Source organism: Helianthus annuus, chromosome 15 (genome assembly GCF_002127325.2).
Source record: "Helianthus annuus cultivar XRQ/B chromosome 15, HanXRQr2.0-SUNRISE, whole genome shotgun sequence".
Classification (NCBI taxonomy): Eukaryota; Viridiplantae; Streptophyta; class Magnoliopsida; order Asterales; family Asteraceae; genus Helianthus; species Helianthus annuus.
The window spans coordinates 46513097-46585185 of record NC_035447.2 but is presented as its reverse complement, the minus strand read 5'-3'; the positions used below and the strand labels follow the sequence as shown (position 1 = coordinate 46585185).

The following is a 72089-nucleotide window of genomic DNA, read 5'->3' as shown; positions in this document are numbered from 1 at the left end:
GACAATTTTTCCTTTAAGTTTTTCAGAGACTCCCTGTTTTGTCTTAGTATCTTGAGAACAGTTCCATGCAATGTGACCAACTTCATTGCACTTGTAACAGGTTCTAGTCTCTTTCCGATGAAAAACTCCAGTTCCTTTCCTTTCAGCAAGAAACTCCTGGTTTGACTGTCTCCAGAAAGGTTTCTTCTGTTCTTCCTCAGCACTTCCTCCTGAAACAAATTTTGTGTTTGTTTTAGAAATTTTGTCATTTTTATAATTTTCAGGTGGAACGAAACCTAAACCTTTCTTTTTGAAATTACCGTTATGGTTTGGTTTCTTTTGAAAACCAGAACTAGAACTGTAACCTTTTTTCTTGTTTAATCTCTGTTGAACTCTTGAAGTGTATTTTTTAGATTTTTCAAGATCTTTCAAAATTTATAATTCAGGAATATTAATTTCTATTAGTTTGAAAACCTTGTTAATCATTTCTGTTTTGACACTTCTTATTGGAAACTCTTTGTCAGAATATAATTTGTCAGAATCATTCAAAGTATATGCTACTTCGAATGTTTCATCATTCAAATTTGATTTTGATAACAAAAACTCTTTACTGTAAGCCCGTTTAACCGACGGTTTTGGACTGTTGACTGACGAACTTGAACCTCCAGACTCAGACTTTGACTCAGACTCCTCATCTGTATCCAGCACCTGATCAACCACCTTTCTTATTAACTCAGACTCATGATCAGTGTCAGACGATGTGAAAGTGAGGTCAATGTTTTCTGGTAATTCATCAGTTATATTAGACTTCTGTTTTATATTGACTGCCTTTTGGACTTGCTCGTCATTTGGTTTTCTGGGAGAATAACCTTCCTAGATTGGAGGCGGACACTTGTTATAGCTAACACTCGGTTTCTTACCAGTATCCTTCTTCTTTGGCTTCTCATCCTGAAATGCTTCGAAACCTGCAACAGTTGGATAAATTCGATCAATAAGATAATCAGAACTGGAATAACTCAGTAATAAGCGTCTAATTCCCTCATTCTCAATTTTCTCAGTCTCAAACGCTTGTTTCAGTTTGGCACATTCTTCAATGTAATGATTTATGGCTTTTTGTTTCGTCATCATCGTTGCATTCATCATTGTCAAAGTGTCTTCTCTCTCAGAATTTGTCTTTTGAAGACCAGTTACTATTCTATTCAATACATCATAAGATTCCTTCATGTAATTGGGATTGAACAGTAAATGTTCCTTCATCTTCTCAAGCTCAGCCAACTTCTCGTCTTTTGCTGAACATTCTTTGCAAGATTCTAGACACTTTGAACAAGGCTTGATGACTTCCACAATTTTTTCTACTTCAATAATCTTTTCAGATTTAATAACTTTTTCAGCTTCAGTCACCTTCTCTGTTTCAACAATCTCCTCAGCAACACTTTTAACTTCTTCATTTTGAACAGTCTCATCTTCTTGAACAACATTTTCATACTTCATTTTCTTTTGTTCTTTAGCTGCTCGTCTCTCCTTCAGTTTCTCCAAGCGATCTGCAAAATAGAATTGAAAACTTTCCGGAGATAGATGAGTTTTTGCAACATTAATGTGTCTTTCTTCTTCATCATCACCACTGTCATCAGTTGGTGATTGATCAAACTCTATTGACTTGTCAGAACTATCATCTGAAAAACTAGAATCAGATGGTGTTTGATCAAAAACAGTTTCTCTTTCTGAACTTTCATCTGAACTTAGTGAGCTTTCATCTGATGAAACAGACTTTTCTTCTTCATTCTTCACACTAACACCAATAACTTCCATCCACTTAGTAAACATATCTGGTTCATTCACAATTTTAGCAATGAAAGCTTTAAACTCTCCTTTTTCATCAACAAACATATCCCAGCTAAAACCTTCTGGTAACCTTTCATCATCCTGATTGATTAGGCATGTTTTACTGTCGGATGGAATGTATTTATCCCAGCTGAAATTTTCTTGATTCACTAAACATGCTCTCTTTGAAGAATCCTCTATCACTTTTCTACCATGAGCCACTTGTGGTTCTTGTTGTTGTTGTTGACCAACTTGTTGATATATGGCTTTCCGGTAGTAGTCATCTTTTCCAAACGGATTCTTTGCTTCACTTGCTTCTCTATTCTTGCATTCCCTCTTGAAATGACCTTTCTCCCTGCATCGAAAACAATTAACTTCAGATTTATCAAAACCTAAAGTAGAAACATGTGCATCAAGAAAATCATTTCTTCCAGTAATCATTTTGAACTTTTCTACTCTCCTCAAGACACTAGCTAGACACCATTTGATGTCCATGAGTTCCAATTCTTCAGCGTCTATCTGATCGTAATCCTCTTTAGTAAGCATAGGATTCCCGATCCTCCCTGCAACTAAACCTTCATAGGATTGTAGCACAGTTGCAAGTAAACACATGTGATCTTTTGCAATTTCTTCAGAAAAGCTTTGACCTTCTGGAAGATTCAATGCAATGTTGCACTGTATCACACAACCATTTCCACTTTTTGAACTTTGAGTATGGAAACTTGATGATGAACTCTTTGGATTGACACTTGGGTATGAAGAGAAGCCACTGCTGCTGTTAGAATTTTGATCAGCATTTTCAGATGAGTTTCCAGCACTAGACGCAGTTTGAATCTTCGGACTTCTTTCAACCTCTTGAACACTGCCTTTGTAGTACATTTTCACATCTTGTTGACCACTCGGATTATTCATTCTCGCAATCTTTTGTTGTTCAAGATCTTGACCCTCAATCTTCTCGATGAACTGAGAAATCGTCAGACCATCATATTCTCCGGTGTTCTTAAGGATCATCAAAAATGTACCCCACTCTTTCTGAGGTAAAGCATCAGCTAATTTGTCAACCCATTCCTCTTGTTCTTTGGTTATGCTTAACATCGACATAGAACGCACTAAGTGGCAATATCTTTCAATCAATTTCTTTGTATCTTCACCTGGTAGACATGAGAAAAGATCAAATTCTTTCTTAAGTAGTGCCTTTTTACTCTTAATCATCTTCTCACTACCCTCAAATTTGGTTTTAAGAGCATTGACGTGATGTCGCGGTCACAATCAAATTTAATCCCAAAAACAACTAATAGTTAGCGGTAAGTGGGTATCGAACTCAGGGAGTATGTGGAAAGTATGTCGATTGTATAGCTTTGCACTTAAATTAGAATTAGACTAAAATGCAGAAATTAAAACTCAGTGATTTAGATTGTTGTTTTGGAAAACTAAATTAATAACTAAGAGCAAATTGAAGTTGGTTGTTTAACAGATTAGGAAAACAATGACCATCTTAGGATTCAGTTTCTTTAAACAATTGTGTGTAATTCCAACTAGAAAGAGTTACATAGACATAACTCGTGTATAGATAATTGTTGTGATAAAAGAGAACAAAGTACTCGGATTAGATAACGCGAGGTTGTTTCCCGATGACCAATTAATCAATAACCAACCCTAACCCTTCCCATGATATCTCGATTGCCAACGGCACCAAGAACGTACGATTGAGACTAGAAATCGCAATATCGATTAACAAATTACAAGCAATTAAACATACACCATGATATTCAAGCAACGCAAGTTATCATTCTAGAAATTCAGAAATGAACACACAAAAGTTTAATCGAAACATTCACCTAAGATGATCACCGAAGAGTTTAGCCGGACATGGCTTGGTGAATCATCATATTAGCAAATCCAATGTTCATGCGAATCGAAATTACAAACCGGATGATAACAATTGTTCAAAACCAAGCAAGACAGCCAAAATTCGCCCCCAAGATGTTCCAAAACCGTCCAATGATGAGGAATCATGAAAAGACCCCATCAAAACTAATAAAAGTGGCAGTTACACTTTTCCCGTCAGGCTCCACCGTAAATTACGGTATCACCGTAATTTACGGTGAACATAAAAGTTTTACGGTGTTTTGAAACTGATTTACGGTGAGCTCCAGATGAAATCCGGGTCCACCGTAAATTACGGTAGGACCGTAATTTACGGTGAGCTGATATGTCTTCTTTGTTTCGTCTCTTGTTCCACGCTCGACCCATTCATCTCCAAACTCTCCAAAGCTGCATTTAATCCATCTTTTAACTCCCGAACCGCACCTGAAACATAAGCAACAGTAGTTATCTAATTCAAGATAATTACACGATTAAGTGAAGGATTATTTCGTCCTTTAACATGATTAAGGGTTGTCCAACGGACCACCCGTCACATCCCCACACTTAACCGTTGCTTGTCCCAAGCAACTCATCAAATCAATTTCAAAACAAGTGATCAAATTAAACCAAGCAAAACATGCAATCTTTTTACTAACCCCTTTTTAACACCCAACCAATGCACCCCTCTCTAAATCTCTCCTCTCGGCTACAATTGAATACTAGCAACGATAAGCTAGACACACAATAGGCAAACGGGTGGTTGCACAATCATAGGCTTGTACCTGAATCAATCCTTCTCCTATAAGTGCCAAACATGAATGCAAATCAAAGGGACTTCAAGGTTGTAACGTGGCTAGGTGTATAGGTAGGAAATGGGATATATATGAAGTAGCGAAAATTCGACCCGGTCTTTTTATTACAAAAATAAATAAACAAACAACAAACTTAACTACTATCTACAAGATAACTAACATCACTTTTTTTCTATTTTTCATTGCTTTTTTTTTTTTTTTTTTTTTTTTTTTTTTTTTTTTTGCAAACAACAATACAATAACGCATTAACCATATCTACTTCAAACTAGCAAAACTACTAATACTATCACTAACACTATAAGACCGAGTCAAATTTGGGTAAATTTTTAAGTAAGTAGCTAGGGGTAACAAATGATAAGCTTTTAAGGCACAAAATGAGCAACTAAATGTCCAAACCCCCGCCCCTCTCACTACCATGCTCATATATATACTTATGAGGTCCAACCCCCCAAATCCCACACTCGCTCACACCAACGACGAGGCTACCTAAATGCCCTTATCCTTTCTACATTCATGTCTAACTAAGGACTCAAATCGCATTCAAGCACAAGTTCTAATGCACCCCCACCCGTAGCCACTCTCATCAAAGATAAGCATTATTTATATACAAGTGTGGCTACAATTCTCACCAAGAATGAAAAAGGTATCAAGGGTTGCCGGTGCACCAACTTGGGGTTAATCTAGGGTGTTCAAATTCTCACATAGTTTCGCTTGGCTCAAAATTTTTCAAAAATTTCAAAAATTCCCCCCATCCCCACACTTGGGATACATTGACCCCAATGTATGGCTTTGGGAGGCTTTGATCACTAAACTCAATCAGCATCAACATTAGCTCAAACACTCAAACCCCAAATTTCTTTTTGTATTTTTTCATTTTATATTTTTTTTTACTTTTTTTTTCTTTTTAAACACACATGACACCACCAACTAGCACCATCCCAAACTCAACAAAACAATCATACACCACCCAACCGCCCAACCATAATCAAAATAAAACTACAAATATGCACAAATTATATAAAAGAGAGAACACCACCTGACTAATAGTAGCGCGGTCCTGGAGGTCCAAAAATGGATGACATCATGTCATTCCATTCTCCGAATCCAAACGCGCCGCTGCTACTCCCTCCTTGTTGTTGGGCTCCCTCTTGCTGCCTCGGGTCAAGCCATTGAGAATGGTGAAGTGGTGGAGTCGGATATGAGACACTACCGTCATAAGGCGGTAACGAGGCATAATCCACATGTTGTGGATCCTCAACAACCGGCCTTCCGGCATGCCAATCTGCATGCATCCTCCTCGCTTGATCGTCAAAGTACCTATTATTCGTATCCACCTCTCGGGAATACGCCAATGTGCGGTTCCATGCCTCAGTACGATCAAGATTATGTTTTAATGACCGCTCTATACTTGCACTATTCCTCGTGTTTTGATCATACAACGTCCTCTCCGACCCCGACCATGTATCAAAAATAGATGCGCATAGTCGTAAAACATACCACCGTGACCTCCACCAAAACCCCCTTGACCCACATTCAAGTTCACCCCACCTTGCGGTTGCTCCTCATAATCTTCATCCCTGCTTGGGATCTCTGCTTCACTCTCGGGTTCATCCTCTTCACCCGGTAACAAATCTCTCGCATTTGCCTTAAGAGCTCTCCACCTTTGGCCTTCCGACTTTAACTTGTGATAACGCTCCGTCTGAGTATACGTCCAAACACTCCCCAACTTATCCAACGTAAAAGGCTGGTGCCTTTTTGTTACTCCCCGATCTTCAGATGTTATCGCCTTCTGTTGTTTCATCAATCCCGTAATTATTCGACAATACAGGACGATGTCTCTCCCATACTTATTCCGGCAGATCCATAAGTGGTTCATGATAAGATAACGTATCGGAAAACGTGGAGCCCCATGCATCAACGAATAAAGAACGGGTACCTCCGGAAACCTCACCTGTTCTTTGTCTCCCCTTCGTGGAAGGACATTGAGAAGACAGATTGTATGCAACAATTTAGCTTCTATCTTCAAATTCTTCCGGTATAGAATACCACTGTATTTACCGGGTAAAAATATTGCTGCCAACATATCATTCCATCTAACATGTGTCTCCGGTTTGAGCAAGAGGTCATCGAGAGTGGGAACCATGTACTCGCGAGCCGGGAGACTATCATACTTCCCGAGCTTCTTCAAAGTGTCAAATGACATCTCCACCAGTACTCCGTGCACCTCACCAATCAACTTCATCTATGACGGCTTGTTAAAATTGTGACATTTCAAAGTCGCCATCCATTCTTGTATCTCGGTCATAAACAAATTGCTTTTGTCTTTGTCGAAACATTTGAGCGCTGATTCCCATCCTAACGCCCGAAACTTATCAAACACCCCAAATTGTTGGAACTCCACTTCCCGAACCTCTCGTTCACAAATGAAGGCCGCCGCCTTGTTCTTCAACTTATTCATGCAGTCATGGTAAAGTGTCGGTTACCACTCCTCTGCTTGATCATCTAATGGACCTGAATTCCACACCGGCTTTTCACTCGGATCCAACTCCATCTCTTCTTCACTCCCACTCTCGCTTTCACTTATACGACCCATATATTGCCTTTTTCGCGGTGGTTGTTCTTTTTGTTTGCCTTTCCCTTTTGATGATGATGAACTCGATCCCGCTTGTTCTTGCGTCTTAGCCATTTCCTACACACATTAGACAATCAACAAAAGCAAACACAAAATTAGACTCCTTCCTCCTAAACATCCCCACACTTGCTTGTTACTATGGTTGTAGATGTTAGTGAACTACAATGTATAAGTTTTTCAAAAATTTGGGCATGGTATCCCTACAATGTAGAAATCCCCAAAAGTTCACTACTTTAACCACAACTCCTACATCTACAACCATATCCATGTTCAAATAACCCATTTCATAATCATATCTAAGAACAAGCAAGTGGGCATGGGCAAATAACCTAAATAACCTTACTTTTCACAATGTAGCATCAAAATACAACAAATAAGCTTTCATACCTTTGCTTGAAGATGCTAAAGTGCTTGTGAAACAAAAGCTCCAAAAACCCCCAAATTTTTCGAACTAGGGTTTGGGATTCGGACCCAAAAACAGTGTTTTCTCCTAAATCTCTTGTCAAAATCAGAGACTACGTGAAAAATTAGTCAAGATAGACTCCGATTTCACTTAGTTTGGACAAGAATTGAAGGAGCTATGGAGGATTGAAGGGTTGGGGAAGAAGAAGAAATTCTTGTGGTGGGTCTTGAAAGATGATAGTGATAGATGAAGAATAGATTGTGTGACCAGGGTATACTCACGTGATTTTGTGTTTTTGTGTTTTTTTTTTATATACAAGCCGAACCCCAAACGACGGAAACAAAATTTCTCCGCGCCGTAAATTACGGTCTCACCGTAATTTACGGTGAGACCTGAACATGAATTCTCCGCCGTAAATCAGTACTGAATTACCGTAAAGCTCCAAATCTTCCCATTCCCACCGTAAATTACGGCAATACCGTAAATTACGGTGGAAACTGGGCAAATCTGCCTTCGCCAAAAATTGAGTTTTTAAGTGAAATTTTTAGATTTTTTTTTAATTTTTTCGATTTTTTATGTTTTTTTTTCTCAAAAACTTGTAAAAATTACCCTACCCCCTCAAAAATCCCGTGTTGTCCTCAACACAATGTTAGAGTAATTCGTGACCCGAACATCCCCACACTTGTTTCAAACACGGATTTCGAAGAAATACGGCAATTGTGCAAATTATACAAAACAAACAAAACAAAATACTACTATGTACACTACCAAACCTGGGCCTCTCATGGTTGTTCCTCATCGACCGGGCGCAAGATGTAGCCCGCTTTGTCCAGCTCCAAGTTGTTGATGTCGTTCCCCTCCAAGTACGGCTTCAATCGGTGACCGTTCACCGTTTGTTGTTTCAATGTTTGCTCGTCTTGGATGTCTACATCACCAAATCTCCCAACTCTCCGAATGACATACGGACCCATCCATTTGCTTTTGAGCTTGCCCGCAAACATCTTCAATCTTGAGTTTACAACCAAACTTTTTGCCCCACTTCGAATGTTTTCTTTCTCAATTTCGCATCATGCACTTTCTTGAGTTTATCTTTATAGGCCGATGCACATTCGTACGCCTCATCCCGAATCTCTTCTATCTCGCTCAATTGCAACTTTCTCAACTTACCCGCCTCATCATAATCCGCGTGCTCTATGTGCCAACTCCATTGGCAAGTGACAACCCTTACCATACACCATCCGGTAAGGTGTTGTGCCAATAGGAGTCTTGTAGGCCGTTCGGTATGCCCACAATGCATCGTCTAACTTGCTCGACCAATCCTTTCTATCCGTTCTTACCGTCTTCATGAGAATCTCTTTGATTTGACGGTTGGACACTTCGACTTGTCCACTTGTTTGCGGATGGTAAGGTGTGGCAACTCGGTGATTCACGCTATACCTTTTCAATAATTTCCCGAAATTGAAGTTCTTGAAATGCGAACCACCATCACTTATAATAACCCGCGGGATTCCAAAGCGAGAAAAGATGTTGGATTGAACAAATTTACAAACAACCGAATGGTCGTTCGTTCGTGTTGCAATAGCCTCAATCCACTTCGAGACATAATCCACCGCTACCAAAATGTATAAGAAGCCATTCGAATTCGGGAAGGGACCCATAAAATCTATCCCCCATACATCAAATATCTCAACAACCAAGATCGGTTGTAACGGCATCTCATCCCTCTTCGATATACTACCCATTTTTTGGCAATTTATACAATTTCTGGCAAATTCAATTGCATCCTTGAAAATGGTGGGCCAATAAAACCCACAGGAAAGAACCCGATAGCCTGTTTTATGCCCACTAAAGTGACCCCCACATGCGGACGAATGGGCATGGGTCAAAATTTCCAACACTTCTGTTTCGGGCACACACCTTCGTATAACTTGATCCGGTCCGATCTTGAAAAGATCCGGTTCATCCCAAATGTATTGCTTTACTTGGACCATGAATTGTTGTCGACGCTTTTTGGTCCAATGAATTGGGATGGCACCCGTGGCTAAATAGTTGACATAATGAGCATACCACGGTGCAACGAAAGTGGAAACGGCTAAAAGTTGCTCATCGGGGAAACTTTCATTAATTTCACTCACGTCATCGGTCCCTTCCACCGGAATCCGGGACAAGTGATCCGCTACTACATTCTCACTTCCCTTTTTATCTCGGATTTCTAGATTGAATTCTTGTAACAATAATACCCACCGAATTAATCGAGGCTTCGCGTCCTTTTTCTCCATCAAGTACCGGACCGCACTATGATCCGAATAAACCACCACTTTGCTTCCCCAAATATACGAGCGAAACTTATCCAAAGCATACACCACCGCTAGTAATTCCTTCTCGGTTGTGGTGTAGTTAAGTTGCGCTTCGGATAAAGTTTTGCTTGCATAGTAAATCACCACCGGCTTTCTATCAACCCGTTGACCCAAAACTGCACCAATAGTGGTGTCGCTTGCATCACACATTATCTCGAACGGCTTTGACCAATCCGGTGGTTGCAAAATAGGAGCTTTGACCAAATGTTCCTTCAAAACAGTGAAAGCTTGCATACACTCGTTAGTAAAATCAAATGGGACATCTTTTAATAACAAGTTGCATAAGGGTTTGGTGATAACACTAAAACCCTTAATGAAACGTCTATAAAAACCCACGTGTCCCAAGAATGACCTTACACCCTTAACATTTTTCGGAGGTGGCAAAGATGATATTACCCGTATTTTTGCCTTATCCACCTCCATCCCTCTTTCAGAAATCACATGACCTAACACAATGCCCTCTTGCACCATGAAATGACTTTTCTCCCAACTTAGCACTAGATTTTTCTCAACGCACCTTTTTAAAACCTTTTGTAATTCGTTGAGACAAGCATCAAAAGTAGTGCCAAAAATGGAGAAGTCATCCATAAATACTTCAAGCGACTCTCCAACCATGTCCGAGAAAATACTCATCATACATCGTTGGAAGGTTGCCGGAGCATTGCACAAGCCAAATGGCATTCGCCTAAAGGCAAAGGTGCCATATGGACAAGTGAAGGTGGTCTTGTGTTGGTCATCCGGGTGTATGGCGATTTGGTTGTAACCCGAATACCCGTCTAAAAAACAGTAATATTTTTGACCCGACAATTTTTCAATAATTTGGTTAATGAAAGGTAGCGGGAAATGGTCCTTAGAAGTGGCGGCATTCAATTTTCGGTAGTCAATACACACACGCCACCCGGTAACCGGTCGGGTGGCAATTTGTTCACCACTTTCATCTTTGACTACTTGAATGCCGGCCTTCTTAGGCACAACTTGGGTGGGACTCATCCAAGCACTATCCGAAATTGGATAAATAATTCCCGCATCCAACCATTTAATTACCTCTTTTTTAACTACCTCCCGTAAGTTCGGATTCAATCGCCTTTGAGCCTCTCGTGTCGGCTTCGCATCTTCAGTGGTAATGATTTTATGCATGACAATGGATGGACTAATTCCTTTGAGGTCGACAATCGTCCATCCAATAGCTCCCTTGTTCTCTTTTAAAACCTCCATCAACGCTTGCTCTTGTACCAACTCCAAATTAGAGGCAATAATGACCGGTAAAGTGTCATTATCCCCTAAACACACATACTTCAAGTGGCTAGGCAAGTCTTTGAGCTCCAACTTTGGTGGTTCCTCTAATGATGGTTTCGTACCCGAATCAATCTCCACTGGTAGACCCTTGAACTGGTGGGTCCATGGCGGTCTACCTTCTTTCAACGCCATCGCATCTTGCTTTTCCTCTTCAACCCGGAGTGCATAAGCATGTACCTGTTCAGAAAAATCACACAGGCAAATATCCAAACCATCCTCCTCATACTCATGCGGGTTGCATCCATCAACTATATCTGCCATGAAACACTCATCAACACCGTTAGCATTAGAATTGTTAGTAAAAACATTCAAACGCATTTTTCTATTTCCAAAAGCCATATCAACTGTACCAAATCTACAACAATAATAGCATGTGCGGTGCTTAAAAACGGCCGACCCAAAATTATATTTTGTTGTTGCTTAGGCTCCGCCGATGAGTAATCCAAGACTAAAAAGTCAACCGGGTAATAAAAATCATCAATTTTCACAATTACATTTTGAACCATACCCCGAGGTAACTTATGAGACAAATCGGCTAAAACAACCGTTGTCTCCACCCTTGCTAACGGACCAAAGTCATATTGGTCGTATAAGCCCCCCGGTAAAATACTAACTCCGGCTCCAAGATCTAGCAACGCCTTAGCCATTTGAAAATTTCCAACTTGTATATTAATCAATGGTGTGCCCGGATCTTGGAGCTTAGGAGGAAGCTCCCCATTTAAAACCGCACTCACTTGCCCGGTTAAATCCACCCGCTTAGGCACTTTCTTTTTGTTTTGCCTTTTTTGTGTACATAATTCTTTTAAGAATTTTGCATAAGCGGGGACTTGTTTTATTGCATCGAGAAGTGGGAGATTTATTTTCACTTGTTTAAACATGTCCCACATCTCCTCTTTTTGAGGACCTCTCGACACAATAAAATTTTTCTTTCCCGGGTCAAGTAAGGCCGATGGAAACGGGACTTGACTCGGTTCACCCTCAAATTTTTCATTCTTTTCATTTTCACCCAAACCCGGTTTTTTAACAATTGTTTCTTTTGGTTTAACCGGTGAAACTTCATCATCACTTTCATTACCCGTGACATCCTCAACTACCCCCTCAACCAATTCGGGTGACAAATTGGCTTTGAACTCTTTTCCACTTCTCAAAACACTAACATGATTAATATTAACATTACCTCGTGACGAACCATGTGAAGGGTTTACCTTAGTGTCGCTTGGAAGTTGACCCTTACCCTTCTTCAATTCTGCCACATCGGTTGCTAATTGACCCATTTGGGTTGTTAGTGATTGCATGCTTTTATCACGAACCTCGTCCTTTTGCATTCGAACTTCATCAAGTTGGTTCCGTTTTTGCATCTCCATTTGCATACTCTTTAGCATCTCCATCATCTCGTTTCCACCCGAAGACCCCCCTTGTTCTTGACCCGTTTGGTATTGTTTTTGATAACCTTGGTTATTTCCGCCTCGATATCCACCTTGGTTATTGTAAGATTGGCGTGAACCAAAGTTACCTTGGCTACCTTGAAAATTCGGGTTTGCTTGATTTGAAGGATTCCCGTACCGAAAATTCGGGTGGTTCCTCAACCCGGGGTGGTAGGTATTAGAGTTCATGTTGTTGTAACTCCTACCACCTCCTCCTTGACCTTGACCTTGACCTTGAACCGCATGGACCTCCTCGTATTGCCCTTCCAACATCCCTTGGCAATTTTCAGCCGCATGACCTATTTCATTACACAAAGCACAAACATCATAAATTTGGTTAGTGGTTTGAACATTACCATCATCTATGGCGTGCACTTGAGGTCGGGTAGTGGTCGGTCGGGCTCTTCTTGAAGCTTGAGCTTTCCTCTTTGATGTAGTTGCCATGCTTTCCAAGAACTCCCAATCATCGTTCTCATAATTTGTTCCAAAAGTCCCACCGGTAATAGACATCAAATCACGTGCATCTTCGGCACTCAACCCCTCGTGAAAGGCATTCATCAACTCCCACAATTCAATTCCATGGTGAGGGCAATTTTTAATCATCATATTGAAACGCTCGAATGCCTCATGAAACATCTCACCATGTTGTTGTTGGAAGCTTCTCAACCCCTTTCTTGCATCGTTGGTCTTTTGGGCGGTGTAAAACTCATCCAAGAAAGTTTATTGCATCTCCCCCCACGTATATATGGATGCCGAAGGTAACGTGTAGAACCATTTCTTCGCCTTCTCTTCCAAGGAAAATTGAAACAAAACCAATTTAATATCGTCGGCCGAAAACCCTTGACTCCCAAGAGTGTTGCAGATCGAGTCATAAGCCTCTAAATGAAAGTAAGGCTCCTCCGTTGCCAACCCCTTGTACTTTGGTAAACTTTGCAAAGAGTTGGTCCTTACTTCAAATGTTCGCCCTTGATCATTATGAGGAATGACTGCCGGTGAAGGGTTTTGAGTGATTACCGGCCGAAAATGTACTTCGATGCCCCTCACATTTTCTCTAAGGTGTCTCCTTGGTACACCATACCTACCTCGTGGAATAATAGGACCATTTGGCCTTGGTACTTGCCCTTGTGGTGTGATTGGTTGTTGAAACTGTTGTTGTCGCATCAGTGGGCGTTGAGGTGGCCTTTGGAATTGTTGTTGTACATGTTGTGGCCGAACTTGTTGTAATGGAATAGGTTGTTGCATTGGTGGCCCTTGTGGTCTCGGCCGAATGTGTTGTGGTATAAGTTGTTGTTGTGGCATTCCACCAACACTTGTCATCCCTTGAGATTGACTTTGCACATACCCAAACTCCCCTTGATCACCATAACCTCCATAAGCGTAACCATCATCATCATACCCCTCAAAATCTTCAAACCCCTCATCATAACCATCTCCTTGAATTCCCGAAGTTTGCCCAAATGGGATGGTCGAATACTGAAAACCCGATTGTTGTGGTCTAAAGGATGAAGTAGTATGCACAATAGTTGAATTTGGTGCAATTGTGAAGGTGGATGATGATTGACCCGTAGTTGGGGGAAAGAAGTGGGATAATGGTGGGATTGTGGTGGATGGGTTGTAGGTGATGGCGGGTTCAGCTTGAGTGGTGATTGGTTGGGTGACATTGGATGGTGTGAATTCGGCGGTGGTATTAGGTAATGTGGTGTTTGGTGATGGTTGGGTGGAAGTAGGTATAAAGGATGAGGTCGGTGTGATGGGTGAAGTGGGTGAACCAATGATCTTGTTTTCTCGTACTAAAACTCTATTTTGTCTTAGCGTTCTTTCAATTTCCGGATCAAACGATAGCGGTGATGACCTGTGAGAGCCTCTAGTATGCATACACCTGAAGTACCTGCACACTAAAACACAACCAGCGTAAACCCGAAAATAACAAAACAAAACTAATAAACTGACACACGTTGCGCACTACTCCCCGGCAACAGCGCCAAAATTTGACGTGATGTCGCGGTCACAATCAAATTTAATCCCAAAAACAACTAATAGTTAGCGGTAAGTGGGTATCGAACTCAGGGAGTATGTGGAAAGTATGTCGATTGTATAGCTTTGCACTTAAACTAGAATTAGACTAAAATGCAGAAATTAAAACTCAGTGATTTAGATTGTTGTTTTGGAAAACTAAATTAATAACTAAGAGCAAATTGAAGTTGGTTGTTTAACAGATTAGGAAAACAATGACCATCTTAGGATTCAGTTTCTTTAAACAATTGTGTGTAATTCCAACTAGAAAGAGTTACATAGACATAACTCGTGTATAGATAATTGTTGTGATAAAAGAGAACAAAGTACTCGGATTAGATAACGCGAGGTTGTTTCCCGATGACCAATTAATCAATAACCAACCCTAACCCTTCCTGTGATATCTCGATTGCCAACGGCACCAAGAACGTACGATTGAGACTAGAAATTGCAATATCGATTAACAAATTACAAGCAATTAAACGTACACCATGATATTCAAGCAACGCAAGTTATCATTCTAGAAATTCAGAAATAAACACACAAAAGTTTAATCGAAACATTCACCTAAGATGATCACCGAAGAGTTTAGCCGGACATGGCTTGGTGAATCATCATATTAGCAAATCCAATGTTCATGCGAATCGAAATTACAAACCGGATGATAACAATTGTTCAAAACCAAGCAAGACAGCCAAAATTCGCCCCCAAGATGTTCCAAAACCGTCCAATGATGAGGAATCATGAAAAGACCCCATCAAAACTAATAAAAGTGGCAGTTACACTTTTCCCGTCAGGCTCCACCGTAAATTACGGTATCACCGTAATTTACGGTGAACATAAAAGTTTTACGGTGTTTTGAAACTGATTTACGGTGAGCTCCAGATGAAATCCAGGTCCACCGTAAATTACGGTAGGACCGTAATTTACGGTGGTGAGCTGATATGTCTTCTTTGTTTCGTCTCTTGTTCCACGCTCGACCCGTTCATCTCCAAACTCTCCAAAGCTGCATTTAATCCATCTTTTAACTCCCGAACCGCACCTGAAACATAAGCAACAGTAGTTATCTAATTCAAGATAATTACACGATTAAGTGAAGGATTATTTCGTCCTTTAACATGATTAAGGGTTGTCCAACGGACCACCCGTCAAGCATCCCAAATTGATTTTGAAGTTTTGTCATGTTGTAGCAATACAAAAATGTCTTCTTTAACAGCTTGCTGAAGTAAACTTATCATCATCTTTTCAGCTTTGTATATGTCACGTTCTTTATCATTGAATTCAGAGATTGCTTTTTCAGTTCGTAGTTCAGTACGTGGTAGAACATACTTCTTCAAAATACACTCCCAAGATCTAAGATGATTAGCTTGAACCCAGTTTTCAAACCTATATTTCCATCCGTAATACTCTTCAATGCTCATTAGTTTCGGGGGTTTTTGCATTGTTCCAGTTTCGTTTTCCAAATTCATATTTTGAGCAATGGCAGCCGGAGTAGTCGGAGTAGCAAATGCGTTGTAAAACTCTTCACTCATGATGAAAACAAGTTCAAGCGAAATAAGCCAATTCAAGCGAAATACCCTCTCAAGCGAAATCAAACTTTCAAACACAAACCCTGTTCAAGCGGAATAACCTCTTCAAGCGGAAACACCAACTAACAATTTCAAGCGAAATAACCAGTTTGGAGCGGAATCACTGATTTCGCTTGAAGTTTCAAGTGGAATAGCCCATTTGAAGCGAAATAAGACAATGTCAAGCGGAATCAGTCAACTTTGGAGTGGAATAACAGATTTTGCTTGAAATTTCAAGCGGAATATCAACTTTGAAGCGGAATCAGAATGTGTTCGTTCAAGCGGAATTACCTTTTTAGTCCATTTATACCACTTTTAATCCGAATTTTGCACTGAAACTCTCAAGGTTTTGTTAAAATGCAGTTTTACACAATATTCGAGAAAATGATCTGATTTTAACCGTGAAAAGTTGTTAATTTTGAAAAGAATGTGTAGAAAACAGAAATCTTGAGCTGAATCGGAAAGAACTCCTCCTCCTGAGCTCTGATACCACTTGTAGGATCGTGTTGCGACCCGAACGAGTCGTTCAGAGGAGTTTTAATCTATTTCAAAGGCGGAAACAGAGAAATAGACTTCGAAACAGCTTGCAAATCACTTTAAACTACTTTCTGATTGATATAACAACAAGTACAATCACAGGATAAACCGGCAGCACCTCGGTATCCAAATCATCAACTGTTACATGATTTCGCTTGAAACTACCTATATATAGACTTGAGATTCCGCTTGAAAGTGTCACATGCCATTTCAAGCGGAATTAAACACATATGATTTCGCTTGAAACTACACATGACATATTCAAGCGGAATCAGCTCATTCAAGCGGAATCAGCTCATATTACACCTAAATCTTCTATTTTCTCGAACAACATGCCCTGATCTAATCAATCTAGTACAAGACTCGATACAAGACGAAGTCGACAGATGTATGCACCAACAAATTCCTTTATGTTTTAGGTTTCCATTGTGACCATATAATGTTGTAGTATAACTCTCTGAGGTTACATTACATGGTTATTTAGAAATTCTGAATTATATGTATGTTTCACTTATTATGCTCATTGTTGACTAAAATGCCCTTATGATCTAAAAATGAGATTTTTGAATAAAAGAACATACAAATGGATTAGGTACTGCTTAGTAAACATATTTAAAATGTTTTGACACTTACATTCTGGTCATAAACTGAAATTATGCTAAAGATCGTAAATTAAGCTTTTATAAAGATTAAAATACCCTTTTGTATATAAATCAAGCTTTACACCATAATTTGACTCAAAACACTTTACCTACTGTTGAGATATTATTTTTTAGGAATTTTTGGAATATTGACGATAATGCCCTTTTTGTAAATAAAATGAGTTTTACATACAATTAACATGAAAAACTTTTTGCTACATATCTAATATGAAAAATAATATATTTTGACCATTCAAGGTTGGTCAAAGTCTCAGAATCACATAAACTTTGCAAATATCGTCAATTATCGATTTTTACGCTAAAAAGGTGCATAGTATGGTTTAAAACCATATTTAGCACCCAAGACTTGTGATCTACTGACTTTATAAAAGATTTTAAATGTTTTCACAGTAAGTATAAGTAATGAACTCATAATTCCAATTATGTCCTTAAAAGCATATGTGAAATGACCAAAATGCCCTTTTAAGGCATAGTTTGGCCATAAATGGTAAACTACACATATGTATGATATCTTACTGTTATAACATCATAAAATAAATATTTTTACAGAATTTTTTTTACTAGAACATCCGTTTACCTATAAACCCCTTTTGTAAATCCTAAAATGACCAAAACGCCCTTATGAGGCTTAATTCGGTTTTAAATTCTTTTTGGGCATATATGTTGAAATCCTACTGATTTCTTAACATATTTTAAGCATAATAACATATGGGACTTGTATATGGTTCATTCGGTTACCCGTTATGCTTATACGCATTCGGTGCGGTTTATGTAACTAGTTTGCATGAATTAACCGAAGCGGGTTTAACTTTATCATCTAAACTTCAAAATCCAGAATGTATTTAGTTTACCCATATTATACAAGTATTCATACTTGTAGGGTCTAAATCACATTCCATTTCGGTCACCGCTTAATCTAGCGTTTCGATCCGTAAAACATCTTTATAACTAACCGGTCTAAGTCTTTGACTTAAATAAGACCCGTTAGTATCCTAATAGGTTAATAAAACCTTTCTTACAGATTAAGTAACTTCAGTAGAAGATATTTGCACAAAGTTTTAGAAAATATACGGCTGAGTAGCATCCTTTGCATAATTAACTCAGGTAAATACTTTTAACTTATTTTCCCTTATACGGGCTTGGGATATGGTAAATTATTACCACTTGGTCGGGTATGAGATCATTTAATCGGATTATGATTTAATAAATCTGCATAACCTGTTTTAATTTGTATTGTTTGATAACATAAACTTTGGGGTTAACGACCGTGTCCTGGATATCCTCGGCTCATTTAAGTTATTAATGGCCACGACCTATGGACGGGGTGTAGGCATACACCCGATAGATGCAAATGCTAAATAATAAATTACCCACAAGTTGGGGATAACTCCTTTGTGGGTTTTATAAGTGGTGAGTCGGTTAATCATGACCAGCTTCCAAACCGGCCCCAAATGTATGACAAACTTATAAATCTGTATACAAGATTTTAAATAAAATTGTCCCAAGTTATAGAAGATTTTTTGCCTTGTGCGCCAAAACCAATTTTCATAAATATTTTCAAATGAGTCAGTTAATTGTATCTACTAGTGAAAACTGACGTATTTTCTAAAGACTAAGTGACAGGTACCTCTCGTAACTAGGCTGGAGCTACTTAGCATAAAATAAGAGGATCTTGCAAATCCCTAGATGCCTGAAGTCTGTTAAACTCAGTTTTATGTATTTGTTTTTAGAGTAAATTACTTTTTGAGTCCTTGTATTTTAGTGGTTTTAACCATTTGAGTCCAAAATCAAAATGTTTAATGCCCTGAATCCCTAGACGTTTTTTATAACCATTTGAGTCTTTTTTAGTCCAATTTTTTAAACAAAGTTGGATCGACCATTATAAAATGAACAAAATTGGACTCAAAATGTTATAAAATAAATGGCTAGGGATTCATGGCGTTAAACTTTTTGATTTTGGACTCAAATGGTTAAAACCACTAAAACACAGGGACTCAAAAAGTAATTTACTCTTGTTTTTATGGTCAGCCTGTGGATCTCTATTACAATCTGTCTGTATATTCTTTCTTTTGAACTTTGAGCACTATGGGTTGTAATAGTATTTAAATTCCAAGCCTTCCGTTGTGCTATACTTGTGTTTAATTGTCTATGATGATATCGACTACGTCACGATACTCCCCACCGGAAATATGTGGAAATATCGGGGTGTGACATTCATAGGTGATGCATTTCACACGAACAAACCAAACGGGTCAAATAAAAGAAGTATAAGGTTTGGTTGTTCATAAGTGATGGATTTCACACGAACAAATCAAAAGGGTCAAATAATAAGGTTTGGTTGTTCATAAGTGATGGATTTCACACGAACAAACCTAATGGGTCAAATAAGCACAAACGCAAACGGGGTAATGGAAGCGTGAAGTGCAAGGTTAGAAAGTCTGGGAAAGAGAAACATAGTAGGGAACGATTTCCTTGCTAAAAGATATGAACGATATAAGCTTAATCCTTTAGTTGACGAACGGTCAATTAATACTACGCATAAGCCGAGTAACGGTGGCGTAGTTCATAAAAGATGCGACACAACGGATGTTGAAGCTGGCAAAATTTTATTTCGATTATTTTGGGTATTCGGACCCGCTTAACATGTTTATACCTTGTATGTACTAATGTAAATGTGTTTTTTTCGTGACTAGGTACTCCTAACCTAACACTCGGATGACGATCAAGCTAAAAACGAACCGAACATAGTATCAAGACTAATGTTTCTTATTTTGAATATTTTCCTTATGAAATCAAGATCACACAAATAGTTATGTAGTTTCTTTTGTATAAACAAAGTTTTAATCGGTTCGGATGATATCCAGGCTACATTTTAAATTTGCATATATATATATATAGGACAAGGATCATGTAAGAAGTAGTAGGCTATTTGAGAAACTTAAGAAGCATTCTAGATCACACATTTTCCCTAAGCAAAAAAATGCAAAAAAAATGTAAAAAAAATGCAAATTTTTTTTTTTGGAAAAATCGCAGCTTTTTCTTTAAGGATTTAACTTTTTATTTTTTATTTTTTTTTTAATTTTTTTGGGATTTATACACATGTGTATATTGTTAATCTTTTAACTATACATATATGTATATTGTCAATTATACATATATGTATATACATGTTTAAAATTGAAAAATAAGTGTTATTTAGGGTTTAGCATTAGTATTTAGGGTTTAGCATTAGGGTTTAGGGTTTAGCTTTATGGTTTAGGGTTTAGCTTTAGGGTTTAGCTTTAGGGTTTAGTAATAGTATTTAGGGTTTAGCATTAGGGTTTAGCTTTTGGGTTTAGCATTAGGGTTTAGCTTTTGGGTTTAGCATTAGGGTTTAGCTTTAACTTTTGGGTTTAGCTTTATCTTTAGGGTTTGCATTAGGGTTTACCATTAAGGGTTTAGCTTTAGGGTTTAGTTTTAGCTTTAGGGTTTAGCATTAGGGTTTAGCTTTAGGGTTTAGAATTAGGGTTTAGCTTTAGGGTTTAGCATTAGGGTTTAGAATTAGGGTTTAGCTTTAGGGTTTAAGGTTTAGCTTTAGTGTTTATGGTATAAGGTTTAGGATTTATAACACATATATTTTTCAATTTTAAACATGTATATACATATATGTATAATTGACAATATACATATATGTATAGTTAAAAGATTAACAATATACACATGTGTATAAATCCCAATTTTTTTTAAATAAATAAAAAATTTAATCCTTAAAGAAAAAACTGCGATTTATCCAAAAAAAAAATTGCATTTTTCCACCTTTTTTTGCATTTTTTGCTTAGGGAAAATGTGTGGTCCAGATTGCTTCTCAAGTTTCTCAAATAGGGTGGACTTACTATTAGGATCCCTACCCTATATATATATAGGGGAAAGTTCAAATAAAAACCACTAGTTATCGCGAAAACTCGAAAACTAACTAAAAACCTAAAAAACATACCAATTTTTTTTGCATATCAATTTTCGCTATTTAAATTATATACAAAAAAAAACTTTTTTTCAAAAAAAAATTTGTAGTGCACATCACATGTGAATTATTACACATGTGCACTACAATTTTTTTTTTGAAAAAAAAATTTTTTATAAAAAAAACCTGCGATTTTTAATAAAAAAATAAATAAATAAAAATTTTTGTGTGTTTTTTAGGCTTTTTTAGTTAGTTTTCGAGTTTTCGCGAGAAAAGTGGTTTTCATTTGAACCATCCCCTATATAGATATATATATATATATATATCTATATATATATATATGTATATATATAGAGAGAGAGAGAGAGAAAGTATAATGTACTTCACGGCTTAACGTACATTAACGTACGCGACCAAAAAGATAACATGCATGATTACAGTTTTGATCAAATTAACGTGCGTGATTTTGGATCCCATGCGTGATTATAAAAAAAAAACTGATCCCATGCGTGATTATATGTTCCCATGCGTTATTATATGTTCCATGCGTGATTATAGCCCTGATCTGACGGTTACCATTGTCGTGTACGTGAAGTATGATAAGGGTTTTTGTATGTTAACCTAACCCGTTATATATATATATATATATATATATATATATATATATATATATATAGAATTGCGCTAAAATAAGAACCACCTCGAGTTGTAAGAACCGTGAGAACTTTTTGATCCGGGGCGAGGTGGACCAAATTTTTTTTTAAACGTAGATGCGTGTATTATAAACACATTTATAAAAAAAATTCAAAAAAATGTCGTGTGTGTAGTTTTGAGCACCACAAGTTTGTGTTTACGGTACCCGTAAATTTTCCGGTTAGATTTACGGTACCCGTAAACACAAACTTGTGGTGCTCAAAACTACACACACGACATTTTTTTTTTGAATTTTTTTTTTACAAATGTGTTTATAATACATGCAACTACGTTTATGAAAAAAATTTTGGTCCACCTCGCCCCGTACGGTGTAGTTCTCACGGTTCTTACAACTCGAGGTGGTTCTTATTTTAGCGGTCCCATATATATATATATATATATATATATATATATATATATATATATATATATATATATATATGCAAATGTGTTTATATGCAAACTATTTTAAAAGTCAATATGCGAATATGTTTGTATGCAAATTACTATAAAAGTCAACGTTTAATTAGAATGAGTCTTATAGTAATCATTAGCTAAAGAAACTAATTAATAGGATTAGAAAAATTAGCAACTACTATTAAAAATCACTAATTCTATTGTGTTTTCTTTACGTTTGTGTACCCCCTAACCCTTCAAAGTCACACTTGCACCATGAGAATCCATTTAAAAGAAATAATTAACAATTAACATTGGAGTTAATTACATAGGTAGTCCTTATGGTTTGCCTAAAGTAACATACTTAGGTACTAATAGTTTAAAGTCATATTCTAGTGTATTAACTTTTCATTTTGTAACGTTCGGAGGTATTAACGCTATTTGTAGGTTTAAAATCACATTCTATTAGTACCTAAGTATGTTACTTTGTGCAAACCACAGGGACTAACTATGTTAGTACCCTAGAAGTTAATACATCCAAACGTTACAAAATGAAAAGTTAATACCCTAGAAGGTGATTTTAAACTATTAGTATCTAAGTATGTTATTTTGTACAAACCACAGGAACTAACCATGTAATTAACTCTTAACATTGGAATAAATAGTTGTTAGTTCACATGCGTATGGATAGTATTTTACACAATGAGAATCCATTTAAAAGAAATAATTAATATTTAACAATGGAATTTGTTTACAATAAATAAAACAAATAGTTGTTAGTTCACATGCATATGGATAGTATTTTATATGTATATACTCTTTCTGACATTGTATCATACACGTGGTCAACAAAAATATCTGTGATTTTATATATATTGAAGAGAGTTTATTGGGAAATACTAAAAAAATGGGGACTCGAGAAACACTTTTAAAAATTCAACTTAAGATGTTAAAAATCAATTTAAAAAAAAAAATCGGCGCTTTTCCTTATAAATACATGTAGTAACATTTTTAATCAAAAAATAAAAAAACTAAAAACTAAAAAATAAAAATAATGTTTAAAAAACAATTTAAAAATATACCTTATAAATTAACTTAACATGTTAAAAATCAATTTTTTTAAAAAAATTTTCCGCGTTTTTCCTTAAAAAAATAGGAAGAAAATAATCCAATAAAAAATTATTTTTGTAAAAGAAAAATTAAGCCTTTTTTAACTGTTTTTCTATATTTTTAGTTTTTGATTTTTTATTAAAAATGCTTCTAAAAGTATATATAAAGAAAAGCGCCGAAAAAGATTTAAAAAATTAATTTTTAACATATTAAGTTAAATTCTTAAGAGCGTTCCGCGATTCCCCATTTTTTAGTGTTTCCCAATGAACCTTACACAATATATACATATAGGGATGTTTCAAATGAAAACCACTTTTATTGAGAAAACTCGAAACTAACTAAAAAAAATCCTAAAAGACACACAAAAAAATTTCTTTTTTTTAATTTTTTTATAAAAATCGCTAGTTTTAAAAAAAAATTCAAAAAAAATATTTGTAGTGTACATGTGTAATAATTCACACATTCACATGCCAACTAACACATGTTTGTTTTGTTTATAGTAATTAAATTTCTTATTAGTTGTTAAACATTTCTTTTGATTGTATGGTTGTTAATATGTAAATACTCTTTCAGACATTCTATAACAATCACACATTCACATGCCAACTAACAATTATTTGTTTTGTTTATAATAATTAAATTTCTTATTATTTGTTAAACATTTCTTTTTTGATTGTATGATTGTTAATATGTAAATACTCTCAGACATTCTATAACAATCACACATTCACATGCCAACTAACAACTATTTGTTTTGTTTATAATAATTAAATTTCTTATTAGTTGTTAAACATTTCTTTTGAATGTGTGATTGTTAATATGTAAATACTCTCTTAGACATTCTATCAAACACGTGTTCTATAACAATACAAGTTATTATAATATATATATATATATATATATATATATATATATATATATATATATATAGATAGATAGAGTAGGAGTTGGGTAGAAAGTCTATTTTTCCTAGAAAGTCTAGAAAGGAATAAGAATTGGACATGTGTCATTGAGGGATTTTAAGTAGAAGGGCTATCATGTAATTTCACATTTTAATTTTATTTTTGGAATGTATCTTCACTAACTAAAATTCCATGATTTTCGGAATTTTTATTATTTTCGAATTCAAATCTGGAAGCCAATGTGTTCATTAACTAAAATTACATGTCACATTACATCGCATATTCCATTGTTCAGAAGATTACTGCAATTTATCAGCATGTTCTTGGTGCTGTGTTTTAACAGTTTACAGGGCTAAAGTCAATTTTTTTATAGATCTCACAATATAAAGATGGTAAAATACAGGATATGAATCTGATTGCTGTTAAAACACAAATGTATGAATCTGAATGCTAAAACACAACTGTATGAATCTGATTGTTGTTAAAACAGAACTGTATGAATCTGAATGCTAAAACACAAGTGTATGAATCTGCTTGCTGTTAAACACAACTGTATGAATCTGTTTGCTGTTAAAACACAACTGTATGAATCTGCTTGCTGTTAAAGCACATCTGTATGAATCTGGATGCTAAAACACAACTGTATGAATCTGAATGCTAAAACACAACTGTATGAATCTGCTTGCTGTTAAAACACATCTGTATGAATCTGCTTGCTGTTAAAACACAACTGTATGAATCTGTTTGCTGTTAAAACACATCTGTATGAATTTGAATGCTAAAACACAACTGTATGAATCTGCTTGCTGTTAAAACACATCTGTATGAATCTGGATGCTAAACCACAACTGTATGAATCTGCTTGCTGCTAAAACACAACTGTATTAATTTGCTTGCTGTTAAAACACATCGTCAAGAAAACGGAGATGATAAGAACAATATTTGAATGGTGATGATGAACTCGGAGATGGTGGAGATGGAGAAATGTTCTAATTTGATCCGGTGCTCTCCATCGTTTCTAAAGTTATCTTCTTCCACGATTGTAGTTATTTTTGGTAGGAATTGGGGTTTCCAAGATGGGTTTGGAGAGAGAGAGAGAGGGAAAATCGATTGAATTTAGGAACTGGGCGGTTATTTAATTGATTTAAAACACGGTCATTGAAAAAATTGCCCCTACTCATTTAAAACAATCAATTAATTAAACTCAAATATTACAAGATTGCCATTGATTTAATCTCAACCCTTAAACACACCAATCGGATGGACCAGATCGCTTCCTAGACTTTCTAGGAAAAACACACTTTCCATGCGAACCCTACTCTATATATATATATATAGGGTAAGGTTCATGCGAGAACCACCCTTATTGCGAGAACCGCGAGAACCAATATGGACACAAAATAAAATCTAAAAAAAAAAACCAAAAAAGCACTCAAAATTATTTTTTTAAAAAAATCGCTATATTTCATTACCATAAAAAAAACTTTTTTTTTCGAGTAACAGTTATCCATGCACATGTGCATATGTATCGTTACTTTGACAAATTCGGTAATATGTTATCAGGAATAGATAATTGCACTTTAATTTACAATACCATTAGTAATACACTACTTTTTACATTACCAGTATTCAAAATGCACATGTGCATCATTAGGTATAACCATGATATAACATGTTTTGGTACAAAAAGTTTGTGATTTTGAATGGCGAAGTAAGCCCATATACATGTTTTTTGGTTAGTTATATCTAGTGGTTGATGGTTTGGTTATAGTTGTCAATTTATGATGTAATATGTTGATTGGATGGTATAAATGGTGTTTACATACATGTAATAAAGTGATAATATTGTTAATGGTATTGTATTATGGATGGTAGTAGGTAATGGTATTGTATTATGGCTGGTATCATAAATGAAAGGGAAAGTGTATTCAAACTAGTGTACCAAAACACCTTATTTCATGTTGATACATATAAATGCACATGTGCATTTCTAATATTGGTAATGTAAAAAGTAGTGTATTACATATGGTAGTGTAAATGAAAGTGCAATTGTCTAATATGTGTAATGAATTACGGAATTTGCCAAAGAAATGACAAAAATGCACATGTGCATGCTTGTGTATTATGGATGGAATGATAGATGAAAGAGAAAGTAGTGTACCAAAACACGTTATTTCATGTTGATACAAATAGATGCACATGTGCATTTCTAATATTGTTAACGTAAAAAGTAGTGTATTACACGTGGTTGTGTAAAAGAAAGTGCAATTGACTATTATTTGTAATGAATTACGGAATTTGACAAAGAAATGATACATATGCACATGTGCATGGATAACTGTTACTCGAATTTTTTTTTTTATTAAAAAATATAGCGATTTTTCCAAAAAAAGAAAAATAGTAAAAAAAATTGGGTGTTTTTTAGATTTTTTTTAGGAATTATTGTTTGTGTTCACACTGGTTCTCGCGGTTCTCGCAATAAAGGGTGGTTCCTAACGGATCCTTCCTCTCTCTCTCTCTCTCTCTCTCTCTCTCTCTATATATATATATATATATATATATATATATATATATATATATATATATATATATATAGGACAAAGATCCGTTAGGAACCACCCTTTATTGCGAGAACCGCGAGAACCAATGTGAACACAACCAAAAAATACCTAAAAAACACCCCAATTTTTTTTTTTACTATTTTTTTTGGAAAAATCTCTATGTTTCGTCAATAATAAAAAAAATTAAAAAAAATCGAGTAACAACTATCCATGCATATGTGCACTTGTATCATTTTTTTGACAAATTCCGTAATTCCTTACAAATATCAGACAATTGCACTTTCATTTACACTACCATTCATAATACACTATTTTTTACATTAACACTAATAGAAATATTATGTGCATCTATATGTATGAACTTGTTATAACATTAACACCAGAAATGCACATGTGCATCTATATATATAAACATGTTATAACATGTTTTAGTACACCACTTTGAATACACATTCCCTTTCATCTTTCGTACCATCCATACTACACTATCATTACCTCCTACCATCCATAATACAATACCATTGCTTTTTATCATCCATAATACAATATTATTACCAATATTTCACTTTATTATATGTACATCAACACCATTTATACCATCCAAACAACATATTACATCATAAAGTGACAAATATAATCAAACCATCAACCACTAGATATAACTAACCAAAACACATGTATATGGGCCTACTTCATCATTTAAAATCACAAACTTTTTGTACCAAAACACCTTATTTCATGTTGATACATATAGACGCACATGTGCATTTCTAATATTGGTAATGTAAAAAGTAGTGTATTACATATGGTAGTGTAAATGAAAGTGCATTTTTCTACTACTGGTAATATATTATGGAATTTGTCCAAGAAATGATACATATGCATATGTGCATCCATAACTGTTACTCGAAGCAAAAAACATTTTTTTTGTAACAAAATATAGCAATTTTTATTAGAAAAATATTTAAAAAAAATTGTGGGTTTTTAGATTTTTTTTAGGTTTTTTTTTGTGTTCACATTGGTTCTCGCGGTTCTCGCAATTAGGGTGGTTCGCAAATGAACCTTACCCTATATATATATATATATATTAGGGTTCATTTGAGAACCACTCTTATTGCGAGCACCTTGAGAACCAATGTAATTTCTAGTGTAATATATGCTCTATTTTTCTTGAATATCATGTAGCATACACCAATGGTCCAATATTGTAGACATTCATCTTCTTGGTTGCTTCATTGGTGGTGACAGGTGAGCTATACATATAGCATATAAATACATACAACTACACAATCATGGTTGTCAAAAGCATCAATTGGAGGGTTTGGAGCTACGCAATATTCTGGTCCATTTCTTCAACATCACCAGGTACTTCTTTATCCAAGTTCTATTAAATATGTATTCAAGATACAAGCTTTTTGCACATGGTACAACTTTTATTAAAAAAGGCATTTATAATAGTATATGAATACGTAATATGTTGATTACGATTAAAAAAATTTTTATTACACTAATAGTCTAAAGCTTCAAATAATAAGATTTACAAGGTTATAGGCAGTAAACAATAAAAATGTGGGTCAGTTTCAAGAAATGGGAGTGTAAATGGGTCAATTTAAACAAAGGCCTATACCGAGAAATAATGAAAGCCTAGATGATAACCTTTCTAATTATTTTCAGATTACATAAATGTCAAAACTCGCAGGTTTTGGTGGATCAATGATAAGGAGTAGGACTGTGTCGGCGTTGCTATCATTCCGGTCTATAATAGCATATAATGGATCTGCAAAGACGTTTAGTTTGACTGATATTAAGAAAGCAACCGACAATTTCAACGAATCAGGAGTTCTAGGGGAAGGTGGACTTGGCCGTGTTTATAGTGGCGTTCTTGTAGATGGAACAAAAATTGCAGTTAAAGTACCTAAACGTAACGATCAACAAGGCAGTGGAGAATTCTTGGCTGAAGTTGAGATGCTCACTCGGTTGCCCATAAAAACTTGGTTTGGTTGATTGGGATATGCACAGAGGAATGAAACCGGTATTTGTTTTATCAGCTTATCACAAATGGGAATGTTGAATCCCATCTTCATAGTAATTTTATGTAACATGTTTTTGCAAATTCGGGTTTAGGGAATGTTTGGGAATGGGATTATGTATCACTGAAGTTGAAAAGATTATCAAAAGTCAATCATTGGTTTATGAAGATGGTATATATTATAGTCTAAATTTGATTATTCAGATCGATTAGGAAACCCCACCATTGGATTGGGAGGCTCGCTTGAAGATAGCATTAGGTGTAGCCCATTAGGCGTGGGCTACCTTATCTTACGTAACTTACCTTACCATCAAACTATATTCTTTTAAGGTGCGTTTAGCGCGCCGCAACGTTTGCTTGGTATAAACATAGTTATTATAAACAAAACAAATAGTTGCTAGTTGGCATGTGAATGTGTGATTGTTATAGAATGTCTGAAAGTGTGTTTATATATATATATATATATATATATATATATATATATATATATATATATATGTTGTAATAACTTGTTCTGTTGTGGAACACGTGTTTGATAGAATGTCTGAAAGAGTATTTACATATTAACAATCACACATTCACATGCCAACTAACACCTATTTGTTTTGTTTATAGTAAGTAAATTTCTTATTAGTTGTTAAACATTTCTTTTGAATGTATGATTGTTAATATGTAAATACTTTTCCAGACATTCTATAACAATCACACATTCACATGCCATCTAACAACTATTTATTTTGTTTATAATAATTAAATTTCTTATTATTAGTTGTTTAACATTTCTTTTGAACGTGTGATTGTTAATATGTAAATACTCTTTTAGACATTCTATCAAACACGTGTTCTATAACAATACAAGTTATTATAATATATATAGGAGAAGGATTCGTTAGGAAGCACCCTTTATTGCGAAAACCAATGTGAACATAATCAAAAATACCTAAAAATGGCTAAAAAACACAAATTTTTTTTAATATTTTTTTTTATAAAAAATCGCTTGATTTCGTTACCAAATTTTTTTTTTTTTAAATTTAAATTTTTTTTGGCTGCTAAAAGTAGCAATTTTAATGTAAGAAATATAAAAAAATTGTATGTTTTTTTTATTTTCTTAGATTTTTTAAGGTTTTTTTAGGGTTTAGTTTTTAGTATTTTAGGTTGGGTGGGGGGTGGGGGTTTAGGTTTTTGTGGGGTGGGGGAGGGGGGTTTAGGTTTTTTTTTTTTTTGGGTGGGGGGGGGGGGGGTTAGGTTTTTTAATGTATTTTTGGTTGTGTTCACATTGGTTCTCGCAATAAAGGTGGTTCTCGCATGAACCTTGCCCTATATATATATATATATATATATATATATATATATATATATATATATATATATATATATATATATATATATATATATATATAGGATGGATCATGAGAAAACTAGTTTAAATGAGAAAACCAAAAAACTAACCAAAAAAGCCTAAAAAAAACCTAAAAACATACCAAATTTTTTTTTTTTTACAATTTTTTATAGAAAAATCGCTACTCTTTATGTATGGAAAAAAATTTTCAAAAAAAAAAAATATTTTTTTGGTTGTACTGCACATGTGCACTAATACATAAAGCTAAAACCACTTAACCCACCCCCCACCGACACCCCCCAAAAACCTAAACCCCCCCACCCCCACCCCCCCCCCAAAAAACCTAAATTCACCCTCCCACCAAAAGCGTAACCCCCCCCCACCCCCCAAAAACCTAAACCACCCCCCACCCCCAACCCTCCCGAAAACCTAAAACTAAACCCTAAACATAAACCCGAAAAAAACCTAACCCCCCCCCCCACACCAAAAAACCTAATCCTAATCCTAAACCTCCAAAAAAACTAACCCTAAAAGCTAAACTAGACTCAAAAAGCTAATTTTAAGCATGTAATGTAATTGTAGTACATGTTATATTGCACATGTGCATTACTATAATAAAAGTATTGAAAACAAGACGACACCATAAATCTTTTTTTATGTCATAAAAAATATGCTCGAATATACTTGAATGAAAGATACAAAAATTTGTGATCATATGGTGCCATTTTTGTTTTAAAATGATAATGTATGGAGAAATGGGAAATTTTTGAAAAGTTATATATTTTTTTTCCAATTTTACCCTCCTTCATTAAAAGTCTCCCCCCATCTTTTTAGTTAGTTTTCTAGTTTTCTCATTTATATCTAGTTTTCTCATGATCCTCTCCCTATATATATATATACATACATATATATATATAGGAGAAGATCCGTTAGGAACCACCGTTTATTGTGAGAACCGCGAGAACCAATGTAAAGACAACCAAAAAATACCTAAAAAAAACACCCCAATTTTGTTTTTTTACTATTTTTTTGTGGAAAATCGCTATATTTCGTCAATAATAAAAAAAATTAAAAAAAAATCAAGTAACAGTTATCCATGCACATGTGCACTTGTATCATTTCTTTGACAAATTCCGTAATTCATTACAAATATCAGACAATTGCACTTTCATTTACACTACCATTCATAATACACTACTTTTTACATTAACAATAATAGAAAATGCACATGTGCATCTATATGTATGAACTTGTTATAACATTAACAACACTAGAAATGCACAAGTGCATCTATTTATATAAACATGTTATAACGTGTTTTAGTACACCACTTTGAATACACATTCTCTTTCATCTTTCATACCATCCATACTATACTACCATTAACTCCTACCATCCATAATACAATATCATTGCTTTTTACCATCCATAATACAATATTATTACCAATATTTCAATTAATTATATGTACATCAACACCTTTTATACCATCTAAACAACATATTACATCATAAAGTGACAAATATAATCAAGCCATCAACCACTAGATATAACTAACCAAAACACATGTATATGGCCCTACTTTATTATTTAAAATCACAAACTTTTTGTAACAAAACACCTTATTTCATGTTGATACATATAGATGCACATGTGCATTTCTAATATTGGTAATGTAAAAAGTAGTGTATTACATATGGTATTATAAATGAAAGTGCATTTTTCTACTACTGGTAATATATTATGGAATTTGTCCAAGAAATGATACATATGCACATGTGCGTACATAACTGTTACTCGAAAAAAAACAACGTTTTTTTGTTAACAAAATATAGCGATTTTTATTAGAAACATATTAAAAAAAATTGTGGGTTTTTTGGATTTTTTTATGTTTTTCTTTTTTGTGTTCACATTGGTTCTCGCGGTTTTCGCAATAAGGGTGGTTCTCAAATGAACCTTACCCTATACACATACACACACACACACACACACACACACACACACATATATATATATATATATATATATATATATATATATATATATATATATATATGGTAGGGTTCATTTGAGAACCACTCTGATTGCAATAACCATGAGAACCAATGTGAACAAAAAAAAAACCTAAAAATACGTTAAAAAACACACAATTTTTTTAATATTTAAAAAAAGTCGCTATATTTCCTGCCTAAATTTTTTTTTTCGAGTAACAATTATGGATGGACATGTGCATATGTATCATTTCTTTGACAAATTCCGTAATACATTACCAGTAGTAGACAATTGGACTTTCATTTACGCTACCATCTATAATACACTACATTTTATATTAGCAATGTATAAAATGCACATGTGCATCTATATGTATTAACATTATATTTGTCACTTTATGATGTAATATGTTGTTTGATAAGGTATGAAGGGTGTTGATGTGCATAAAGTGAAAAATATTATATATATATTGGTAATGATAGTGTATTATGGATAGTAGGAGCTAATGGTAGTGTATTATGAATATTAGGAGGTAATGGTAGTGTATTATGGATGGTATGATAGATGAAAAGGAAAGTGTATTCAAAGTAGTGTACCAAAAACACATTATATCATGTTCATACATATAGATGCACATGTGCATTTCTAATATTGGTAATGTAAAAAGTATTGTATTACGGATGGTAATGTAAATGAAAGTGAAATTGTCTAATACTGGTAATGTATTACGAAATTTGTTAAAGAAATGGTACATATTCACATGTGCATAAATAAATTGTTACTTGGATTTTTTTAGGAACGAAAGGTAGCGATTTTTCTATAAAAGATAATAAAAAAATTGTGTGTTTTTTAAGTATTTTTGGTTGTGTTCACATTGGTTCTCGCGGTTCCCGCAATAAAGTGTGGTTTCTAACCGATCTTTATCCTCTATATATATCCTATATAGGGTAAGGTTCATTTGAGAACCAAATTTATTGTGAGAACCGCGAGAACCAATGTGAACACAAAATAAAAAATAAAACACTTAAATTTTTTTTAAATATTTTTTCTTTAGAAAATCGCTATATTTCATTACAAAACAAAAAAAACATTTTTTTGAGTAACAGTTATCCATGCATATGTGCATATGTATCATTACTTCGACAAATTCCGTAATACATTATTAGTAATAGACAATTGCACTTTAATTTACAATACCATCCGTAATACGCTACTTTTTACATTACCAATATTCAAAATGCACATGTGCATCATTATGTATAACCATGATATAACGTGTTTTGGTACAAAAAGTTTGTGATTTTGAATGGAGAAGTAGGCCCATATACATGTTTTTTTTGTTAGTTATATCTAGTGGTTGATGGTGTAACACCTCGTAAAATCACGTCCAATGATGTGTTGACACGTGTACTAAACCCTAATAAAGTCAAACGTTGACTATTAAGGACTAATTTTGCGAAAAAACGAAAACTTTGAATGTGAAAAGACTAAAAGTGTTAACATGCTTAAACTAAGCCTCTGAATAACCGTACACCATATTCATATTCACAAATGAGACACTTGTTGGTCGAGAGGAGCCGTTTGCGTAACTATTTGAAAGTTTGCGCGTCGAAGGGTTAAAAGAGTCAACATGTTAATTCTTACCTCTGAGTGACCTTTTAGCAAACTGAGAGCTTCATGATAATTGATTACACTCTTAGGAATGCCTAATATTGGCCATTAAAGGCTTTTACGCCAATAAGTGGAATTACGCACAAGTTTACAAGTTAAAGGGGTTAAAAGCGTCAACATGTTTAATTATACCTCTGAGTGACCTTTTAACGAACCTGAAGCATCGTGATGTTTAACAATACTTTCGAGAATGCCTAATATGGATAACATAGGGCTTTGACGCAATAAAACGATAATACGCGCAAGTTTGCGCGTTAGAGGGACCAAAAGCGTCAACATTTATAATTACACCTTTGAATGACCATTTAAGTGGCTGGAGCATCGTAATATTTGAGCATACACCCGGGAATGCCTAACATGGGTTACGTAAGGCTTGAATATCGATAAACGATATTACGCACATTTATGTACGTTAAAAAGGACTAGAAATGACAACAAGCGAAACTGCACTTTTGAGCGACCTTTTAAGCGAACCATGAACTCCGTAATGCTCGGTCATACTTCCGAGTGTGCCTAAATTGGTCATTAAAGGCTTTCGTGCCTTACAATGATGTTACTCAGAGAATTAGAAACTTCGTGCCAAAAGTGCCAAGTATGAAAGTTTAAAAGATATTAAAATACGAAGGGGCTGTTCTTGACAAACCTTCAAAAGTCATTACTGAACTTGGATGAACCTGATATCAAAGTTTAAGGGATCAGACATGCCATTTTTTATAGTATAAATCAATTAAAACGCAACAGGGACCAAAGCTGCCAAACCACCAAACTTTTAATCTGGGCCGGACCTAGGTCGCGGGCTGCGACCGATGGACTTGCAGTCTTCGCGGGCCGCCATCGAGCGACCAGCAGCAGCTGCATTTTTTTTTATTTCTTTTTGTAAACCTTGTTCTCCCCATAGATTCCCAAAACCATTTTAGCAATCTATGGATTTGCATACTGATTTTATAAGCTGGTTTTACACTTGTAAACATCTCATTGCATCCCAAGAACACTTGGCAATCATCTACAACTCTCCTAGCACTATAATTAGATGTTGGGTTTCATAATTCACTTGCATATCATTTAAATCTTCTATCTCTCTCAATCATAGAGGATCCTGATCATTGTTGGAACCTCTTTTGAGTTCTATTCAGTCCATAGGACCAATTGTAAGTGTCCTTTCGTGACTAGTTTATTTAATTTGGCTTTTAGAGCCGAAAAGTCAAGCGTTTTCGATAAACGCTTGACTTTTAGCTAGACCATCAACGGTCAAGCCATTGTTCGCAACGAACATGGCTACGTGATCGTAATTAGGTAGGTGTTAAACCCTCAAAAGGGCACCTCCTAATTATCACGTTTGCTTAGTTAATTGTCGGGTCAAAGTAATTAAAATAAAAGTCAAATGGGTCAGTTTTTAAATAAAATTCATAACTGATAATGTAGAAGCTATAAAATCAGTTTTGTCACTTTAATAACTTGGTAAATATTAATTGAACATGTCTAGGCATGTTCAACCCAACAATTCTGAGTTTAGGCTCAGTTCGCAACCGAAAGTCGCAAAAGTTGACTTTTGCTTTGACTTTCAGTTCTGACCCGAATTAGCTTAGTTTAGTTATGCCTTAGGGTTCCTTTGTGACCACATTTTATGTTAGTATAACTCTCTGAGGTTATACTACATGGTCCCATAGAAATCTGAGTTATTTGCATGATTTCGTTAATATGCTTAAATTTGACTATTATGCCCTTATGTTATAAAAGCAAGATTATTGAAAAGGTGAGAGGACAAAAAGCTTTACTACTGATATATAAGTATGTCACAAAAATTTGACATCAGTTTCTGGTCTCAAACTAAAGTTATGCAAGATATCGTAAAACGAAACTTTTTGTTAATTAAATTACATTTTTAGCATAAATCATGTTTAAACCCAAATTTTGGCACCAAACTCATTGCCTACTGTTTTAATACAATTTTTAGGGATTTTTGGAATTTTTGGTCAGATTTTATACTGACCATAACATAGAGTTCTTGCATGAATTCGGTAATTGACGATAATGCCCTTTTCATTAATAAAATGAGATTTACACATGATTAACATGCCAAACCTTTTTCTACTGATTTTATATAATAAATAAAATATTTTAAACAGTTAAGGCTGATCAAAATCTCATAATTTCATAAACATCTCAAATATGGTCAAATACCGACTTTTACGATAATTTGGTGCATAGTATGGTTTAAAACCATAATTAACACCTAAGACTTGTTACCTACTTATTTTAAAAATATATTTTAATATTTTTACAGTAAGTACAAGTTGCGAACTCAGACTTCCGAATTTGTCCTTAAAAGCATATGTGAAATGACCAAAATGCCCCTACGGTGCATAGTTTGGCCATAAATGGTAAACCTCACATATGTATGATGATATCATACTGTTATAACTTTATAAAATAAGTATTTTTCTGAATATTTTAGACCAGAACCTCAGTTTACTATTAAACCTCTTTTATAAACTTTGAAATGACTAAAATACCCTTACGGGGCTTAAATTGGTTTTAAATTCGTTTTGGGCATAATTGTCGATATCCTACTGATATCACAACATAGTTTAAGCATAATAACTTATGAAACTTGCACATGACTCATTCGGTTACCCGTTATGTATAACAACCCTAACATAAACCGACACCCTCATAAATTTTTCGACACCCTAATATATCTTGAAAATGTCTCAATATGTTTTTATATGCACCCCGTATGTGAGAACCGAGCCCAAAATGTAATATAACATACAAAATAAATTAAAAACACTAAAAATTAAGCTGAGGCGGGCCGCGTAGGACCTCACCTCAACTTAACACGGGCCGCATTAAGGTGTAACCGGACTCCGCTGAAATCTTTAGTTCATGCGGGCCGCGTATGATTTTGTTTAAGTTGATGCGGGCCGCGAGTGTTTCAGAATGTGGCAAAGCCCGGTGCGGCCACGTGGCCCAACACCCGGCAAGCCTACTAGGTGACCCAGTCAAGCTACGCGTTGACCCAGCGTTAACACGGGCCGCGTAAGCTTGGCCCATTCTTAACGTGGGCCGCGTGAAGACGCAATTACAGCCCTATAAATAGAAGGCAACGGGCCTTCAGTCCGGTCGTTCATTTCTTTCTTTCAATCTCAATTTTCTGTAGTGGCGTTATTATACCCGGGCATTATACCCCCCTAATTAGCAAGGTTCTGCTACGATGTACGTATTATAACCCCTGGAGACGTATTAGATACGCTGCCCGATTGATCTAGGGTTCCGTAACGGCTGTCGTGGTTCTGCCCGACGTAGTCGTTGGAATGCCGTCTCGGGGAGGGTATTACTAATGTTAAAATGGGTTATTATACTAACACACGTGCATTTGTGTAAATTATAGATTATTCTCAGGAAATCATTACTGAAAACCCTAAAACAGCAATGTGAGTGATCCTTCTTTTTATATACTCATTTTTGTGAGTTGATCCACCTTTTGTAAACCTTTTTGTTTACTGTTTTTACAAAACCTCATTTAATTAAATACATACAAAGCAGTTATTGAGTATTTGTAAAGAATACAATTATAGTGGGTATGTTGGGGTTTTGTATACAAAATTGGTTACTGGCGTGGTAACATTCCATAAGTTGAGTATGGCCGTACCACTGATGTTAATTGTGATGTCTTGGAAACAAGTGTAATTGCGGGATCGCCCTCAATACTGTACACTGTGACTTTTTATTTAAACTTGATTAAACTGGGATTCACTCACCAGTATTTTCCACTGACAAAATGTTTTTAAAACGCGTTTCAGGTAACAAAATGTGAAAGCCAAATAGAAGCCAGCTGGACAGCACTGAAGGCTTGGAAAAGTGGCAATAAAGTTACCTAAAAAGAAATAGATGTTTTTCTTAAATAAAATAGGGTATACCCCTATGAAATTATATGTACTGAAAACTTGGGTTTTACCCATGTGTTTAATATTATAAAATGTGGTGGTTTACTCTGATAACATATTTCCTAACTACGGTCCTGATGAAAATTTCCGCTGCCAAATTGGATAAATAAACGTGATACCACCGAAACTGGCTCGCGGCCGCCCGTTCCCGGGAACTAGGGATCGGGGGCTGTGACAGAAGGTGGTATCAGAGCTATGCCACTGATTCAGCCACAGAAGTGTTCTGCTGACATCAAAATTCAAAGTGTTAGGAAATAAATTACGGAAATACGTGCATAATTGTATTTTCTTGCTATGTGTTATCTGACTATTTGTTAGTTTACAGTATGAGCGACCAAGGATCCTCTGACGCGTATCATCAATTGTCTGGTTCACCTAGGAGCGAAGGCACCTCCTCTTCTCAGTCTGCCCTCTCAGGGTACTCTGCTGATACGGAAGATGGAATCTTTGTGTTTAAGGCTCAATCTGAAGAGCCATTTCCTCAGAAAAAGAGGGGATGGTTCAGTAGGGGAGCACACGAGCGTAGGAAACGTATGAAAAAGTTGCAGGAACAGCGAGTGTTAGCCGCAGCAAAAAGAGAGACTGATACCTATAACCAGGATATGCTAAATAGGGGTATAGCTAATATCCATATTTTAGCAACCACTGCTGCTGACCCAAATGTGGAACAAATGCTAGCACCCCAACCACAACCACAAATTCCTGACCAACCCATGGAAGTAGAAAACCCTGGAAATCAAGTAGAAATGCATGATTTCAACCCGGAGGAGATACCTAGGGTACCTGCACCAAACCCCCTAGACCCAAATTATGACCCCTGGTGGGATGAAATTAGGGACTACGTGCAACAAAACCGAATACAGGAAAATGTGCCAATGCCCAACTTAGGAGCCTACCCAGGGTTAGATCCTCAAGATCCCTACAACATTAGTGATGCATATGTTAGGGAAATTTTAGAGAATCCATACCCATACCAGGCCCCTATGCCTCCATATCAGGAACCCGCACCCCAGATTCCAAACCTAGTCCTAGAACCTGCACCCCCAATGAGTGTAGAAAATGTCCAAGAACTTAGGACTTTCGGTGAGGAAATTTTAGAAAGCAGTGAGAGAACGCGACAGGTGGGAGAACGCCGCGTATGGAAATACGACGAGCGTAATATGGATTTTTGGATGAATCCATATCAGTGAATGTGATGACAGGAACGGTAGTAGTAATAATAATAATATAATAATATATGTGTGTATGTGTTAGAAAAAAAACTACGGATACCTACTATTCGTATTGTAGCTTTACATTTCAGTCGGTATTGTAATTTAAATTTCAGTACTGGTGTGTAATGATGCATAATATACGAATAGAGTAAAAGTCGCAATGCTCGACGCTTTTGGCTAAAAGTACGTGTCATGTGATTGGCTATATTCAAATATTATTTGTGATATTAATATTTGTTTAAAATTCAGATGGCCGACGAGGGAAATCAAGATAATCTGAATAACGATAACCAGAGTAACATTAACGTGGTTAATGAGAATCCGGACAACAATAACAATGGAAACCAAATGGATAATAGTGCCGTTCAACACATAGTGGCACAAGGAATTATAGATGCAATGCCATTTATTATTCAAACGGTTCAAGAAGCAAATAATAAAAGTAAGCATAGTAGTAAACGACCAAGTGAACCGGAACATAGCGTGAACAATGGACCCATACTTCAAGCGCCCATCCCCAAAAGAAGAAGAACCATGCCATATGGTTGTTCTTACAAAGAATTCTGGTCCTGTAAACCAATAGAATTCTCGGGCAATGAAGGACCCATTGCAGCCCTACGCTGGATAGAGAAAACTGAGGCCGTTCTGAAAATAAGCAAGTGTGCTGAAGAAGATAAGATAATGTTTGCTTCAAATCTGTTTAACAACGCAGCCTTAGAATGGTGGAACACTATCCTCCAGTCAAGAGGAAGTGATAGAATTTGTTAGTGCACTACGTCTATTGACTTCGTCTTGTATCATGTAATAGGATAGAATAGGTTAGAATAACCAGTGCACGAGGTTCGAGAAACGAGAAATGGTGAATTAGCATTGAGGTCCGCTTTTATGGACATTGTCCATAAAAGCGAACCACAAATCATCAAACAGGTCCGCTTTTAGTGCAGTCCTTATTGGCGAACCTGGAACACTATATATAGGTGCATGGTTAGTTCATTTGTAACGGCTCGGAACTTGTAACGAAGTGCTGCCGATTTGCTTCCAGGTTGTAAACATTGTCAGAATTAATACAAGAAGCATTATATTTAGTTTGAGTGTCTAATTCACTGATTCCGCCTTTTAATGGGATAAACGACTCTTCTGATCGACTCATTCAGGGTCAATGACGATCCAACAAGTGGTATCAGAGCACAGGAGGAAGAGTTCAGCTCAAATATGATCCGTTTTCTGTCTTCTACACCTTCTTTTTCTGTTTGGACAAGTTTCCACGGTTAAAATCGGACGAATTTTTTACAGGACATGTATTATTGAACATAGACAAACCCTTGAAAGTTTTAGACTCAAATTCGGCCTAAAAGTGACCAAAAACCACTCGTGAAACAGATCCGCTTTTACGTCAGTGTTGGTCCGCTCCAAAACAGCCCATGTCCGCTTGAAAACACGTTGATTCGCTCCAGTGGTTCGCTCGAACGTACTAGGTTTGCTCGTTTGGTCCGCTTTTGTGACTCTGGTCCGCTCGAAAAAACAATCTGGTCCGCTTTTAGCAAAAAATTCTGGTCCGCTTTTAAGACACCATCTGGTCCGCTTATAAGACATTGTCTGGTCCGCTGATAAGACATTTTTTTTGGTTCGCTTATGTGTCAAAGTGGTTCGCTTATCTGTCTTATCTGATTTCGCTCATTCGTTCAATCTGATTTCGTCCAAGTTTCAAGATTATTTCACGACAATCGAGTGTTAGCACATTTCAAATTACTTGACATTGTTTGAACTGATTAAGTTTGTTTGTTTTGCTTCCAGGTTATTGATTTTCAGGTGATCAAAAATGTCGAACAACAGTGAAGAATTTTACAATACATTCTACAATGCGTTCACTTCTGAATCGTCAGATAGAAGATCTGAGTTGAAAGAATATTCAAAAGAGATTTCGGATAATCTGAAGTTCGAAAACATGTACGGAACAGAAGCCACCAAAGTTGATGAAAGTCGAAGATTATAATTGGTGGAAAAACAGATTTGAAGGATGGGTGAAAGCTTTTGCTCCTGAAAGCTGGTTAAAGTTAGTAACTGAATATCAAGCACCAGAGAAAGCAGGAGGAGAGTTAATCGAGGAGAAAGATTTTTCAGAAAAAGATGTAAAGAATGTTGTTGCTGAATACAGAATGATAACTTTGATCAAACAGTCGGTGAGAGAGGATATTATCTCATTGCTTGAACAAGAAAAAACTTCAAAGAAATTGTGGGAAGCATTGGAGAGAAAGTGTATTGGGAGTAATGAGATTGTCAAAAACAAGAAGAAGTTGTTGTGTAGAGAGTTTGATTTATTCAGTTGTATGAAAAATGAATCTGTTTGTAAAATGCTAGAGAGATTCGGACATCTGAAAATGGAATTGACCAGACATGGAATCAATTATGATGAGGATTTGATGGTGGATAAATTGTTTGATTCATTGCCAAATGATCAAGAATGGCAATATTTTGCTCTTATGCTGAAGAATACAATCAAGCCAGATGAGTTAAAAATTGATTTGCTGATTGAAAGGCTTGAAAGTCATGAATTGGAGTTGAAGAGATCTAAAGTCAACAGTCCAGCTTATTAGCAGAATGTGGAGCTTTATTACAGAGGAAATATACCAAATGCTGGTTCTCCAAAAACAACATTTTCTGCAGAAAGTTCGAACTCAGTCAACAATGAAAGTCTTCACAGTGGTTTTCACAATGGTTCTTCTTCAAACACTTCAGATCATTCTGCTTCAAAGAATGTATTTCAGTGTAATATCGCAATCGATTTGAAGAATGGGCAGAACTTCAGTGAAGAATCAGCAAAACAACAGATGGTTTTCTTAGCATCTGTACTGGAATCGTACGAAGGCCTCGTCGCAGGGAAGATTGGAAATACCAATTTGACAAAAGAAGAGTATGATCAAATAGACCCCGAGGAGATGGAACTGATGGATATCAGATGGTGCATGGCCAGTGCAGTTCGTCGAGCACAGCGGTTCATGGAGATTACGGGGAGGAAGTCAATCGGAGGGCCATCTACCAAACCGGGTTTTGATAAATCCAAAGTGACATGTTTCAAATGCAAACAAAAAGGTCACTTCAAGCGCGAGTGCAGAAATTCGTATGTTGCTGATGATTCTGAAAACTCGTTCAACGAAGATTATTACAAGAAAGCGATTTACCATCAAAATAAGTCTGAACCACCAAGGTTGAAACAACAGGAGGAAAAATCAAGGGCTCTTGCAGTCATTTATGATGATGAAGGTTATGACTGGAGCAAAGAAGTTCTTCCAGAACAAGATGCTGTTGGTTATGCATTTGTTGCAAAAGATGATCATGATACCTGGTGGAGAAGAGACAGTGCAAGATGGGAGATTGGCAAGCTGTATGAACCATTTCAAGAAGCACAGAGAGCCAAGAGATGGAATGAAGAGTTGGAGTGTTACTTAGATCCACAGGGTAATCCAGTGGTAGATCCGTCAAAAGTTGATTTTGATGCTGTAACCAATGTGTTTCCAAGTGAGCGTATTTTCAACACAAAAAGGCTTTCTGATAAAAGCTATCTACCAGAGTTGATGAACAAGTTGCGAGAAGTCTTTGAAGCAAGTCTACCGAAGGTGGTAGAGATGAAGAGGAGAAAGGAAGAAGAGTTGAAGAAGATGATTGAAGAGGTAAAGACTGTTGCAAAGCTTGCTGGTGAAGTGAATCAAAAAGCTGAGGAAGAACAGAAGCCGAAAGAGATGGAAGAAAAAGTTGAGAAGATACAGGAGACAAAGGCAGCTGAGCACGCCGAGGTGTCAATCACTGAGGTAATAAAATCCTCTGAATTATCAAATGTTGAATTGGTTGTAGAAAAGGAAAACAAGTGCAGGAATTGCATTGAAAAGTGCAAAGCCTGTACTGAAAAAGAAGAAATAATAAAAACAAAAGATAATGAAATGAACAAACTTGAAAATGTTTTAAAATTGAAATGTAAAGAAAGGATTGACACAGAGCAAAGTTTAAAATTAAAAGCTGAGAAATTAACACAGAAATGTCATGATTTTGAAAAAGAAAATAAGGTTTTGAAAGAAAAATGTGAAACAAAATGTGTTGATTGCATTGAGAAAGAATCTAAGTTTCTAGAGTTACAAAAACAGTATGATTCTTTAAAATGGTCAAGTCAGAGAGTACAAGAAGCTTATGATACTTTGAAGAGCCAAGTCAAAAGTTTTGATCAAAGATTGTCTGAAACTTTAACAACCAAAGAAATGTATGAAAGACAGTTTAAAGAAAAGCAAATTGAATTAAACAAGCGTGTTGATGAAATTGCTAATCTTAAACAAGTCTTGGCTGAAAAAGAAAAGATTGTTACAAAACTTCAAAGTTATCATAACTCTTCGTACATTCTCGAACGTATTTTTAATATCACACCAGATGACAAAGATACTAATGATTGTAAAAAGGGTATTGGTTCAGAATATCATCAGGTACCACCACCATTGAGAGACAATTATACTTTTTATGATGAGGAAAAGGTGGCAAATGGTTTGAACATAGCTGACCAATTACCTGAAAGTATCGATGTGATTTACACCAAAACTGATGATGCTAATGATTCAGAGGTGGTGAGTAAGGTGGTTGATAGTGTTTTGAAAGATGAGTCTACAAAAGGTAAGTCTGAATCACAGGATGAAGATGAAGGAAATCTTTATGATGGATATCTGAAAGACACAAAATCAGAGAAGAATTTGAATGATGATTCAAAAGGATTGGTTTATACCATGATTGGATCGGACAAACTATTCTTAGATGTTGTTTTCCCGATTCAGAATGTGATTTCAGAGAAAATTGACAAAGTTTTCAAGATGGTTGAAATTGAGAATGTTGAAGTTTGCTGGTAAAGGTTTCAAAGGGTCTTATAACAAACCTGGTTCTAAGAAGAAAAACATGAAGTCTGGTTTGGGGTATAAGAAGAAACATAATCGAAATAGAACTGAAAGGTCCAATTTTCAGACAAAAATGACTTTTGTTCAAGGAAAAAGCTTTACAGAAGAAGAAAAACTCAAAATTGGAAAACAATCTAATACAGAGTTTGAGGTCATGAAAAAGAAACAACAACAACCAAAAGATGTGTCAAAGAAAGTGTGTTTTAAATGTGATCAAATTGGACACGTTGCACGAAAGTGTCAAAATCCAAAGTCTGTTGATGTTGAAAAACAGAAATCTGGGAATGAGAAACCAAGGTCAATCAGATTTGATTCGAGACAAACTTGGAAGTTTAAACTTGGAAGTTTAGCACAAACAAGTTTGCTTCAAATCAAAATTGGAAATCAAACCCTAACAGGTTTGATTCTAGACAGACCTGGAACTCTCACACACCCAGATTGAGAACGACACAGAGTCAGAGAACATCGGTTGGTGTGACAAAACCTCAAGAGATTTGGAAACCTAAAAATGTTGTTCAAACTCAAAAGGTTCAGAAAGAAACAAATTTTTAAAAAAGAGGTACTCTGGGAGGTCAAGTGTGGTCGGTTAAGAAACGTGTTGATGTGATAAAAGATGAGAACCAGAAACAAATTTGGAAACCAAAAACGGACACAACAAGTTCAACTTCTGAGGTGAAAACGTCTGAGGATTCAGTTTTGGTTGCCTATGATGCAAATTTTCCACCGCTCAAGGCTGAAAACTTTAAAATTCAGGTTGCTAGAATCAAGGTTACACCTAAGGCTGCTGAGGCCTGGGTGGACACCATGTTTGATTAAGCGGTTGGATTTGCCGGAGCTTCCTTTATCGCGAAGCATGAATCGGCATCTATCTTTATTGATTGAAATTTTAAGTCAAATTGTTTGAGTATTTGATAAAGTTTGAATGTGCAGGTGCTAAATGCTGATGAAGATTGTGAGAGTGTTGCACAGGAAGAGGTTGAAGATCCCTGGTTTTGGTCAGACAGGGAGTTTGTTTGTTGTTTTGTATAAATTTGTGTTGTGTTTGATGATTGCTGTTTGTTTGTTGGTTGTTTGTTTGTTTGGTTGATGATTGAGATGTTTGATGTTAGTTTACTTTGAATAAGTGGTGATGGACTACGCCGAAACCCTCACGGCTGAACAAGCATGATTACTGTCACAGGTTGAAGAAACGGTTTTCTAACTGTCAAAATCAATGGGTTGTAAATCATGGGGGTATGTTATATTTTCTGCAAAACAGAGCATGAGATGCAGAAAATGGATGGCGAGACAAAGCTATCAGTATCGGTTTGTCAAATTTCTTTAATGATTTTGCATTTTAGGGGGAGATATATTGTCAGAAAATACAAAAACATTAGAAAATTTGAAAAAGCCAAAAACATGATAAAATTCAAAAATTTGAGTTTTGCGTAAAAAGAGGAAATGATAGTACATCAGTAGACAGTTACAGTATGCTAAAGAATTGTAAAGAACTAATAGCGTTAAACAGTCTCACTGATGATATGCCGATAGGTTTTTATACACTTAGTAAACTTTTTCGGGATATAAACCTAAAATTCAAACTTGCTTATTTCGTGGGGAACACTACTTGGATATATAGGTAACCCCTGAAATCTCGTTTGAAAGGTCCCATATTCTGAGATACTAGGTCTTTATACTCAGTGATATCTGGGGTATTATTCCAGGACTTCTGCTGTATGGAAGTACTGACCTAGTCCCCGAATAATACTTTCTACAAAAATGCTTGAAACATAGCATCGCCCTCAGCAAGCTGATGAAACAATAAAATTGATAGTCGCTGCTGTTGTAATGCTAAAAGATCCTCTAAAGGGGACACACCAAAAGTCGAACCGTCATCTCTCTAATGAACGGAAGTTCTGACCTGAGCTCTCACGGTTTCGCATCTAACCCCTTACAGATATCATCTGTGGTATACTCACCTGTAAGACTGAATATCTGGGATTCTGGAAACGGGAGTATATTCAAGAGGTGGGACACATGAATAAGTTTAAGTTATTAAAACATCTAAATCGTATCCTGAATCAGTTGAAATTTGTATGAAAATTTAAGATGGATCAGTATATCGACAATCTAAGTGAATTGTTTAATTCTTAACGTGAATTTAAGCTCAACGGTACTTGTGACTTGTCAAAAAATGATATGATCCTCTGACGCATACTCAAAACAAAAATATTATTTGTAAATATGTTTGTACATATTTCTTTACAGCTTTATATTTTCAGAAAATACACAAAGATTTTGATTTCTGCTTTATTTTAGATAAACCGATGTCTGAGTTGCTGAGTTTCAAAATCTAAGTAAGCTGATTGTGTTTCTGAAAATAAAACAAGTTCATTAATTTGAAACTTGAAATTTCTAGAAAACTTCAAAAACAAGTTTGTGATATCTTCAAGGTCATTAACTTGAACTTGAATGATAATTTGTGGGGGAGTTGGATTCGTTATACTGTCAAAATCTATTAAGATTGTTGATAGGGGAAGTGATATAGAGAATTGGATAGAGCCAGTTTATGGTTTCTGGTTAATGGTTTTTAAAATGTTAAATACTTATCATTTGTATGAGTGATTGCAGGAAAAATCCAGACTACGATCTCGAGAGCAGAGACTAAGGGGGAGTCTGAAGATAAGCTCAAAGAAAACGAAAGTGTGCAAAGAGCCAGATATCATGTCTGATAGAGCTTGTAGCTGAAAATCAAGGTGCCGATCTCTAAAAGCACGGAAGCTTGACGAGAGGGGGAGCCTACTGATGATGATGTTGTATAGATGATCAAAGAGAAAGATTGAAGGATACTTATATTGTTACAATCTGAACAAGTTGGCAAAGATGATCAAGATCGAAGAGGTGGTATAACAGAGAATGTTCACTGAAGACTTCGTCAATATCCGAGGGGGAGTCTGTTAGTGCACTACGTCTATTGACTTCGTCTTGTATCATGTAATAGGATAGAATAGGTTAGAATAACCAGTGCACGAGGTTCGAGAAACGAGAAATGGTGAATTAGCATTGAGGTCCGCTTTTATGGACATTGTCCATAAAAGCGAACCACAAATCATCAAACAGGTCCGCTTTTAGTGCAGTCCTTATTGGCGAACCTGGAACACTATATATAGGTGCATGGTTAGTTCATTTGTAACGGCTCGGAACTTGTAACGAAGTGCTGCCGATTTGCTTCCAGGTTGTAAACATTGTCAGAATTAATACAAGAAGCATTATATTTAGTTTGAGTGTCTAATTCACTGATTCCGCCTTTGAATTGGATAAACGACTCTTCTGATCGACTCATTCAGGGTCAATGACGATCCAAAAGAATTTATAGCATGGAATGGGAGGAGTTCAAAAATATGGTAGAAAGGAAATTCTGCCCTCCCAATGAAAAGGAAACAGATAGCCAATAAGTTCCTGAATCTTAGAATGATCGGGGTAGACAGTAAGGGTTACACTACCACATTATTTGAATATGCTAGGATAGTACCAACCCTTGCATCACCTGAACCAGTGTTAATCTCCCGTTATATCTGGGGATTAATTGGAGAGATTAGACATGTAGTCAAGGCAGCTAGACCCCAAACTATAGAAGAAGCTGTAGAACTAGCTAATACCTTGACAGATGAATTAATCCGTACTAGAGAAGAAGACCAGAGAAGAAACCTAGCCCAAAGGCTTACCCAAGAATTCCGTTCTGGGAATTCCAACCGTAGGAATGTAGGTTCTACCTCTGCACCATACTGCAGAAACTGCAAGAAGAAGCATTCTGGAAAATGCTCTACTTACTGTAATTTTTGCAAAGCCCCAGGACACAAGGAAGAGAATTGCAAGAAGAAATCTAGTAATGGAATGTGTTTCAATTGTGGAGAAAAAGGTCACATCAGGACAAATTGTCCGAAATTGGCTCCAGTTGCAAACAATAAGAATCCTAAAAATGCTAGAGCATTTGTTGTAACTGCAGATGAAGCCAAGATGATCCCGGACGTCATTGCTGGTACGTTTTTAGTTAATGATATTTTTGCTAAAGTATTATTTGACTCTGGTGCAAACCAAAGTTTTATTAATACTTCATTTTGCAAACTCCTAAATCAATCATTAACTAAACTACCACAAGAATGTCTAGTAGAAACCGCAAATGGAGAAACCGTTAGGATTTCTGAAATCTTGCAGGGAGCAAGAATTGAAATTTTTAATCAAAAATTTATTGCAAACCTTTACCCAATGAATCTGGTAGGATTTGATGTCGTGTTAGGAATGGATTGGTTGATGGCCAATAAAGCCAATATCTTATGTGATCAAAAGTCAATTCAGGTAAAATCACCAAGAGGTGAAAAGATCACAATTAAAGGAGATAAACCATCTAGATCCACTAAATTCATCTCTGTGATGAAAACTGCGAGTTATATAAGGAAAGGATCTATAGTGTATTTGATTTCTATAATCACTAATACTAAAGGAAAAGAATTAAAAGACATTCCAGTAGTGTCTCAATTTTCAGATGTCGTTCCAGAAGAATTGCCAGGACTACCGCCAGACAGGGAAGTGGAATTCAGAATCCATCTGCTACGAGGGACAGCACCGATTGCCAAAGCACCTTATCGTTTGGCACCCGCCGAAATGCAAGAACTGAAGAAACAATTAAACGAATTATTGGAGAAAGGATTCATACAACCAAGTTCATCGCCATGGGGAGCACTGATATTGTTCGTCAAAAAGAAGGACGGGTCAATGCGTATGTGCATTGACTACCGTGAATTGAACAAAGTCACGATTAAGAATCGATATCCATTACCGAGGATCGATGATTTGTTTGATCAACTTCAAGGAGCTCGATTTTTCTCTAAAATCGATTTAAGATCAGGATATCATCAATTAAAGGTACAGGAAGAGGACATTCCTAAAACCGCATTCAGAACATTTATGGACATGCTGAACCGAATATGTAAACCATATTTGGATAAATTCATAATTGTCTTCATAGATGATATTCTAATTTACTCTAAAAGTAAAGAGGAGCATGCAAAGCATTTGCAATTACTTTTAAGTTTATTAAGAAAGGAAAAGCTTTATGCTAAATTTTCAAAGTGTGAGTTTTGGTTAGAACAGGTGCAATTCCTCGGACATTTAGTTAATCATGAAGGAATCCATGTGGATCCAACAAAGATCAAAGCAATTACCAAATGGAAAACTCCTGAGTCACCAACCGAGGTTGGAAGTTTCTTAGGATTGGCTGGTTATTATAGAAGATTTATCCGAGATTTTTCTAGAATAGCCATCCCTTTAACTAAGTTAACCTGTAAATCTGTTAAGTTTGAATGGGGACCAAAACAAGAAGAAGCCTTTAGAATCCTTAAGCAAAGATTAACCCATGCACCCATACTAGCATTACCAGAAGGAACTGAAGACTTTGTAGTCTATTGTGATGCTTCCAAGTTAGGTTATGGATGTGTGTTGATGCAACGTCAAAAGGTTATAGCTTACACATCTAGACAACTTAAGAGTCATGAAGAGAATTATTCAACCCATGATTTGGAATTAGGAGCAATAATTTTTGCCCTTAAAATTTGGAGACATTATCTTTATGGTAGTAAGTTTACCGTTTTTACAGATCATAAAAGTTTAAGGTTTGTCTTCGGGCAAAAAGAGTTGAATATGAGACAAAGACGCTGGATGGAATTACTTAGTAATTATGATTGTGATATCCAGTATCACGCAGGAAAAGCAAATGTAGTGGCTGATGCTTTAAGTCGAAAGTGTCACGAAAAGCCAAAAAGGATACGTTCTCTTAAATTAAATCTTCAAGTAGATTTAAACGATCAGATTAGAAAAGTTCAAGAATCAGTAATCAAGGAAGATACTGAAAAATTAAAAGGAATGATTAAGGAGTTAGAACAAGGAACAGATGGAATTTGGAGGTTCCATAAAAAGAGAATGTGGATACCTAAATTAGGAAATTTACGTCACCGTATATTAGAAGAGGCCCATAAATCTAAATATACGATGCATCCAGGAAATGATAAAATGTACCAGGATTTAAGGAAAAATTTCTGGTGGATAGGAATGAAAAATGATGTAGCAGCCTATGTTTCTAAATGTCTAACTTGCTCACAAGTTAAAGCTGAACATCAGAAACCCTCAGGTTTGTTACAGCAATTAGAAATGCCAGTCTGGAAATGGGAATTGATAACAATGGATTTTGTTACCAAATTACCCAAAACAAGAAAAGGTAATTGTCACACCCCCAAAATCCCACACGCGGAGTACCACCGCTTGGGAGCGTGACTGACCAGGATCAAGCCATCAATCATATCAAACAAAGCATTTAATAATAAAAGTAATCAATGTAAATCATCATGACATGATTGATATATCAAAACCAAACATCGTTTAAATAGCGGAAGCATAGTATGTAATCTCAAAATAGTTATAAGTTCGAATAACGTTCATGAATCCAAATCCCACTACGACCTGCTCCTCCCTGTGCAAGCTCCATAAAGTACCTAAGGTCCTGCAAGGCATGCAGCAAATAATCAACAAACTAGTTGAGCGAGTTCACAGAAAGTAAGTTCATAACATAATGCATAAGTATAGCTAGTGGGGGCTTCCCATACTAGTGTGTACTAAAGGTGGGGGCTTCCCAAACCTTGTGTTTATATTACTGGTGGGGGCTTCCCATGTTTATCCTGGCTAATGAGGGCTTCTCATTAACGGTACTTACTAGACTAACTTCCGACCATGTGTTCTTCTTTACCGAGAACTGGAAAACGTACAGGGTCACGTAGGCTTTACGTGACGTGCCCTTCCCCGAGGACAGTGGTACGCGTGGGGGCTACGTAGGCTTTACGCAGCGTGGCCTTCCGACCTGGAAGCCAGTGGATGGTATTGGGTTACGTAGGCTTTACGTAACGTGTCCTCCCGACCCGGGAGACATATGGCAAATATACTGGGTTACGTAGGCTTTACGTAACGTGTCCTGACTATCCTGAGGACGATGGTCTATAGTCTGGTATTTGCGTAAGTACGAGTAATCATTCCATATTCAACATATCCAACCCAATTCCCAACCCGGGAATCCCATGCCTTGGCTGTGTGAACTCACCTTGGTTTGCTCGGCAGATACACAAAGGAAAGAGGGTTCTTGAACTAATAGTGGTCAACCACGTCCTAATAGGGTTACCACATAAGTCAGGTTCGGTTCAAGTAATCATAGTAGCATGTAATGCACGTAAACAGTCAACATGTCGTAAACATCACTTGTGATTTGAATGTCTAATCCCAGACTACACCCGGCCCAGAATTATACAAGTCCCACATAAAGGTCTCGGCCCAAATAATATAAGCAGTCCGATAACAATCAGTCCAACAACATAACAGTCATAGGATTGGGCCCGTGACAGTGTAGGCCCAAAACAGTGTACGTGCAAAGAGGGTCTCGAGTCGCAACCAGCGATCTCGAGTCGCAACCGGTGGTCTCGGTTCATCATGGCCCGGTTACGAGTCACAGCCGGAGATTACGAGTCGCAACAGGAGGTTGCGAGTCGCAACTGGTGATCTCGACTCATCACGGTCTGGTTACGAGTCGCAATGGGACTCGCAACCGTTGTCTCGGCTTGTGCTGTTTGTGGTCTCGAGTGGGGTTCCGACTCGCAATCTGAGTCGCAACCGTGTGTAACAGTTTTCCTGATTTCATGCAGTTCAGCTATACGCAATTATGCAAATCAATTATCAGTTTCCATAATAACTAATATTCCGTGATATCAGCAAACACTTTAGGCACCTTCATATTTCGGATCAAACACAGAAGTTTAACAGGTTCATATTGACAATAATCCATGTTCATAGCAAAATTCGTGTTATTAAGAACAGTAATAATTCATTCAAGCAACATGAAATCGGATTACCATACAAGCCTTATACCGAATCCTTAACTATCATGCAACCTAGCCGATTAACACATACTCGGACCGATTAGTAATTAAGAACTAAACATCATCATACAATCCGGTTATAATCCCACATGTCAACACATATCACCGAAAGCAATACATAGATCTTATTTGATTTACTAGCATAATCAACATACTAACCGGTTGCAAGAATATTATTATCAACATACAAACAATAACACACAACCCATAACATGATCACTAACCGGATTAAAGAAGGAACAAGGGTGATTCCGAGTAGGGATGATCTTGCCGTCGAGTTCCAAGCGACCGAGAGAGAGTAAAAGCTTCTAGGGTTTGTGTGTGTGTGCGATGTTTTGCAAAAGTAGTGAAACAAAACCCCTAGTTCCGGTTTTGTGTGTTGCGAGTGGGGGATTGGGCCGAGCCCATCCGGTTATCTAATGGAGTCCGATTTTTAAAGTGTGGCCCAAAGGGCTCGTGTACTCGGTTCGTGTACATTCACAACATACATACATACCACGCAATACATACACGTATGCACATAATAATAAAACATTCATTAAATCATGGTATCACGTAGACACGTAACGTTACACAAGGTAAGTCTAAAGTTCGAGTTGTCACATTATCCCCAACTAATTGGAAATTTCGTCCCGAAATTTGGTATGCACTCACTGAGGAAGCTAGGTAAACTGTATTGTTCACTGATTTTCCTGGGGTGTCACAGTAATGACACAATCTGGGTGATTGTAGATAGGCTAACTGTTGGTGCACTTGTGTCTGTACTTTGTCTGTATTTTGTAATGTTATAAACGATGTCTTTTGTTAGTCTTGTTTACGTTTTGTGTTTGATTTGTATATGTGTTTGACTGTATGTTTGACCAAGTCAACCATCCTCCTGGTTTGACTTGGCCAAACAGTCAACACTTAGTGTGTAAGTTTACTTGTGTTCGAAGGATGTCATCGAAGGATGGTTTGTATCCTTCGATGACCTCGAAGGATAACCTTCGAAGGAAACATATGGACCTCGAAGGATATATCATCCTTCGAGGTATGTATGGATCCTTCGGAGTGTTTGTGGTCGATAGATGATCCTTCGACAGTCTTTCTGATCCTTCGACACATGTTATCTGTTATGGGTATATATATCCCATGTTGGTTTCACTTCACAGCAAGTCTTTCAAGTGTTGTTGATAGTGCATGTGAGTGAACCAAGGTCTTGTAGAGAGCATTTCAGTTTGGTCAAGGGCTGTAACCGTGTCCACTGAAATACAAGAGAAAACTTTGATATATTGCTTGTCTACTCTTTCTCTTTGTAACTTGTGCTTTCATCTAAACTATCGGTTTGCACTCTAGCTTGGATTCCGCACTTGCTAGAGTGTTAAACATAACAAGGATAAGGTTTAACCTCAACCTCCGAGGGACCTACAAGTGGTATCAGAGTCGTGGCTCTTTTCCTTGTTAAAAACCGGGTTTGTACAAGATTTTGGAAGTGTTTGGACAAAACTCACTTGGTTTAGCACCCGTTTTTAGTGTGTTTCTTGCATTTTTAGCCTTAAAAACGTGTTCTAAACTAACCGGGTGTGTTAAAGGAAGGTTTGGGTAACTTAAAAATCTTGTTCTAAAAAGTTTGGTTATTTCCGGCCAAGATTCCGGCTAACTCCGGTACTGGTTTCTCGATAAGAAGCCTTCCTTTTTGGGAAATATTTTGAAAGTCAAATTTGAAGTTGGTGAAAAGTTGAAGTCAGAACATCCCTTCTGCCGAAAGTTGTCCACCAACCACATCACCTTTTCACCAACCTGTCAACTTTGTGTCATTTGTGTCAGATCTCATCGAAAGATATCCTTCGAAGTCGAAAGATCATCTTTCGATCAAGGAGGTTCGACAGATACCCATCCTTCGAACATCTTTCGAAGTCAGTGAGTAATCTTTCGAGCCAAGGAATCTTTTCGAAAGATACATCGTTCGAGCTACTGTTACATTTCGAAAGATAAGGATCCTTCGTGTAGGAGAATCTTTCGAAGTTATTGTTCGAAACTCAACAGTGATCTTTCGAACACTGTTGATCCTTCGAACAAGTGTTTATCCTTCGATCCTTATTTGTTTAAGATTAACAGTTGTGTTTTTCAGTTGTGTTTTTCAGGTCTTTTGATCCTTGATCTTTCGGCTGTTTGTTTCTCTTCAACATTTTAACATAGTTTGTGAAAATTAATTTTTCAAATTTTAAATCAATTTTCACTTAATATATTAATTTCTATAAAATGGGAACAAACGGTCAGTGGGATCCATCCGCGTGGACTACAACAACTTTGACTCCACAATCTTCAGCTACGCAATCATCAGCAACGCAATCTGCGCCAGAGTTCAACAAAACTGCATGGATGCAGGCTATTGCCCCACCTCAAGCTGCAATGATAACTGCAAATCAATGGGCATTGGTCACAAATCAAAGCAGCAGCATTCAAGCAATGATGCAGAACGACCGTGAAACTGGTACAAGCACAAAACCGCCAAAGCTTAATCACATCAATGATTGGGGATGGTGGAAAGAAAGGCTGAGAACTTATGTTCAGGGGCAAGGTCAAGATCTATGGATGTGTTTCTTCACTCCATTTGAAAACGAGTTGGAAGTTGCAGGATCGAATCCAGAAACTTACAGCACAATGTCTGATGATGATAAGAAGAAATTTGAGTTGGAAAAGAAAGCATTCATGATTCTCACGCAGGCTCTTCACAGAGACATATACCACCAGTTTGTTTACTGCACGACTACTAAAAGCTTGTGGGATATGCTCACATTACGATGTGAAGGAAATGCTCAATCGAGGAAGATCAAGCAAGAGCTGCTGAAGAAAGAATTTGAAGGTTTCACGTGTATGGAGAACGAGGGTTTGGCAGAATTATCTACAAGATTCCATCATCTGTTGAGTGAAATGTTTGCCTTCAGAGTCACTGCCACTCCACAAGAAATGGTGAAGAGATTTGCTGATGGCTTACCAGCAAAATGGAGCGGTTATCTTGAGATTCTCAAAGAAAACGGTGTTCTGGACACAATCACCGTTTATGAGCTAATTCAGAAATTGGAGAACAAAGATGTAGAAGAAAAGCTAAAGGCAAAAAGAACAATAACTCCTCAGAATCCAGAGATGTATTTTGGGATTGCAGGTGGTATTAGTGGAGAAAAGCCAGCCTCTCAGCATGCTAAGCTTCAAACAGCTTTCATCTCAAACACAGGACCTTCCACAACAAATCAGTTTGGTCCTTCAGCATACACGATGATGTATTCAAGACCAGATTCTTCTTCTCAACAACAACAGACAGCTCAGCAATTCACACCACCGCCTTTCTTAGACCCAAGCAGAGCTCAGCAGCAACAACCGCAACAGCAAGGGTTCTATGGAAATTCTTCAAACTTTCAAGCCACTTCCAATCCAAACACAGTCAGATTAGACACTTCCAACTTTTCCAAAGTCACTGTTGAAATAGCCAAGGAGCATATGGAGATGTTGAATACCTTGGTTAGTGCTTATTGTGGATTAGTTGCAGGTCAGATTGGGAATATCAATCTAACCAATGAAGATTATCAGCAAGTGGATAAAGAAGAGTTTGAGATGATGGATATCAAATGGGCTCTTGCTAGTGCTATTCGAAGAGCAAAAGAGTTCATGGAAAGGACGGGGAGAACCAACTTGGAAAGCAACAACAACACCAAGTATGGTTTTGATAAGAATGCTGTCACCTGCTTCAACTGTGGTGAAAAGGGTCATTTCAAGCGGGAATGTCAGAAGCCATCTAAGCAAGGCAATCAGAATCCTTTCAGGAATCAAAGACAGCCTCAACAACAACAGAACAACAATTCTGACAGACAAATAGTTCCCGTGGGAGGAAATACATCTGGATCCACAAACACTAATCCCCACAGAGGGTTAGTGGTTCAAGCTGATGAGATTTGCAACTGGAATCTTCAGCTTGGTGAAGGAGGAAATGGTGGAACAGCATGTTATGCTAAAGTGGTTAAGAAAGCTATAGAACCCGTGTCTGCTGGTGAATCTTCAGAAGATGAAGATAGCTCGGGTTACAGTGGAAGCATGGATGGGGAATCACTTGATGCTGGTGATTTATCAAGTGATGCTTTAGATTTGGAGGTTGATGAGCTCTTGGCTGACGCTGAAGCATTATGCAAGAGGAGATCTATTCTTTGCCAGAAATCTGCTGGAACTTCCGAGAAGCTTTCTCAATTTTTCTTTGAAGACGGATCTTTTTCTTTTCATACAGCCTTTATGGCTCATGTAGAAGGTCAAACCTCTCAGGTATGTGATTCTAACTCTGACTCTATTTCTGCGTCTGTTGAATGTGCTAAATGTTTAGAATATGCAGAAAAGGAAAGTCTGTTTGAAATCACACACAAACACAATCAAGAATTGATTGTTGATCTTTCTAAAGCAACTGAAGCTAACTTGTTTTTAACCAGAAATGAAAAGGAGTTTAAAGCAACAATTGCGTCATTAAAACATGATGTTTCTGAACTACAAAAGGCTGTTTTGAGAAAACAACATGCTAACAATAATCTGATTGACACAATTGAAAAACAAATGGTAGAGTTAGCGACAGCGCGATGCGAATGTGAAACAATCAAGCAGAAATTGGAAAGCTATTCCAATTCCCGCTATGTTTTGGATCACATTATTGATGTCCAAAAGAAAAAGGGGGATGCAAAATGTATTGGTTACAAATCATGCCCTCCCCCGATGAATCACAATTACTCAAAGTTGCCTGATGACGAGGATATGCCCCGTTTTGAACCTACTGTGCCACTCGGTCTAGATGACTTTGCAGCACGCCTCGGGTTCACAACTGGTACATCATCCTCGGGTCAATCAGAATCTGAGAATGTGACAGATTCATCATGTGTTAAGGAACAGAGTCCTCCTATTATTGAGGATGCTGATTCTTCGGATGATGAATCTGAAGAAATTGTGAAACAACAGTCTAACTCGGTTACATCAGATATTCCTATCGAGAATCACATTCTGTGTGATCCACCAGTGAAACCGAGTAAGACTGAAATGTCAAAAGCAATGGAATCCCTTGTAGTTAGCTCTGAAGGGAATAACTTGTTGTATACGCTCAAAGGAGATAGCAAAATTTATTCTAACAAAGATTTTCCAATTAAAAATGTAAATCAAGATTTAATTGAGCAAATTTTTGAAGGATGCACTGATAAGTTTTTGGGGAACAAAAGTGGCAAAGTGACAGTTACTCAATGTGATCCAATTCCGTGTGAACAAATTAGAAAACAATACGGAAACCAAAAACTACCAGTTGAGCGAAAACAACAAGTCAATTCAGGAAAGGGTAAGGGTCAGGTTCAGGGAAAGAAAGCTCAGAACAAGAATGTTCATGCACCAAAGGTTCAGCAGCCTAAGACTGAACAACCAAAGGTTCAACAACCTAAAGTTGAGCAGTCTAAGGCTACTCAACCTAAGGCTGCACAACCTAAAATTCAACAATCTAAGGTTGAGCAACCTAAGGTTCAACAGCAAAAGGTGCAAAACAAAAGAGCTCCTGTTAAGAAAAGAGAACCGAAAGTGAACTTTGTTGGATCCAAGGGTACAGATAAACTTGAAACATTTCAGGATAAATCTAACATTGATTTTATAAAACAAGTTAGAATTTTAAAACGAAATGATCAGAATAATTACACCCAACACACAAACGGATGTGATTTAGGTCCAAGTACATCTAGATCACAAAGTTCATTGTCTGGTTCTCCGTCTGGTCATCAACATGTTTCTCCGAGGTTTGTAGAGCGGAGAATGTGTTTTGAATGTGGAACAGTTGGGCACATTGTAAGATACTGCCCATACTTGCAAAAGTTGAAGGGAAAAACGAGTGCTCCCCAAGAAACCAATTACCAAAAACGACCTGTTTCCCCGAAACAAGACCCACGTGTCTTGAAAGAAAGGGAAAAGAAGTTAAAACAAAAGAATCAAAAGGTAATTGAGAAGGCCTTAAAATCAGAGGTCAAAGAAGAAAAACCTGTACAAGCAAAATCTACAACTGTAAAACCAATAAATGCAAAAACAATTAATACAAATACTGGTAAAGGACAAACAGCTTGGAAACAAAAACAGGTAATTCAGTCAGGGGGAGCACCACAGGTTCTTTTTCCTAATCATCAAGTGATTGAAATCACTTTCCTTGATGATCAAGGACGACCCAAGTCCACAAAGGCTTGGGTCCCCCTCTCAAACTGATAAGTTAGTTGCATGTGCAGGCGGCTCCAGGAGGAACTATTAATAGTCTTTGGATTGTTGATAGTGGGGCTTCCAGGCACATGACGGGCGACTATCGTCTTCTTTTCGATGTGCGAAGTATAAGAGGAGGATATGTTGCGTTTGATGGAGACAAAGGAGGGTATATCACCGGCGAGGGAATGATCTCAAATGGAATTGTGAGTTTCGACAAAATCAATTATGTGCAACAGTTGGATCACAATCTCCTGAGTGTTTCTCAGATCTGCGACAAGAAGTTCACCGTGCATTTTGATGATGCCGGTTGTTATGTGCTGAAGCCAGGTTTCAAGATTCCCACAGAATGGATTCTCTTATCAGCACCAAGAGTTAATGATTTGTAAGTCCTTGATATGAGCCAAGCAATAACTCAGTCAAAACAAGTTACTTGCTTTATTTCAAAAGCCACTGAAAAGGAGACGATCTCTTGGCACAGACGGATGGGTCATATTCACCTCAGAAAAATGAATCACCTTGTCAAAAACAATTTGGTGAGAGGTGTCAATGTGAAGAATTTTCAACTTCAAGACGTCTGTGTGCCGTGTCAGAAAGGGAAGCAAATCAAGAAATCACATCCATTGAAAAAGGTTAACACTGTCAACATGCCGCTTGAACGTCTGCATATGGACCTTTTTGGCCCTGTCAAACACAAGAGTGTGCATGGGGAAGTTTTCTGCTTGGTAGTTACTGATGACTATTCAAGATTTTCATGGGTTGACTTCATGGTTCACAAGAGTGAGACTCCAGAAATTCTAAAGAATTTGATCACCTTGTTGGAAAATCTTTATAATCTAAAGGTGAGGCGAATTCGAAGCGACAACGGAACCGAGTTCAAAAACAGGGTTATGGATGAATTTTGCACTGCAAAAGGAATCCTTCATGAATACAGCTCTCGGTACACACCACAACAAAATGGAGTCGCTGAAAGAAAGAACAGAACCTTAGTTGAGACTGCAAGAACCATGTTGGTTGAGTCTCAGCTTCCAGTTCGATTCTGGACTGAAGCTGTTGCCTCGGCCTGCTACACGTTAAACAGGGTTCTCACAGTGAAAAGACATGGCAAAACGTGCTTCGAACTCCTACACAAGAAGACTCCTGACTTGGAATATCTAGAACCTTTTGGTGCACCATGTACCATGATTGAGCCTGACGGGAAGTTTGGTGCCAAAGCTATCGAAGGTTATTTCCTTGGGTATGCTACTCCTAATCTGCGAGTATGGAACCTGGCTACCAAAAGGATTGAAGAATGGGGTGAAGTAAGAGTTCAAAGATATTCTAATCCTCCGAAGCCTTCTGGAGATCCATGGATGTTCGATTATGATGGTCTTTTCGACTCATTTAATCTGCCGACATTTGATGATGACAATGCAATTGCTCAAATGTTGTCTGAAAGCGAGAATGCGACTGGCTCTCAGCTAGCTCGTCCAATCATTGTTGACTCACAAGCATCTTCTTCTGTCAACAATCTCGTTTCAAATGAGGTGTTTAATGATGCTGTCGATTACAATTTGTCATCGGAAGATGAGGAGTATGTTGATGCAAATGATGGTGAAGCACTGCGTCCGGTTCAAGGTACTTCAGAAGCAACGGATCCAGTGTCCGCGCTAATTATCCAAGAAGAAAATGCATCATCTTCTACAACTCAACAGCTTCAGAATGATATCGGGAATTTAAATATCAATAACTTGAGGTCAAATGTTGAAGTTCCTCCAGTTTCTGAAACCCGAATTCATAACATTCATCCTCAGCAGAATATTATAGGTGATGTTCTCAGTGGTGTAAGGACAAGGAATCAAATCAGAAATAACGAAAATGCTGGCTTGTATGCTGAGATACGAGAATCGGGACAACAAAATGATTGGTCTTTCGCCTGCTATGTTAGCCAAGAAGAGCCTAGATCTTGGAAGGAGGCATTGAAAGATGATTCCTGGGTGGAAGCCATGCAAGAAGAACTTCAGCAGTTCGAGAAGTTGGGCGTATGGAAATTGGTTGATAGGCCCGACAACTACAAGAAGATCGGAACTCGCTGGGTGTTTAAGTGCAAAAAAGACGACCGTGGGATTGTTGTCCGAAACAAAGCAAGGTTAGTTGTTCAAGGCTTCAGTCAGATTGAAGGTATTGACTACAATGAAGTGTATGCACCTGTTGCTCGTCTGGAGGCTATTAGAATCTTTCTAGCCTACGCATCCTTTAAGAAATTCAAGGTGTACCAGATGGATGTTAAAAGTGCTTTTCTACACGGAGTAGTCGAAGAGGAAGTATATGTCGAGCAACCACCGGGGTTTGAAGATCCATTACATCCTGACAGGGTTTTACTACTTAACAAGGCATTATATGGTCTTCATCAAGCACCTCGGGCCTGGTATGAAACACTGTCTACCTACCTGCTGAGCAATGGGTTTAGACGGGGTTTGATCGATTGTACCCTCTTCATCAAGGAAAAAGGTGAAGATCTTCTGTTGGTACAAGTGTATGTCGATGATATTATCTTTGGTTCTACCGATGATAAGTTATGCAAGGAATTTGAAAAGGTGATGCAAGATCGATTCGAGATGAGTGCGATGGGTGAAATGACGTTCTTCTTGGGTTTGCAAGTTAATCAGTCCGAATCTGGAATTTTTATCCATCAAACCAAGTACGTCGGAGATATCTTGAGCCGGTTCCAGATGTCCGATTCGAAGCCAATTTCTACTCCTCTTCCGCAGAATCACGGGATTACTCCGGATGAAGAAGGGGATGCTGTGGATTCTTCACTTTATCGTGCTATGATTGGATCCTTAATGTATCTCACCGCATCAAGACCCGACATTATGTATCCAACTTGTCTTCTCGCTAGGTACCAAGCGAATCCGAAGGTCTCTCACTATGCTGCTGTCAAAAGGATTTTTCGTTATTTGAAGGGTTGCCCTGACACCGGGTTATGGTACCCTAAGGATGATAACTTCGATCTCAAGGCTTACAGTGATTCTGATTTCGGCGGCTGCAAGAAAGATGGCAAATCAACTACAGCAGGATGTCAGTTCTTAGGCAATCGCCTAGTCACTTGGCAGTGCAAGAAGCAGACATGTGTGGCTACGTCTACATGTGAAGCGGAATACATTGCTGCGTCTAGTTGCTGCTCCCAGGTTCTATGGATCCAACAACAGATGCGGGACTACGGTTTTGAATTCCTAACTACTCCTATTTATGTTGATAAAGAAGCTGCTTTACAGATCACTAGAAATCCTGTACAGCACTCAAAAACGAAGCACATCGATATTAAATATCACTTCAAACGTGATTGCTTTGAAAAGAGACTTATCGATGTGGTTCACATTCATACCGATCACCAACGTGCCGACCTTTTTACCAAAGCATTTGATAAATCAAGATTTGATTATTTACTTTTGGTAAATGGCATAAAGGTGAAGCAAGAGTAACCGACATCAGGAAATCGTTTTTGTAAATATTTTTTCTAAAACCAAAAATCCAAAAATATGTTTTTACTTTATTTTATTTTTGAATTTTAGGGGAAGAAAGTTTCAAGAAAAATACAAAAACATTGAAAAACCACAAAAATACAAAAATATGTCTTTAATTTATTTACTTTCTGCATTTAAGGGGGAGAAAATTCAGAAAAACACAAAAACAATAGAAAATCAAAAATGAGTTTCTTGGTAATATAAGAGAAAATGATATTACATTAGAGGTCGGTTGAAACATGTTTCTAGAAATCAAAAGAAAAGAAAATGATAAGTAGCTCTACTGATGATGTACCGGTAGACTCACGATCATTTTAAAGTATGCAGGAGATATAAACATAACGAACTGAAAATCGCGTGGGAACCGCTCATTGGCATATGGTCTTGGTACCGAAATTTCGTTTGATAGATTGCCGAGGTTCTGAGATATTCGGGGTTTATGCTGTTTATCATCTGGGTATCATGGTTGTTTCTATAAAAGACAAAGTCTAAGTTCTTACATGATACCATACATACGTGTACATAATTCATACTGCATTCGACCTCAATAAGTGATAAACAATCACATGTCCATACAAAATAAGTGATAAAATATCACATTTATCCGGGAGTCAAGTTCGTCTCTCTGCTGTACGAAGTACTGACCTGTTCACGGACTTGCTCCTGTGCCCTCATGCATCGAAAATCAAGTTCCTCATCAATAAGTGATTCTATCACATAGGGCTTGTTTTCAAACTCAAATAAGTGACTTGTTCACATTTTATATACGTTAAAAACGGATGATAAATGGTATACTCCCCAGTAAGATGAACTCTCGTGCATACCTTGATACGGGAATGTGTCGTGAGTGGATGAACACCGGTCGGTAAGTATAAATCATACCTTAAACGTATCTCATTGTATTATGATTACACTTGATTGTTGAGTTAAGTGGATAACAATATCGGTAATTGTGGTAGAATACTTATCAATTTCTGTAAAAGAATTTTAAAAGGAAATGTGTTTTGACAAAAGACCGCAAGCTGATATGATTCTCTTCGCCAGGAACTCGCAAAAATATTGTTGTGTTTGTACATATTTATTTACTACTTTATTTTTAAACAGTTTTGTCGTTTGGTGCATATCAGCACGACATTAGCGGTGATGTCGTTTGATAACATTCAAAGGATATTAAAATTGTTGCCTTTTATTTTATCAAACCTCAAAATCCAAAAAGATTTTCAATTTAATATTATTTTTGATTAACTGATGTTGGTGCTCGATCCGATACCTGACAAGCCGATATACTTCATAAAACTAACCTTTGCAGAACTTCATAACGGACAACTTTTCAAAATGGTCATTTCTGAAAAACCTCCAAAATTTGAAGGGTTTGAATTGAAAATTCCCAAAAATCCAAAGTGTTGGTGGAAATCTGATCCTTCGAGGAAGCAATGGCCCTCGAAAGATCAGATGGTTAATGAAAGTCAACGAAAGTCAATCATCTCAGTCGAAAGATGATTTGGTCAACGAAGGATTTGACCAAATTGATCTTTCGAGCTGGTCAGACCTTGTTGAAAGATGGATATGGTCGAAAGATATCCTTCAAGGATTTCAAAAATATCTGGTATCTTTCGATCCAGATCTTTCAAATATCTGGATCTTTCGAGCCAAATATGGATCCTTCGACCCAAAGGTGATCTTTCGAGACACCTTTCTATCTTTCGAATGGTCATTAATCTTTCGAGACGGTTGGACTTTCGAGGTCAGGGTATATAAAGGTATCATCTTCTTCATTTGCACTTAACAGTTTCAAAATTCATCTCACAAAACCCTCTCATCATTCCGAACCTCTGCCAAAATTTTTCAAAACTTGTTAAGATCAGGATTCTTATAACAACACTTGGTAGGATAACCTTAATGCTTTTTACAAACAACAACTTGTAACATTCATTGATCATGTGTTTTTCTTATTATGTTTGTTTTTCATTTTTGTTAAACTGATAAAATAGGATGATGCATGTGAATGAATGGCAAAATGTTGGTAAAATGTTTAGTGTTAAGTTTTGATGATGATCAGATTATTTAGATGAAACATGAAAAGTTTTGAATCATGGTGTCTAGGTTTTTGGTTTGGTTAAACAGAGTATTGTTTGGGTGTTTGATCTAAATCCGTGTATCCGGGTTATAGACTAGTGTCCGTTTTGGTTTAGATGTTGTTGTTTTTAAATGGTTTTTGATGATTGTTGTTTATCTGGTATAAAACAAAGTTAAAACCCTTTTAAAACCATCACCGGAAATAACTTAAAATTGACCATCGGAATTTCACCGATGAACAGTGCTACCGGAGGTCAACACGAAGGATGTTGACTCTCACCTCGATAGATGTGCTGTACAACATCTTTCGATCTGAGACTCGAAAGATGTTAGATTTGTCGAAGGATCATCCTTCGATTGATCAAACCTTCGAATGATCAAGTTATCTTTCAAAATTCTTGATTCTTCGAAAGATGATCCTTCGATAAGGTTGTCATCCTTCGAGGAAAGTGACATCTTTCGAACAATCTGTCATCCTTCGTGCCATGTTCAATCCTTCAATGGATAATTTGGATCCTTCGAGAGTTCAACACTTAGTAATTTTTCAAGAAATTGAAATTTTTCTAAGTGTGGAATTTTTGTTGACTGTTTGACTTTTTCTCATTACGTGTCAATATTTGATGTGCAGAAATGGCACCGAAAGGGAAAAAGGAACGGGCAAAGCCAACAAAGAAGGAGAAAACTGAGGTTGAATCTATGTCTGAATCTAGACATAACATGGCTGCTTATTTACAACCGGAAGGCAAGATCAGTCCGGAGTTTACTGGAATTATGGAGTACCTTCATCGTGCTCGTATCAATTATGCTCTCTCAACACAGCACATTGCCTATCAGTCGCACATCAAGGAGTTTTGGAGTTCAGCTGTGATTGAAACGGTGGAGAATAAGGAAGTGATCAGGGCATCAGTTGCTGAAAAACCTGTGGTTATTACAGAAAACACTATCAGAGAACGTCTACAGCTTGGAGATCAACCAGAAGATCCTACTTCTATAGATTTACAATGTCAGCGGGGGTTACTGATGAGGCTGCGGTACAGCGACAATGTTCTTGCAAATCAGATCAACAAGAAGTATATGCCGCTTCGATACAAACTCTTGTTGCATATTCTTATTCATTGCCTGAGCAACAAGCGTTCTGGATATGATCTGTCGCCGATCGATTTAACTGGATTGTTTACGGCCTTGATTCTGAACAAGCCGTTCAATATATCTCGCTATATCTTCGACAATCTAAAGGAAAACGCTCGAAGTCCACTTCCGTCAGCAACACAGCGAACATCTACCAAATTCTGGCTATATCCCAGATTTCTGCAGATGATGATTGATGATCAGATTCCTGATCTTCCAAAGGCTGAAGCAGATGTTCTACCTGTTAATCCAATGAATGAGCGTACTCTGCTGATATTCAAGTCTATGTCCGCCTATAAGGAATCGGACCCAATTAGGAAACTTATTGGTCATCTTGATATTCCAGACTACGAGGCACCGCAGAACAACAGATGGCGTCGAGACGCGAGCGATTCTGATAATGAAGAGCCAAAGTTAATCGCTTTGGCTGATACGCAGCTCGGGGCTAAACATGGAATCAAAGCAACAAGGAAGTCTGCTGGCAGTTCTAGTGCAGCAGCACGTGTTGAGGTTGATGTTAATGTTGCTGCTGAAGAAGTTCAGGGAGAGTTTATAGATCCTGATGCTCGTATTGGTGCAGGTGGTGATGGTGGTACTGTGGTTGTTGAAACAGGTGGTAGTGCAGGTGGAGATGGTGATCCTGCGAGTCAGTCAGGTACTGTTGCGACTGACAAAGGCAAAGGAAAGGTAGATGAGCCGAGGAGACAAGCGGATGATAGTAGTTCGTCTTCTGAAGAGGAAGGAGGTTCTGGTGACGATGGTTCATCTTCTGAGGACGATAATCCTCCTCCTCCGGGAATGAAAAAGGTCTATGATAGTCGCGGGAATCCTCGTTTTGAGCGAATAGAGAAGACGGTTAGAACTGGAGAATCTGACAGGGATGAGGATTATATCCTTACTTCTCCGGGTTTTGTTAGAAAGGGGAAAGCAAAAAGACAGGGTGTTCGTTCATCAAAGAAAACTGCTGGTGATTCCTCTATTCCAGTTTCTATTCAGCCTTCATCTGCTCCTGAGCAACAGCTTCCTCCTGTTAGTGATCAACTGACTGCATCAGAGACGCTGGAGCTGATGTCTTCTTCTCAGAGGTCCTCTGGGACGCGCACGGTGACTGTTGATCAACAGCCGCCTGCAACTCCCGCCTCAGGTACACATGCCCGACCTACTCTTGTTATTACTGGTCCTACAGGTGCTTCTGGTCAGGCTGGTCAGTCTGGCTCCTCAGGACCTGAGCCTTCGCGACCGACTCTGGCAGAGACTTTGTCTGGTTTATCTAAATCTGAAAAGATTCAATTCCTGATTGAACAAATGAGTGAATTAGGTTCCATAGTTGGTCGGCATACAAGAACAATTGAAGAGTATCGTGTGCAGCGAAAACAGGATGTGGTGGCACACAACACGCTGTGTTCAATTGTTAATGCTCAAAATATTAAGATTAAGGAACAGGCCGAGGAAATTGAAAGGTTAAAGGAAGCGAACAGGGCTCGAGACAGGGAGGTTGAAATAATGAAAAGGCATAGTACTGTGTTGGAGAATGAGGCTAAAGCACTAAGGCAGAAGCATGAAGAGCTGTCAGAGCGCTATAAAAATCGCGATGATCGATTAATAGAAAGCTTCAAGCCTGTGTTCGCAAACTTCAAGAAGACTAATCAGAAAGTGGGTACACTGTGGAGTGAAAGGTGCAATGCCTTAGGCATTGTTCCCTCAAGACGTGAGGATGACAAGGATGATGATGCAGCAAATCCGGATCAACCAGCTGCCTCAGGTTCCGGTGCAACTGCATCCGGTGCTGCAGGTGGGTCTGGTACATCTCAAGATGCTCCTACTGCTCCTTCCACAGCTACTACTGGCCCATCTGAGCAGACAGAAACTCTGGGAACTTCTACAGGGCTTGAGCATGTTAGTCTGGAAGCTGAAATGTTTGCAGATCTCCCTGAATCCTCAGGTGCTCTTCAGTATCATCCAGTTACGGGTGAACTGTTAGAAGAGGGAGAACATGTTACTGAAATGTCTGATGAACAGATACTGGCTCTGACGGAATTGGATGATGTTGCTGTGAGCATGATTGATGCTACTCCGCTGGTTCAGGACCAAACCGATTTCTCTACAATTGATGAAATCTTCATCGGTTCGGATCCTGAACGTCCTGTCTATGTTGGGCAAGATAATACAGAGGTTAACGCTCTTGATGATGAGCATGTGGCAGAAAAGACAGCAGAATTTGCCAATCTTTCTTCCGATACTCCGACAGCTCAAGAAAACCGTGAGAAAACAGTGAATGAATGGCGAGCGGATTTCCTAGCTAGGAATCCTCCTCCACTCGCTCCGTTAGATCAGGTTAATTACATGAGTCTGGAGAAGAATAAAGCTCGGGGTCGCATTATTAGTTGGATGTTTGTTAAGGAACTTCACTGCATGGTCGTGAAACGAGAAATTGGTCTTCAGTATTTCAGAACTCTTCTCAGTATTCTCTCACTTCCGTACTATGATGTTGCAATGTTAGCTCAACTAGATGTTATCAATCGAGACGAAGAAAAGATGGTGGATCTGTTTGCTAAGAAAATCAGATTGGAAAGAAGAAGGGGCTGGAAGGATCCTCTATACAAGCCACAGTTTCCTAGATACGAGCAGATCAGATTTACACTTGATCCAGAAACAAACACTGCTCGCTATCGTTTGGTGTATGATCCTCCAAAAGTGATGAAGAAGATACCTTTGCTGAAAATGAAGACTGACTTTCTAGGAAACTTTCGTTGCTGGGTCTACGATGCGGATACTGGAGAAGCCGTGATCCTATTCAGAGATAGTCAATAGAACTTTAGAATAATAGATCCGATGTGGATTACTAACATGTCCAGATCGGATATTATTGTTCTGAAGGATCATGAGATAAACTACTTGGTTCGGGATCGGGAACAGGCAATGAAGTTTCAAAAGATGGCCTTGTATTGCTTCAATCTCCTGGTCAACGCAGGAAGTGCATGGTCATCGCATCATTTGACAGTGGAAAGGACGTTCGAGTCTTAAAGACACGAAGAACGAGACAAAGCTACAGCCAAGGGGGAGTTTGTTGGTGCACTTGTGTCTGTACTTTGTCTGTATTTTGTAATGTTATAAACGATGTCTTTTGTTAGTCTTGTTTACGTTTTGTGTTTGATTTGTATATGTGTTTGACTGTATGTTTGACCAAGTCAACCATCCTCCTGGTTTGACTTGGCCAAACAGTCAACACTTAGTGTGTAAGTTTACTTGTGTTCGAAGGATGTCATCGAAGGATGGTTTGTATCCTTCGATGACCTCGAAGGATAACCTTCGAAGGAAACATATGGACCTCGAAGGATATATCATCCTTCGAGGTATGTATGGATCCTTCGGAGTGTTTGTGGTCGATAGATGATCCTTCGACAGTCTTTCTGATCCTTCGACACATGTTATCTGTTATGGGTATATATATCCCATGTTGGTTTCACTTCACAGCAAGTCTTTCAAGTGTTGTTCATAGTGCATGTGAGTGAACCAAGGTCTTATAGAGAGCATTTCAGTTTGGTCAAGGGCTGTAACCGTGTCCACTGAAATACAAGAGAAAACTTTGATATATTGCGTGTCTACTCTTTCTCTTTGTAACTTGTGCTTTCATCTAAACTATCGGTTTGCATTCTAGCTTGGATTCCGCACTTGCTAGAGTGTTAAACATAACAAGGATAAGGTTTAACCTCAACCTCCGAGGGACCTACACTAACCAAATCAGCTCATTTCTTACCAATGAAGGAAACCTTTAGCATGGAACAATTAGCTAAATTGTATGTAAATGAAATTGTTTCTTTACATGGCATTCCTTTATCAATTGTTTCTGATAGAGATAGCCGATTTACCTCTCATTTTTGGTCAAGCTTCCAAAAGGCATTGGGAACTAAGTTGAATCTAAGCACCGCTTATCATCCTCAAACAGACGGGCAAAGCGAAAGGACAATCCAGACGATGGAAGACATGCTTAGAGCTTGTGTAATTGGTTTCGGAGGTAATTGGGATGAACACTTACCTTTAATCGAATTTTCTTATAATAACAGTTATCACACAAGTATCAATGCTGCACCATTCGAAGCACTTTATGGACGAAAGTGCAGAACCCCAGTCTGTTGGGTAGAAATTGGGGAAAAACAACTATCTGGACATGAGATAGTACAAGAAACTACTGACAAAATTATTCAAGTCAAGGAACGACTAAAAGCAGCACGTGATCGACAGAAGAGCTACGCTGACAACAGACGTAAACCATTAGAATTTCAGGTAGGTGACAAAGTATTGTTAAAAGTCTCTCCTTGGAAAGGAGTGGTAAGATTCATTAAGAGAGGAAAGCTAAGTCCCAGGTACATTAGACCTTTTAAAATTATTAGAAGAATAGGACCTGTAGCCTATCAGCTACAACTGCCAGAGGAAATGGCAGGAATACATGACGTATTTCATATATCTAATCTCAAAAAGTGTCTAGCTGACAAATCACTCGTAGTACCTCTCAAGGATATAGAGGTTAACGAACAACTCAAGTTTATAGAAAGGCCTTTGCAAATTCAAGATAGGAAAATTAAGAATCTCAAGCACAAGAGACTAGTTCTGGTCAAAGTAAAGTGGAACTCCAAAAGAGGACCTGAGTACACATGGGAACTCGAATCAGAAATGCAAAAGAAATATCCACACTTGTTCCAGTAGATCTCGAGGACGAGCTCTAAAACAAGGTGGGGAGGATATAACAACCCTAACATAAACCGACACCCTCATAAATTTTTCGACACCCTAATATATCTTGAAAATGTCTCAATATGTTTTTATATGCACCCCGTATGTGAGAACCGAGCCCAAAATGTAATATAACATATAAAATAAATTAAAAACACTAAAAATTAAGCTGAGGCGGGCCGCGTAGGACCTCACCTCAACTTAACTCGGGCCGCATTAAGGTGTAACCGGACTCCGCTGAAATCTTTAGTTCATGCGGGCCGCGTATGATTTTGTTTAAGTTGATGCGGGCCGTAAGTGTTTCAGAATGTGGCAAAGCCCGGTGCGGCCACGTGGCCCAACACCCGGCAAGCCTACTAGGTGACCCAGCCAAGCTACGCGTTGACCCAGCGTTGACGCGGGCCGCGTAAGCTTGGCCCATTCTTAACGCGGGCCGCGTGAAGACGCAATTAAAGCCCTATAAATAGAAGGCAACGGGCCTTCAGTCCGATCGTTCATTTCTTTCTTTCAATCTCAATTTTCTGTAGTGGCGTTATTATACCCGGGCATTATACCCCCTAATTAGCGAGGTTCTGCTACGATGTAAGTATTATAACCCCTGGAAACGTATTAGATACGCTGCCCGATTGATCTAGGGTTCCGTAACGGCTGTCGTGGTTCTGCCCGACGTAGTCGTTGGAATGCCGTCTCGGGGAGGGTATTACTAATGTTAAAATGGGTTATTATACTAACACACGTGCATTTGTGTAAATTATAGATTATTCTCAGGAAATCATTACTGAAAACCCTAAAACAGCAATGTGAGTGATCCTTCTTTTTATATACTCATTTTTGTGAGTTGATCCACCTTTTGTAAACCTTTTTGTTTACTGTTTTTACAAAACCTCATTTAATTAAATACATACAAAGCAGTTATTGAGTATTTGTAAAGAATACAATTATAGTGGGTATGTTGGGGTTTTGTATACAAAATTGGTTACTGGCGTGGTAACATTCCATAAGTTGAGTATGACCGTACCACTGATGTTAATTGTGATGTCTTGGAAACAAATGTAATTGCGGGATCACCCTCAATATTGTACACTGTGGCTTTTTATTTAAACTTGATTAAACTGGGATTCACTCACCAGTATTTTCCACTGACAAAATGTTTTTAAAACGCGTTTCAGGTAACAAAATGTGAAAGCCAAATAGAAGCCAGCTGGACAGCACTGAAGGCTTGGAAAAGTGGCAATAAAGTTACCTAAAAAGAAATAGATGTTTTTCTTAAATAAAATAGGGTGTACCCCTATGAAATTATATGTACTGAAAACTTGGGTTTTACCCATGTGTTTAATATTATAAAATGTGGTGGTTTACTCTGATAACATATTTCCTAACTACGGTCCTGATGAAAATTTCCGCTGCCAAATTGGATAAATAAACGTGATACCACCGAAACTGGCTCGCAGCCGCCCGTTCCCGGGAACTAGGGATCGGGGGCTGTGACATTATGCATATACGCGTTCGGTACAGTTTATGTATCTAGTTTGTATAAATTAGCCGAAACGGGTCAAACCTTATCATTTTTACTTCAAAATCCAGAATGTATTTAGTTTACCCATTTTATACAAGTCTTCATACTTGTTTGGTCTAAATCACATTCCAATCCGGTCATCGCTTAATCTAGCGTTTCGTGCCGTAAACTTTTCTTTAAAACTAACTGGTCTAAGTTACAGCTTAAATAAAACCCGTTAGGAATCTAATAGGTTATTAAAACCTTTGTTCCAGATTAGGAGCCCAGTAAAAGCTACCTACACTTGTTGAGTAGGATATACGGCTGAGAATACAAATTTTACATTTTAAGCTCAGGTAAATACTTTTAACTTATTTTCCCTTATACGGGCTTGGCATACAGTAAATTATTACCGCTTGGTCAGGTATTGAATATTTAATCGATTAGTGGTTAAGTCATTGAGATAACCCGTTTTAATATGTTTTGTTTGATCTAAGCATTTGGGGGTTAATGACTGTGTCCTGGATATCCTCGGCTCAATCATTTTAAATGGCCATGACTTAAGCACGGGGTGTAGGCATACACCTGACAGTTGTGCATATAAAATGGTATACCCACTCGTGAGGATAACTTCTTGTGGGTTTATATTAGTGATGTGTCTATTAATCTTGTCTCGGCTTCTATCCCGGGCCCTGAACATACGACAACCATGTGAATCTCTATAGAAGATTATTTTAATATAATTGTCCCAAGTTATAAAAGATTTTTATGCCTTGTGCATCCAAGCCAATTTTATAAAAAAATTTCAAATGAGTTGGTTAATTGTATTTACCAGTGTAAACTGACGTATTTTCAAAAGACTAAGTGACAGGTACTATACATA

At 37.3% G+C, this 72089-nt stretch overlaps 1 protein-coding gene and 1 non-coding gene across 2 annotated transcripts; both read left to right on the top strand.

Moving 5' to 3' along the window:
* Positions 1-13165: 13165 nt before the first annotated feature.
* LOC118487687 lies at positions 13166-13271 on the top strand. The gene has a single exon (XR_004882630.1). It is a non-coding gene; the product is annotated as a small nucleolar RNA R71 (small nucleolar RNA).
* Positions 13272-28156: 14885 nt separating this feature from the next.
* Positions 28157-29205, top strand: LOC110939684 (receptor-like serine/threonine-protein kinase ALE2). The gene is made up of 2 exons (XM_022181255.2): positions 28157-28338; positions 28673-29205. Exons 1-2 carry the CDS (start codon positions 28266-28268, stop codon positions 28975-28977), a joined length of 378 nt encoding a protein of 125 aa, XP_022036947.1. The 5' UTR covers positions 28157-28265; the 3' UTR covers positions 28978-29205.
* The last annotated feature ends 42884 nt before the right edge of the window (positions 29206-72089 follow it).

What these genes read in the sequence shown, in the direction of transcription:
- LOC110939684 (XM_022181255.2), top strand. Translation starts at nt 28,266, where the DNA reads ATGGTTGTCAAAAGCATCAATTGGAGGGTTTGGAGCTACGCAATATTC. An exon ending in CATTTCTTCAACATCACCAG is followed by an intron (nt 28,339 to 28,672) that starts GTACTTCTTTAT and finishes CAAAACTCGCAG; the next exon opens with GTTTTGGTGGATCAATGATA.